Genomic DNA, 72,089 nt, shown 5'->3' with positions numbered 1-72,089 from the left:
TAGCTCCGCCACTGTACACCCCTCATATGTCCTATTTCAAATTCATACAAAACCAGGCAACTGACATACCCTAAGTAGATCAAGATATGAGCATAGCAATCCAGCACAAATATAACATATAGACATAACAATCTGACATAGATATAACATTGAGAGTTAACACAATCTGATCTAAAAGGTTCTAGAGTTCATTACTTAACTAACTTAGATACTAATTAAAACTAAGAGAGTGGGTGGCTGGATTTCATCACTTCCTATCGAGGCGCATTCTCCTGGGGTCCCGGTGTGTCTGTCCTTAGCGTAGGCGTTTGTGTTGACGTAGGATTGAGACACTTTATGGGTTTCTTTTTCTTGGCGATCCATTCAAACGACAAATATTGCATGTTTTTGTCCTTTCACAATTCTTTATTTTGCACTTGTAAATTTGTTACATTCGTGTGATTTTATAATCCTGTGTTTCTCAAATATGTGATCCAAAGATGTTCTAACACTATAAATGCTTAAGTCAGTAAATATTTTTCAAGTCATGTATTATTCCTGCTTTTATTTCTTTTCTTTTTATACGCAATAACTCAATATTAATTGCTTGGCATCTGATTTTCCGCTTTTCTATGTCTATATATTCTCATCTTTGCTATATGAAGTGTCTAAACATGAAGCACGAGAACAATAAGAAGAGGGGAGCAAAAGAGAAACACAGCTAGAAAATAAGATGATCGCAATAAAAAGACGAGAGTCACATCTCCCAATGTTTTCATTGTCTTCATTTGTTCATGTTAGCCTAAGGATGGGTGGCATTGGGGAACATATTTCTCCATGGCCGGTCTAAGCAATGCTAAATTGAGGGCTTCTCTCGGAGAAACCACGCACCAGATTCCCAATAAAGCCATGAGAGTTAGTGGAGTTGTTCTTCGGTTGGATTGTGGTCGACTTCAATGCAAAGAATCCTTGCATTACCTTTATGTGTTCAAACTCTTAGCCACACTTTTACTTTCCTAAAGAAATTTCATCATACTTTTTTGCGTATGATATGTGAGGCTTATTTCTCATAGAAAAGAATCTTGACTTAGGTGCGGCTAAACCTAACACTCATCCAACTTTATCAAACTTACGTGACTTGAAATATGGCTAGGAACCAAACAACACAGCTGGATGATGTGAAGGAGGTGCGTGCAAGCCATTCCACTTATTTTGTACCTCGAAAAAATATATAACTAAAGTTGTGACATGGCATGCCATGTGTACCTAACAGTTGAGACCACATGATATATCATTAACGGAGGTGAAAATAGACAAATGTGTTGCTAAATAGGGGTAAAATTGGCAAAACTCTCGTTAAATGAGGTGATCCAGATGAAAAGGTGTAAAACGGGCTATTTGACCCAAAATTGTCAAAGTAAGGGGTAAAAATTGGAATTCAATCTTATTGTTGCCACATGAGAAGAAAAATAAGAAGATGACCAGGGACCCTCAGATGTGCCATCCATGGAATCGAGGTTGCTAACTAAGCTCGTGAGGGAGGGGCTGTCACCGCCAATGCAAGGCCTTCAGGTCCGAGCCACCATCGTCAAAGCCCGATGACATCAAGATCACCCACCACCTCTCACATTGCTACTCACATAGCCATGAGGAGACGCCACCACCATTGCAATGTTGATCGCCATAGAGCCAATGGTGCATTCTGACTAGTAAGGGCCGCCACCTTCACTTTCAGGAGAGACACCGCCGCCGTTGGAAATCATGCCGTAAAAATGTAGGCACCTTGATACGAACGTGGAGATGAATCCGCCATACCTTAACACCACCACGATAAGGATTAGCCAAAACATATGCCGACCCACATGCGAAGGGCAATGGACTATGGGTTCCAAATCCCATCAGGATAGGCCCCCGCCATGGCCATGAACAGGTATCACTGGCTATAGCCAACGACATGTTACAAGCCAACTGCCCGACACACATCATTGAGCTAGCACCATCCCGAGGTGTATCACGAGGGAAACAATCCTTCATGGGCCAGTTCTGACCATCCAGATCCGGCCAAGGAAAATCCCCGAGGCCCACTGCGCCCAAACCCTAGATCCATCCCAACATTGGCGGTTGGAGCCAAGCACGCCACCCCTTCATGCCACCAGCCACCCAGGCCAGCGCTGAGCAAGCCACAAACTATTGGCGTGCAGGGAGAGTTCTCTGTGTCGCCCAAGATGTTGTCACGCCAGATCCAACCACATGTCAGCGCTTTGGGTATGCCGGTCGCCGCCCAACCTCCGCGCGGTGCCGCTACACACCCATGCCTACCAGTGCAGCTGTGCACCACTCCATCGCCCCACGTCTAGCATGGTGTCCATGTTGTCCAGTGATTCCCGCTCCAACGCCACCATGCGTGGGGAGAAGGAGAGCCTCGTCATCGCCCATGTCGACCATGCTTTTCCCTACATCACACCAAGGAGAGGGGGGATCTTGTAGTACAACTATGGGTATTCAGCACAAACTAATGCCAATATTGATTTTTTTGGTACACTATGGAGTTTATTCGCTCAATGATACCGCTCTAGAGCCTGGGAGATTTTTTTTTGAAAAGGAGGAACGCAGCCCCCGGACGTATGACTTTTAGGTACATTCAAAGGTCCATGAATCTGGTTAGTATCCATATGACTTTTGCAAATTTATTGGTCGTGTTGGGGATATTGCTTATTAAGTGACCCGCCCAAGATGGGCCGGGTTACTAGTAAGGCGATTCATCCTTTGGGCTACTTGGGCTTCAGCCTGGGCGGTTCAAGGCCGCGGGGCGATTATGATTTATGGAAGGTCTCTGGGTTTTGCAGGACGGCGACTTAGAGACCACGGTGGTCACGATTTGTAAGGAGGAAGGGACTCTTGTAAACCCTAAAGCCTCGACCTATATATAAAGGCGAGTCTGAAGGAGGAGAGGGGGTTAGAAATCATCGAGTGCAAGGTTAGGCGAGTTACGCCTCCCTTGTAATCGAATCCACATCAATACACACAAAGCAGGACGTAGGCTATTACCTCCAGTCAAGGGGCCGAACCTGGGTAACCCGCCGTGTTCCTCCCGTTTAACCCCTTTGAGTCGCCACCAAGGTGCGATGGCTCCCGTACTAAGTCCTTTCACGAGGACATCTGCCGTGACAAAACCACGACAGTTGGCGCCCACCGTGGGGCCTACGCACGGTGGAGTTGAGTTCTCAAAGGGAGCCCTACCAGGGTTTGGGAGCTATGCGACGACGCTCATGACTCGGAGCCGCCGCGGGATAACCTACATCGACAACCAACGATGGGGACCTGAAGCGAATTCTCTCGAATCAGGCTACAGGGTCCCCTTCGGCAAGATCAACGTCTTCATCGGCATGATCGGATCATCCGTTCCTGAGCCGGACATCTCCACCGACATCGTCGAGCCGGCCAGGTACGTCCGCCCAGTCATAACACAGCATCTGACTCGCCCGGTCTTTGTGGGGTTCACGCAGGGGTCAGAGGAGCCAGAACACGTGGCGGCTCAGGAGGTCACCCCGGTCAACTCCGACGATGAGTCATCCATGGGCGATTCAGATTCCATCCAGTCCCTCCACGGAGACGGTCTCGAAGGCTTGTCGCTAGCCATGGATCCGGAAATCCTTGATCGAACCCGCCGCCAGATTGCCATCTACATGGCCGGGGCAACCCAACCCGCACAGAACCCCATCGGAGGCGACGGGACCGGCGGGACGTCCAGAAGTGCGTCTGCAGTCCTGGTGGACTTAGCGGCGGAAATCACGAGACTAATGTCAACTCCCCTCACGCCAGAGAACCAAGGGGAGATAAACGCAGAGTTAGCAAAGCTGAGGGAGGCGGTGGCGAAGGCCCATCAGGATGCTGAGATGGAGTCCTCCAGGATTGAGACTCGACAAGCCCAAATCACGGCTGAAAGGATGCGATTGAACACCGACAACTGGCGGCTCGAAAGACCGCAGCGCGCGTCCGACGCCGTCCATCAGCGGAGACACCAGGGTCGCCTACCCCATGACCTCAACCCGACTCGTCTGTTCGACACTCCTCAAACACCCGGGATGGGAGCCGCCCCAGCAGGAGGGCCGGGCCGCCCGCCTAACCCGCCGATTCAGCCGACTGAGGGTCAAATTCCTCGTTTTCGGACCCCTCGTGGCCACTTCTCCAACCCGGTGGATAACGTGCTTGCCGCAACTCGCCATCTGGAGTCTCTTCCGATTCACGGCAACACCCCAGCTGAGATCGAAGCAAGGAACGCCATCGAGATGTTGAAAACGGCGGTGGTTCAAAACGCACAGTTCTCACACAGCCTTGAGAGATTGCACTCCACCCCTCAGGCGAGCTACACCAGGAGTAGGCCGGAGGATCAGCCAGCCGTAAACAGTGCCCCGCGATACTTCCCGCAGGACAACCCGCCCGAACGGAACCCGCCGGGCAGAGATCTCCCCAACATTCAAGATGCCCAGGCCCCCTTCGCGGGGACCGGAGGGCGAGTTGGGGTACCCTGCTTGTACCTAGCCCTTCGGAACGAAAGAATGCCCAAGGATTTCAAAGGACCAAGAAAGGTGCCTAATTACACACCAGATCTCGAACCAACATCATGGATCGAGGGCTATGAGATCGCCATGGACATGCTCGACGTAAATGAGGCGGTTTGCGCCAGATATTTCACCATGATGCTCGAGGGATCGGCGCGCACTTGGTTGAAAAACTTACCTCCCAATTCTATCCAGTCCTGGGCCGAGCTGAAAGAGCGTTTCATCAAAAACTTCCGGGGAACCTGTAAACGACCGATGACGATCGTCAACTTACAACACTGCGTACAACGCCCGGATGAGTTGGCGCACCATTGGTCACGGCGGGTCGCAGAAATTATCCATTCATCATGGCATCACGGCGGCATAAGCTGTGCTTATCCTCGAGCACAACTGCCACTATGAACCGCTGGTCCAGAAATTGGGGCGACTCAAACGGAAAGTTCAGGACATGGGCGAACTGATGGACACCCTCACTAGGTATGCCGAGGCCGATGATACCAAGGATCCCGGCGAGGACGGTAAGGGTAACTCGCCCAAAAAGGGCGATTCGACCAAAAACCACACCCGTTTCCAAGGCCGCAACCGTCACAACCAGGGGACCAACGGCAAGCGTAGGCCAGAGGAGGAGCCCTCGGATTTGGTTGCCAACACCAATGCCAATGACAGCAAAAAGAAGAATCGAGGTTTCAGTGGGAAAAGGCCGCGTAATTATGAAGAGCTACTCAAAGGCCCTTGCCCGCACCACGCCACGGCCGACGGCCCGGCGGGCCACTCTTGGGAGAACTGTTTCGTGATGCGAGAATTTCGGGCTGAGGCAATCAAGAAGAGCCAAAGCGAAGATCCGAACCGTCGCCAGGACCAACTCGCCGCGCCCAACCATAGGCAGAACCCCTTCGGCGGTTTTCCCGAACAGGAGGCTCAGGGAGGCCCGCAACCAGGCGGCGGCCAGTACCCGGTGCACCACCAGCGGCGGTACAACCCACCGGGGGTTTTCCAGCAGCCACCCCCACAGGGGGCTCCACAGGACCAGGATGACAACGGGGGCTTCCGCAACAATCCCAAACAGCTAAGTAATGGGCAGTACCACGTTTTCACCAGTAATGCTGACAGGCGTGATAAAAAGGTAAATCACCGGGCGTACACCGTAACTGAGCCGGCGATTCCCAGATATCTCCACTGGTCCGAGCAGACCATAACATGGAGTAGAGAGGATCACCCGCCAAGAATAGATAACCCGGGCGACCTGGCATTAGTCGTGGCTCCCCAAGTGGGGGGTTACACCTTGTCAAAGGTATTAATGGATGGTGGCAGCAGCATTAATATCCTATACTTCGACACCTTTCGGAGGATGAATCTATCGGAAAAAGACTTGATGCCTTCAACCACGGTTTTCCACGGCATTGTCCCTGGCAAGTCGGCTTATCCCATAGGCCGGGTCAGGCTCTCGGTAGCGTTTGGAACTGCGCAGAATTACAGGTCGGAGTCCCTAATCTTCGAGGTGGTCAAACTGAAAAGCCCGTACCATGCGTTGTTCGGACGACCGGCTTACGCCCGCTTCATGGCCCGCCCGTGCTACGTCTACCTCAAACTAAAAATGCCAGGTCCCAAAGGACCCATCACGATTGATGGAGATAGAAGAATCGCAAAGGAGTGCGAGGAAGGGGACGCGGCTTATGCGGAGGTCGCCTGTGCGGCGGAAGAGCTCAAACATCATCGGGCCAATGTTGACCCGGCGGACATGTCACCACTCAAGAAGCCGACTACAGATGCTGAGTCGCCCCTAAAATTCAAACCGACGAATGATACTAAGACAATCGATTTCGTTCCTGGCGATTCATCCAAGCAGTTCACCATTGGGACGGGACTGGATCCCAAATAGGAAAGCGCGCTCATCGAATTCATCCGTGAGAATAGGGACATCTTCGCATGGAAGCCCTCTGACATGCCGGGTGTACCGAGAGAATTCGCTGAGCACCATCTTAATATTGACCCAAAATGCAAACCGGTCCAGCAGTACCTTCGCAGATTTAACGAGGAGCGACGGAAGGCGATTGGAGAAGAAGTCGTCCGTCTTTTAGCCGCCGGGTTCATCGTGGAAGTCTTTCACCCCAAATGGCTGGCTAACCCGGTGTTAGTACTCAAGAAGAATGGCACTTTCCGTATGTGTATTGACTATACGGACCTCAACAGAGCTTGTCCCAAAGATCCTTTCGCTCTTCCCCGCATCGACCAAATCATTGACTCGGTGGCGGGATGCGAACGATTGTGCTTTTTGGACGCCTATTCAGGTTATCATCAGATCAAAATGGCCGTGGAAGATCAGGAGAAGACGGCCTTCATAACCCCCTTCGGGGCCTTTTGCTATGTGTCCATGCCATTCGGGCTCAAGAGCGCAGGGGCGACTTATCAACGCTGCATCCAGAATTGTCTTCATAACCAAATTGGCCGCAACGTCCATGCTTATGTTGACGACATTGTGATCAAGACCCGCCGGGGGGAGACACTTTTGGAAGACCTTAAGGGAACCTTTGATAATTTACGGGTATATCAGATGAAGCTAAATCCTACCAAGTGCGTTTTTGGCGTACCTGCGGGAAAACTACTAGGTTTCTTGGTATCAGAGCGCGGCATCGAGGCTAACCCGGACAAAATTGAAGCGGTTACCTCCCTCGGGAAGCCGACGAATGTTAATCAAGTTCAGCGACTGGCGGGTCGCATTGCGGCTCTAAGTCGTTTCGTGAGCCGCCTTGGGGAAAAGGCGATTCCTCTTTATCAATTGTTGAGAAAATCCGACCGATTCGTATGGACAGAGGAGGCAGACGAGGCGCTTCAGGCCTTGAAGCATCAATTGGTTAACCCGTCGGTCCTGGCAGCCCCAACCGAAAAGGAGCCTATGCTCCTGTATATCGCGGCAAATTCCAAGGCGGTCAGCGTGGCTGTGGTCGTCGAAAGAAAGGAGGAAGGAAAGGAATACCCGATGCAACGCCCGGTATACTTTATCAGTGAGGTGTTAACTCTTTCCAAACAGTGATACCCACATTGGCAGAAACTGGTCTATGGGGTGTTCATGGCGAGTCGAAAGCTTAAACATTATTTCCAGGAGCACCCGATCACTGTGGTCAGTTCCGCCCCCCTCGGTGACGTCATCCAAAATCGGGAGGCAACAGGGCGAATCGCCAAATGGGCAATAGAGCTTGGGTCTCATCACATACAATATACCCCCCGCACGGCCATCAAGTCCCAGGCACTAGTTGATTTCGTTAACGATTGGACAGAACTTCAGGCTCCGGAAGATCGGCCTGACCTTACTTATTGGACTATTTACTTTGATGGATCCAGACAGTTGGAGGGCTCAGGGGCTGGTGTGGTGTTGATATCCCCTCAAGGAGATAAGTTCTGCTATGTTCTCCGGCTCATGTTTCCCTACACAAATAATGCAGCGGAATATGAAGCTCGGCTTCACGGTTTGCGACTGGCAAAAGAGATGAACCTAACCCGAGTCAGATGCTTTGGGGATTCAGATTTGGTGGCGCAACAGGTTTCGGGTACCTGGGACTCTCGGGATCCTATGATGGCGGCTTACAGGCGAGCTGTATCTATGTGGCGGGCTATTTTCATGGGTACCAGGTTGATCATGTTGATCGGCGACTCAACGAAGCAGCTGATGCCCTCTCGCGACTCGGCTCACAGAGAAAACCGGTCCCCCCTAATGTTTTTTTGGATATCTTGCATAAACCGTCTGTGACTATACCCACGGAGGAGGAATTGGCGATACCGGATCCCGAGTCTCAGCTTGTGGCGGCTCTCCATGTCACTCCGGATTGGGCTCTTCCTTATCTGGCTTATCTCACTCGTGGCGAGTTACCCACCGACGAAGTTTTGGCTCGCCAGATCGTTCGACGTAGCAAATCCCTGGTCATCATTAATGGCGAGTTATATAAACGAAGTGCTTCAGGGGTCTTCCAGCGGTGTGTTTCTTCCGAGGAAGGATGCGTAATCCTAAATGACATTCATTCTGGAGACTGCGGGCATCACGCCGGGTCACGTTCTTTGGTATCAAAAGCTTTTCGACATGGTTTCTTCTGGTTGACGGCTCATGCAGATGCAGAAGATATAGTACGGCGGTGCGAGGGGTGCCAACGATATGGGAGACAGGCTCATGTGCCGGCTCAAGAATTGAGGATGATTCCCATTACCTGGCCTTTCGAGGTCTGGGGGCTGGACATGGTCGGTCCCTTCAAAATGTCCTCTAACAAGAAAACTCACTTATTGGTGGCAGTTGATAAGTTCACTAAATGGGTTGAGGCAGAACCTGTTGGAGCTTGCGATGCGGAGACCGCGGTCAAATTTCTGAAAAAGCTAATTTTCCGTTTTGGATATCCGCACAGTATTATCACGGACAATGGTACTAACTTGTCCCAAGGAGCGATGCTGGATTTTTGTCGTCGAGAGCATATCCGACTTGATGTTTCTGCAGTTGCTCACCCGCAGTCCAACGGGCAGGCAGAGGGGGCGAATCAAGAAGTCTTGCGAGGGATTAAACCTCGGCTCATGGTTCCCCTGGAAAGGACTCCAGGGTGTTGGGTTGAGGAATTACCTTCGGTATTGTGGAGCATCCGGACCACCCCGAATCGATCCACGGGGTTCACTCCTTTCTTTTTGGTCTATGGAGCAGAAGCTGTCCTTCCTACTGACATAAGACATGATTCTCTTAGAGTCGCCGCATATGTGGAGCAAGATAATGAGTTGGCGCGTCAGGATTCCTTGGATGCCTTAGAAGAGGCGCGTGACCTGGCTACGGCTCGTTCGGCTATTTATCAGCAAGATCTGCGGCGTTATCATAGTCGCCGGGTTAAGAGTCGGACTTTTCAGGAGGGCGACTTGGTACTTCGTCTGATACAAGATCGGGCAGGCATGCACAAGCTATCACCCCCTTGGGAAGGGCCGTTCGTCGTCAGCAAGAACCTCCGCAATGGCTCTTATTATTTGATGGATCTTCGGCCTAACCGACCGACTACAGAGGCTGAGTCAACTCGCCCCTGGAATATTGCTCATTTGCGGCCTTACTACACTTGAGCTCTTAAAGCTCCACGCTCTGTAAGTTTTTCAGTTTCATTACGAAGTAATAAAATACTCTCCGACTTGGGGGCTTCTTCATTAAAAAATGCAATTTGTGTCATCCTGTTGCGACCTTATGAGCCGACAGAACCTGCATTTAGGGTGGGTGCACGAACTTTCTGACTCGCCTCCCCCTGTCGCGACCGTATGAGCCGACGAAACCTGCATTTAGGGTGGGTGCACGAGCTTTCTGACTCGCCTCCCCCTGTCGCGACCGTATGAGCCGACGAAACCTGCATTTAGGGTGGGTGCACGAGCTTTCTGACTCGCCTCCCCCTGTCGCGACCGTATGAGCCGACGAAACCTGCATTTAGGGTGGGTGCACGAGCTTTCTGACTCGCCTCCCCCTGTCGCGACCGTATGAGCCGACGAAACCTGCATTTAGGGTGGGTGCACGAGCTTTCTGACTCGCCTCCCCCTGTCGCGACCGTATGAGCCGACGAAAGCTGCATTTAGGGTGGGTGCACGAGCTTTCTGACTCGCCTCCCCCTGTCGCGACCGTATGAGCCGACGAAAACTGCATTTAGGGTGGGTGCACGAGCTTTCTGACTCGCCTCCCCCTGTCGCGACCGTATGAGCCGACGAAAACTGCATTTAGGGTGGGTGCACGAGCTTTCTGACTCGCCTCTCCCTCTCGCGACCTTATGAGCCGACGAAAACTGCATTTAGGGTGGGTGCACGAGCTTTCTGACTCGCCTCTCCCTGTCGCGACCGTATGAGCCGACGAAACCTGCATTTAGGGTGGGTGCACGAGCTTTTTGACTCGCCTCCCCCTTTCGCGACCGTATGAGCCGACGAAACCTGCATTTAGGGTGGGTGCACGAGCTTTTTGACTCGCCTCCCCCTGTCGCGACCGCATGAGCCGACGAAACCTGCATTTAGGGTGGGTGCACGAGCTTTTTGACTCGCCTCCCCCTGTCGCGACCGTATGAGCCGACAAAATTACTCTTATTATGATTTGATCTTGAAGGTTTTTACCTTTTCTGCATATCTGTTGAAATTATTCGTAGTTCATGTGTTTTCACAGATGATGTGTTCAAAGTTTTAAGACAGGAGGGTGCTAAGATTTGTTTCATCCTTGGCGGATTAAGCATTGTAGAAGATTCTTATAAAGGCGGACCAAATATTTCAAATCGCCTCAAAAAGCGATATAAGGGTTTTTCTTGCAGAAGATATCATCAAAGAATAGTACTGACTATTACATGGCTCGCGGGCCAAATTCAGGAAAGTCTACTTCGCTAAATCCTGGCGTGAGCTCTGACCAACTTCGATTTGTAAATCGCCCAAGACCCAATTGCACCTGGCCAAAGCAGCAAAGTCATCTTCGTCGGTCAAAATTGATGCCAAGTCTCCCTCCCAGTCGAAAGGATTCTTGGGTCGCCGAGGAATTAGGTTGGTCACCACGAAGGTTGGCGGGCTGACTTTCTTATTCTTACTGTCATAAGCCGCCTGATACTTCGTTAAATCAAGACTTGCGGTGAGTCGAGTTGCAGCCAACCGAGAATCCTTGACAACTTTCTGGTAATCCTCTTCAACGAACTCCGATCCATCATCTTTGAGCTGAGGGAAGCCAGCGGCTACTTCTTCTAAATTGATCTCCGGGGCATACGCTAAGCAGCGACTCAGGGCAGTCAGGACACCTTTCCAGGCGGCTGACCGAGTTAACTCGCCAATCTGGGGAGGAAGCGTGGACAGACATCCAAGTACCTTCTTGATGGAAGTAATAGGCTCTTTGGCACCCATTACAGCTTTGACGGTCAACACACTGCCTGTGTACAGTTGCTCTGTCAGCGTATAAATCTCCTTCAGCATCAACACACAGTCTTCTTGCAGGTTGGCGACTCTTGGACCTGGAATTTGATAATTAGTAATTTAACATCAGAAGTTTGACCAAAAGGAGGGGATAAGGTTGGAGATTTAGGTAAGACTTACCAAAGATGGCTTGCGTCATGTTAGAGATATGCCGTTTTAAGCCGGATAACTCCTGTTGAACATTCGCCAGCTTCGCTTCAGCCTTCTCTGCTCTCTTCAAAGCGGCGTTTTGGTCAGCTTGAGTTTTTTCTAACTCGGCTTTGAGTTTTTCCAGTTCGACCAGAGCCAATTTATACTTATCTTCCGACTGAGTTCGGGCGTCTTGTTGTTCAGCTAAGTTTTTCCTTAAATCGCCCAGCGCCAGTTCGGTCTGAGCAAGATTTTCCTATTGAAAGTTTAAAATAAAGACAAGTCTCAGAATTATTGCAAGACAATATCCCTGACACTTGGGGGCTAATGTATAATTTTTCAGGAGAAATTATACAGATATCAAGACCCGGCTCATCTTTTTTATTGATGACCCGACCCTTGGGGGTTACTGGTCGCGAAGCTTTTTCTAAATTTTTAAAGACCCGGCTCATCTTTTTACTGATGACCCGGCCCTTGGGGGTTACTGGGAATAGTATAAAGTATAACAAAGTTTACCTCATGTTTGTTGTTTAACATCTTTAGCAGATTTCTCTCCATCTCATAGCTCGCCTCCAGGCGACTTGCAAAGCCAGAACAGAGTTCCTTAAACTCCAGATTTGCATAGTCGGAAAGCTTCGCCTTGGAGAGCCCGGACTCGGGAATGGCCTGAGAGGAGGATGCTACGTGTTTGGACAGAACTGTCGCTGCCGGCTTGGAAAAGCCAGAACCAGTAATGACTACAGCATCTGGGTCTTCTGTTGTCATCAATGGGTTCGGCGATTTAGAGGCATCCGTTTTTTCTTTCGGCGACTCAGGAAGGTCCACCTGAGTTGCCGGCTCAGCATGATCTGGATCGTCTTGAGTCGGAGTTGATTTCTTTGGAGGTTCGGAAGTTGCATCAGGAATTGATCCACTGGTTTTCCTTTTCTTGGCTTGTGCCCTAACAAAAGGGAATAAGCATGTTAAGGAATTGAAAAGGTCGTTGTTCCCAAAAGTCAAGGCAAGAGACTTACCCCGGAACTCGAATCATCGGTGGAAGTGTTGACATCACTGAGTCGCCGGAAGTGGGAGGAAAATTCTGCAAGAATTATATATCAATAATACAGGCGGATTACAAATGTGATCCAAAGAAGCACGAATAATGGTTACTCATAAAAAAGGTACCTCGCTTGGCTTTCTTTTGTTTGTTGCTGGTAAGCCAGATATCAGATCGCTAGAGTGACTTCGTGTCTTCCGGTTTGAGGCATGCTGTGTTTTCTTCAGTAAGAAATTTGGGTCCAAATGGGCATTTGGATGTGAGAAGGGGACTTTCCCACATATTCGCCGGGCTGGCTTAGGTGGAGAAGGAGATGAATCGGAGGAAACAGAAATTACCTCAACAGAGTCTTCTTGGCTTTCGTTATCTTCATTCTATTACGAGAAGAGTGAGAGATATAAATAAAAGGTCAAAAGTAACAGGTGGCGAGTGAAAAGAGGACGGATTGGTACCTCTGAAAGTGCATCGCCGACTTGAGATTCGTCGACTTCAGATGGCTCAGCCGCAGCAGATTTACCTTTGCCCTTGTTTTTCTTAGAGGGCGGCTTAGCAGTTTTCATGGCTTGCTTTTTAGGTCTCCTGGACCAGAACTTATCGCCTTTCTGGAAAGGTATATGTTATGAAATCATGATGGTAATAAAACAGAGGGGATAAAAACCAAGGGCGGGTCAGCTTTGGTTACCTTGGGCGCCGGGTTAATCTTGCAAAAGGGCTTAAGGCCGATTTGGCCGCACTTTCCTGCGGGCTCACCGGTCAGCTTTTTGATGATGGCAACAATGTCTTTCTCTGTTAGTGCTGTGTGAAAGTAGCATTGGGGATGATCCAGAGTGCCGTCAAATTCACACATCAGACCATCTCGGCGGCTCAGAGGAAGAATCCGCCATTCGACCCAGCAGCGGATCAGGTCAACCCCGGTAAGACCATTGTTCATCAGGGATCTCAGTTCGGACAATATTGGGATGAACTCCGACTCTTCTTCCTCGGTGAGCTTATCGGGGAGCTTGAAGTTGACCGGAAGGCGGGTTGGCCTGTAGCCCAGAAGCTTATTCTCACCAGCAGGGGACGTTTCTTCACAGTAAAACCAAGATTCGCCCCAGCCCTTGGGATGGCTAGGCATGATGAGTGAAGGGAACGGACTATCCCTATGGCGCTGGACGTTGACGCCGTCGAGTTCCAAACTGGGGCCATTGTGGAATTCCGTCTGGCGATTCAGATGAAAAAAATGCCAGAATAGAGGGACGGAAGGCTCAATCCGCAGATAAGCTTCACAAAGGACTTGGAATTGGCTCAAGTTGCTTATGGAATTGGGTCCCAGATCCTGGAGTCGGACGTTCATGAAGGTCAAAGCGTCCCTAAGAAATTTGGATCCGGGCGGCTTAAAACCCCGTTCCAAGTGTTCCACAAAAACTACTATTTCCCCTTCTTTGGGGTTAGGGAGATCTTCTCCCAACCCGGTGCGCCATCCAATGACATCTTGAGGATCCAAACAGCCCGCTTTCACGTAATTAGCTAAGACAGCGTCATCAACTTTGGTAGGAAGCCAATCGCTCTTGAAGACGGCACCCATGCTACAAGTAGGTAAAAGTATGATATTACATGTCTTGGACATCTACTATATGAATCGGAATCAGTTCACGTTAACCCGCTGGACCAAGAGGCCGGGTTGGGTTGCTATGGCGACTTATAAAAGTAGGGTTATTCCCAAAGGCTATATTCTTGTGGATGGTGAAATCTATTCGTTCCAAAGCACTAAGGGGGGATGAAGGCTACAAACAGTTTTTTCGCAAGCAGTAAATGAGGAATGGATCTGCCGAACAGATGTGAAAACCTACGAATATAACTGAGCACGAACAATTTATTATCAGGTGACGCTCCTCGTTTGGAGAAGACATTATGTTCAACAATTTGCGAGTACAACGGATGATTAAAATTATTCAGGGCACTGGCTACCCTATCGAAGCTTGGACTAATCGATTCGAGGGAGATGAATAACTGTGAGTGAAAAGCTTCGAAGCTACGGCAATGGCGGAAATACAAGCAAGGAATAAACCTACTCATAAGAAGGTGAACGAAGGCCTAACCTGATGCTCTTGATCAAAGAAGACCGGCGGTGATGGAGATCGTCGGAGAAGCGCGGGGGTCCCGACGAACGAAGAAATCTTCGACGGCGGCGGAGATCAAGGTGAACAACGAGATGGTCGGTGAGGATGCGATCGACAATGGCGGCGGACGGATCGTCCGAGGTGCGAAGCTTGACGACGACAACGGCTTGCGGGCGGCGCTGAAACTTCTCGAAACGGGGGCGGAAGTTGCGATCGGCGGCGGAGCCCTCGGGAAGCGATGGGGTCTTTTGCTGCGATAATGGGGGGGACTGACGAGACTGGTAGGTGGTCAGCGCCAGCCCTGTCCCTTCCGCCTATTTATCAGGACGGGCGCTGGAATCGAGGCGCCGTGAGCGGGAACCGTTGGGGAATAAAAAGATTCGCCATGATGACGTCCGAAAATTTTGGGATAATGATGCACTAAAGATCCGTTGGGATTATGTTAAATTTCCCGAAGATCGAGGGATAAGGAAGATGCCAACAGGAAATGGTTTGGCGACTCAAAGATTTTTTCGGTGCCGGATGGCGAGTTAAAATTTCTGACGTATGGAGGAAGACGAAGGAGTGAATCACCTTCAACTAAAGCGGAAGCATTGGCATGAAAATTCAAGTCAATTTGGGGCCTAATGTTGGGGATATTGCTTATTAAGTGACCCGCCCAAGATGGGCCGGGTTACTAGTAAGGCGATTCATCCTTTGGGCTACTTGGGCTTCAGCCTGGGCGGTTCAAGGCCGCGGGGCGGTTATGATTTATGAAAGGTCTCTGGGTTTTGCAGGACGCGACTTAGAGACCACGGTGGTCACGATTTGTAAGGAGGAAGGGACTCTTGTAAACCCTAAAGCCTCGACCTATATATAAAGGCGAGTCTGAAGGAGGAGAGGGGGTTAGAAATCAGCGAGTGCTAGGTTAGGCGAGTTACGCCTCCCTTGTAATCGAATCCACATCAATACACACAAAGCAGGACGTAGGCTATTACCTCCACTCGAGGGGCCGAACCTGGGTAACCCGCCGTGTTCCTCCCGTTTAACCCCTTTGAGTCGCCACCAAGGTGCGATGGCTCCCGTACTAAGTCATTTCACGAGGACATCTGCCGTGACAAAACCACGACAGATCGGGAATGAGCAAAGCTATGTTGGCATGTGTTAGACTTCAGTATAACATGTTGAACTAAACATATCTTTGTAATAAGTACTCCCTCCGTAAGGAAATATAGGACCATTTAAATCCTTACTTTAGTTAGTGATCTAAACGCTCTTATATTTCTTTACGGAGGGAGTAGTTGTTAGTAAAGGTACATATTATTAGTCGTACTCCTAGACTCTTACGCGTTTCACTCAACTTACTATGAGCCATATGCAACACAACTGCTGTAACTAAAGTGCCATCACAAAGGCCAAGTGTTGATTCCAATGAGATCACTGACACCACATTCTGAAAGAGATGTGGTGTTGCATACTTGCTTGCTTAGCGCAACTACTATGCAAGCAAGTACCACCATTTCTGTATAAAAATGCACACATACTTGTACGAGTCCTTTTAAAAAAACATACTTGTACGAGTCAATGCACGTAGAACTACTGTCGAGGTCTCTGTTATCTCACAAACTGTCGCAACTACGCGATAATTCTATCAGATTAAATTAGGAACAATTTTTGTCAGGTGCATGGAGTTGCGGCTGTGTGTTCCTCCCTCTTTGATCCAAATTAACAGGAGCACTCACAGTTCTAGAATTCATATTGGTACACGTAACTAAACAAGGCTCCGGAGGAGCCAGGGCAACCCCAACAGAAATCTAATGTCGTGGATTTAAAGAGCATCCACCTTGCTCAAGATCTGGACTTCGCAGTATCGAGATTGGCATTTTCGGTCCTTTGTTCTTTTGGCGATGAATTTTGCCAATCGCCAGTTGAGGAGGCAAACAATTTTGGTGACCGTGCTTTGCACATTGTTTGTTTTCTGCCAGCCAGCTTTGGTAGTCCTATTTGTGATATGTCTTATAGTCGGCTAAACATTCCTGCAACATGTGCATGCGAGGATGTCAAGGAACTTTATGTGGAGTGTGTTGTATTCTCATATGGTTACAAGGTTATTTTCACAAGAAGGATACTTAGCAATACTAAATTTATGAGAGAAAAGGATAATATAGTTGATTACTTACGAATCTGATAATCTTCCTATCATCTCTTTCTACTGATACCTCCTGTTCCCAAAGACATGAGATAGTGAAAGTGGCAAGGGGTAGTAGACTCTCCAATGCTAGTGGTTCTCTTTCACGTTGACACATCCTTGATTTTTGGCTGTGTGTGCTTCCATTTGTTTCACAGTTTCAAAGTCTACATGTAATGGGCATCGCTTGATGTATCAGTTGATGCAAAGGCCGGGGGCTATCCACCTTTTCGGAAAAACATGTAATGGTCGTAATCAAGAAGGGGACAAGTGGTAGGTTTTGCATTTAAAATTGGCTCCTACTAGTCTATAGTGGTGGACCCACATAAGCACCTTTGAATATTTAAAGATTCAACTCTCATCAATTGTGTTTTACATATTTTTACCTTTCTAGATATGGAATCCTTTCAAATCAATTTATAAAAACAAATCCCTGCCAGTCTAGGATTTCCTCCCAATCTTCACCAAACACATCCGCCATATCAACCATATCGACGCCACAACCTCCTAGTCCTAATGCATTATGCCTAGCTACAATCCTATGTTTGTCTTGTCCACGCGTCATCCAACACCGGGCGATGGAGCATATAAGAAAACCCTCATTCATTGGATGAGGAAGCATAACTGATTTCACGTGGATTCCCTTCGAAACGATGGTGTTCTCACGAACTTGGACTGATTATCTTCTATAGATGCTTATCTCTATGAAATCTAAAAGAAGTAGAGTACGATAAAAGTTACACGAAATAGTTGTTGTTATAGTGGATTTGAAGGAGCATAAGAGATCAAGACATACGAAAAAATGAAATTAAGGTGCAAGGAGACATACCAAGTTTCATGGTATTTTCATTTTCATTGAATCTGTGCGCGTAAGGATATAAGGCATCAAGGAGAGGATATCCATGGTGCCAATCAGTCCATGTGCACAAACAACTTTATCACGTTTATTTGTTTCACAAAATCAGATTTCAACAGTTTATTTAGGGTTCATCATTATGAAATCACATAAAATAAATGATTTAAGCATTAACCAAAAAAAATTACGAAGAAAGAGGTGTTTGAGGCAGTATCGCAAATGAAGAATAACAAGTTACCCGGTTTGGATGGATTTCCAGCAAAGTTTTATAAGAAATGTTGGCATATTATTATGGTTGATGATGGGGTTATAGTCCTAGGGTAGGGTCATAGGCCTGCCCTGTAGGTCCTACCCAAGGACTACCCCTCATAAGGGACAAGACCCTTAGTCAGTTCCGACTGAACTAAGGAGTTCTCATCGTCCAGTCGGTAACAGGTCCTTGACCATCCAGTCGGAGACTAGCATTCGGAGAATATTAAACTAACCGACTGGATTCCACTCTGTGCATCGTAACCCCCGTGGAGGGAAACGGTCATACGTTTCCATATGCCTTTATTAGCATTTAAGACGTACGTTACCTGTAACATAGGCATTTATTCGCCACTACTCCACCCCTGTACACCGGACCGTTGTGGAGGGCAGTGCACTCTATATAAGACACCCTCCCCCACTGGTGTAGAGGTTAGCAATTCACTGTATTCTATATTCCACTCGACAACAAGCTCCGAGAGCACTGAGACGTAGGGCTATTACCTCCACCGCAGAGGGGCCTGAACTCATACAACCTCGCCGTAGCTAGGACTCTGCCCATCATTTTCGTACCCTACACATCTACTGTCAGGCTTATACCCACGACAGTTGGCGCCCACCGTGGGGCAGGCGTCTAAGCGACTTCCGGCGAGTTTGCGACTACATCGTTTTGCCATGTCTTTCGGCGGAGATTCGAGCATGGATCACGAGATCCTCTTCGGCGTTCTCTCCTTCATCGTCGACGATTCGGCATGGCTTCGGGACGCTCCTCTCGACATCAAGGCGCTTCCCCGCCGCGGGGCTACGCACTTCCGTGCCGGCGCCCGTGGCATTCTTCTTCTCCAGCAGTCGGCTCCGGTGCAGACCTACACCGCCGTTACGCGCCGCAACAAGCGGTCCCGCCGTTCGAGGCTCCAGCGTTGGGTGCAACACGCCCGGGCGCGCCAGAACGCATCTTCATAAGTGGAGGTCCTAGAGTCGGTTGTGGTTGCCCCGCCGTCCCAGCACTTGGACTCGGTTCCGACTGAGTTTCCTTCCGAGTACACGGGTCGCGGCCTGCAGCAGAAGTACACATGGCCAACTCCCATGAAGATCCCCGTCAAGCTGGCCAGAACGAGCACGAGATCGGCGAAACATCCGGCGCGCGTCATCCGCCTCGCCGTTCTGCCAGTCGACACACTCGGCTAAGCAACGTGGAGTTGTTCCGCACACCCATCCTCAACTTGGCCGCGGCTGCCAAGATAGTCGATTCCCTTCAGCCGACTGATTCAGAGGCTGGGAGGGGGATCGAGCAAATCCGCGCCCTGTTGCACACGGCGCAGCAGCAAAATTTGGCGGTCTCCCAGTCGCACAACAGGATCCACAATAATTCTGTTCATGCGAATACGCATCGGTCAGTTCACAGCCCCGGTTCTCATCAGCGACACAGGGGAGGCAGCCGTTCCATAAACCCCGAAGATCGTCGCCGTTCACGGACCCCTCCGCGGGGTGGGCCCTATGGGTCCCGACATCATGATGATCGGCGTTCAGTCGGTGACACTTACGACCCAAGGCCCGACGTGAGAGGGCATATCGCCCAGCGGAGGGTCGACAGGGGCCGAGCCCACCGCGATGGTCGCGATATTGACCGTCCGAGTGGAAGCAAGACCATCGTTTCTGGTCCCGAGTGTTTCAGTCGAGCAATCCGTTCGGCTGACATCCCTCCCAACTTCCGATTGGCGACGGGAATCAGCAAGTTTACAGGAGAGTCCAAGCCAGAAACGTGGTTGGATGACTACCGAGTGGCAGTCCAGATCGGAGGAGGAGACGATCATGTCGCCATGAAGCACCTCCCTCTGATGCTCGACAGCTCGGCACGAGCGTGGCTGAACCAGTTGGCCCCCTCAAGCATATACAGCTGGATAGACCTGGCCCGAGTGTTCATCAGGACCTTCGAAGGAACTTGCAAGCGCCCTGCTGGCCTCGTGGAGCTCCAACATTGCGTCTAGAAGCAGAATGAGCCCCTGCGTGATTTCATTCAACGTTGGACAACCCTCTACCACACGGTGGAGAACGTCACAGAGCATCAGGCAGTCTGCGCTTTCAAGGCAGGCGTGCGGTACAGGGATCTGTACCTGAAGTTCGGCAGAACAGGCGACATCTCCATGAGCAAGATGATGGAGATAGCAGCTCGCTATGCAAATGGCGAAGAAGAGGACCGCATCCGGAGCGGCAAGCACAAAACAGTCGCCGATGGAGATGGGAGTAACACTCGGAAGCAGAAGCAAAAAGCTCCGTCCACTCCGCAGGCAGAGGCTGTAGCTGTAACCAACGCCAAGTTCAAGGGCAAAGGGAAGGCTCAGTTCACTCCCAAGAAGAAGCAGTTCAATAATCCCATCCTGGACCAGCCGTGTCCGATTCATACGAAGATGGATGAAGAGGGCAACCCCATTTATCCGAAGCATACCACTCGACAGTGTCGCCTCCTGATCCAGGGGTTCGGCGAAGGGCAACCGAGTGAAAAGGACAATGAACAAGATGAGGAGGATAAGGAGGATCCGTTCCCCCAAGTCCATGCAACTCTGATGATTTTTGCTGACGTTGAGAGCAAGAGTCGACTGAAGCTGGTGAACAGGAGTCTTTCCTGGACGGAAGGCCAAGTCACTCGGTCAGATCGCGCTGGACGTCGTTTTCGGCTCCGACAAGAACTTCCGCAAGGAAAAGCTGACGTTCGAAGTGGTGGACTTCCAGAGCGCTTACCACGCAATTCTGGGCCGCCCAGCGTATGCGCGTTTCATGGCCCGACCATGTTACGTATACCTGAAGCTGAAGATGCCAGGCCCGAAAGGTGTGATCACCATCACAGGCAATCGACAGCGGGCCGAAGAGTGTTTGCAGCAGGGATCAAGAATCGCCGACCAGCAGATGGCCGACCTCGAGCTTGACGAGTACAAGAAAACAGTCGACCCCGCTGATTTGATGCGTGCGAAGAAGCCAGCTTCGGAGTCTGCATTTCAGTCGGCGGGAGAGACAAAGAAGGTCAGCATCCACCCGACGGACGATACTGCTGCCCCGACGAACATCTCCACCACCCTCGATCCTAAATAGGAAGCCGAGCTCACCCAATTCCTACGTGAGAACTGGGACATCTTCGCATGGAAACCCTCTGACATGCAAGGTGTACCCAGGGAGTTGGCTGAGCACCGACTGCATGTGGATCCCACCGCTCGGCCTGTCCGAGAATGCGTGCGCCGGTCCACCGCGCATAAGAGGAAGGCAATCGGAGAAGAGGTAGCCAAGCTTTTGGCAGCCAACTTCATTCGCGAGGTTCACCACTCCGAGTGGCTCGCCAATGTTGTCATGGTTCCCAAGAAGGACAAGTCGCTCCGAATGTGCATCGACTTCAAGCACCTCAATAAGGTCTGCCCAAAAGACCATTTTCCGCTCCCCCGCATCGATCAAATTGTTGATTCGACTGCGGGTTGCGAGCGTTTGTCATTTCTTGATGCCTACTCGGGCTATCATCAGATCCATCTGTATGGCCCCGATGAATTAAAAACAGCCTTCATCACCCCATTCGGGTGCTTCTGCTACATCACTATGCCATTCGGCTTGAAGAATGCAGGAGCTACCTTCATGCGCATGATCCAAAAATGCCTCCTCGACCAGATCGGTCGGAATGTGGAGGCGTATATGGATGATATCGTAGTCAAGTCACGCAAAGGTTCCGACCTGCTGACTGACTTGGCAGAAACTTTCGCCAACCTTCGTAGGTACGATATCAAGCTCAACCCCGCCAAGTGTTCATTCGGTGTTCCTAGCGGAAAGTTACTCGGTTTCTTCGTTTCCGAATGAGGGATCGATGTCAACCCCGAAAAGATCGGGACCATCGTCCGCATGGAGAGGCCGGTCAGAATACATGATGTTCAACGGCTCACAGGTTGCCTAGCGGCTTTGAGCAGGTTTATCAGTCGACTCGGCGAAAAGGCGCTTCCTTTGTACCGACTCATGAAGAAATCAGATACTTTCGAGTGGACAGATGAAGCCCAAGTCGCATTCGACGACCTCAAAGTCCTACTTCATCGTCTTTTACCTCCGTCCGGCGTTGTCGGAGGGCTTCTCGGCGTTCGTCCCAGTGGGTTTGTCCCAACAATTTGGGTTATGCAAGGTTTGTGGTTCTTACTATGTCCCGACACTAGTAGAAAAAAGGGCTATAACCCTAGTTCGATTGGGTCATTAGCCCCGGTTCACGAACCGGGACTAACAAAGCGGGACTAATGCTAGCCCCGATTCGGCCCCGAACCGGGGCTAATAGTCCTCCACGTGGCGGGGCTGGGGGCGAGGGGGGAGGAGTATTAGTCCCGGTTCTTATTACGAACCGGGTCTATGGCTCCGTGATACGTCTCCGTCGTATCTATAATTTTTGATTGTTTCATGCCAATATTCTACAACTTTTATATACTTTTGGCAACTTTTTATACTATTTTTGGGACTAACATATTGATCCAGTGCCCAGTGCCAGTTCTTGTTTGTTGCATGTTTTTTGTTTCGCAGAATATCCATACCAAACGAAGTCCAAACGTAATAAAAACTTACGGGGATTTTTTTGAAATATTTATGATTTTTGGGAAGAAGAATCAACACGAGGTGATGCACGAAGTGCCCACAAACCCTGTCGCCACGACCAGGGGGTGGGCCCACGGCAGGCAGGGTTGTGGCCACTCCTTAAGGCGGTTAGTGCCCTTATTTCTTCGCAAGAAAGATAATATACGGAAGAAAGTCGTGTTAAAATTTTAGCCCAATCGGAGTTACGGATCTCCGGGAATTTACGAAACGGTGAAACACAGAATCTGGGAGCGCAGAAACAGAAGGACACAGACAGAGAGATCCAATCTCGGAGGGGCTCTCGCCCCTCCGCCGCTATGGAGACCATGAACCAGAGGGGAAACCCTTCTCCCATCTAGGGAGGAGGTCAAGGAATAAGAAGAAGGAGGGGGGCTCTCTCCCCCTCTCTCCCGGCGGCACCGGAACGCCGCCCTGGACATCATCGTGTGACGGCGATCTACACCAACACCTCCGTCATCTTCACCAACATCTCCATCATCTTCCCCCATCTATATTCAGCGGTTCACTCTCCCGCAATCCGTTGTACCCTCTACTTGAACATGGTGCTTTATGCTACATATTATTATCCAATGATGTGTTGCTATCCTATGATGTCTGAGTAGATTATCGTTGTCCTATCGGTGATTGATGAATTGCTATGATTGGTTTAATTTGCTTGTGGTTATGTTGCTGTCCTTTGGTGCCCATCATATGATCGCGCGCGTGGATCACACCATAGGGTTAGTTGTATGTTGATAGGACTATGTATTGGCAGGCTAGAGTGACAGAAGCTTCAAACCTAGCATAGAAATTGATGCATATGAGATTGAAGGGGGACCAATATATCTTATTGCTATGGTTGAGTTTTACCTTAATGAACGTTAGTAGTTGCGGACGCTTGCTAATAGTTCCAATCATAAGTGCATAGAATTCCAAGTAAGGGATGACATGCTAGCAGAGGACTCTCCCACATGATACTTGCTATCGATCTAGTAACGTAGTCAATTGCTTAGGGACAATTCCGCAACTCCTACCACCACTTTTCCACACTCGTTAGACACTCGTAGTTGTTTCTTTATCTAACCAGCCCCTAGTTTTATTTACGTGTTCTTTACTTTCTTGCAAGCCTATCCTATCACTCCTACAAAGTACTTCTAGTTTCATACTTGTTCTAGGTAAAGCGAACGTAAAGTGTGCATAGAGTTGTATCGGTGGTCGATAGAACTTGAGGGAATATTTGTCCTACCTTTAGCTCCTCGTTGGGTTCGACACTCTTACTTATCGAGAAAGGCTAGAATTGATCCCCTATACTTGTGGGTTATCAAGACTTTTTTCTAGCGCCGTTGCCGGGGAGCAATAGCGTGGGGTGAATATCCTCGTGTGTGCTTGTTTTCTTTATCACTAAGTAGATTTATGTGTTGTTCTAAGTTGTTCTCTATCTTTAGTTATGGATATGGAGCATGAAAAACCAAAAAAATAGGTGTACTTGCTACTCATGGAGATGGGGAACCTCCTAAAACCCTCGAGGCTCGTTATGTGAAAAATGTTATGCACTACTTTAATAATCCTGAGAAAGCCCCATTCAATTATATAATGGGATACACGTTGGATCAACGTGAATACTTTAGGGATTATCGCTTGACTCAAAAAGGGGAACTTTTATGGGATCAAATCCATTTGTTGAAATGGTATGCTTGGGAACTATGCAAGAGATATGATGTTACTTGTTGCTCTAGGATGAAGGCTCCACACCTTCCCTTTTCTTGTGAATTTAATGATCATAGAACCTTGGCTTCTTATGCTAATGGTATATATGATTACTATGATGTGGATCAAATAGAAGAGTTTGTTGCTTTTATGGGTGCTTATGAAATTGAGGCTCTGTTTAAAAGGTGTGATGATAATGATGATGCTCCTTACCAATCTGAAAATTTGGCTATGCTTCGTTATTGTTATACTAATTATGAATATAATGCCCATACTGAAACATTTAAGGAGAAATCCTATGCTGCCCAAGAAGAGACTATTATTTTACTGGAAACTATGGAAGAAGAAAATGCTGAAATTGTGAGCTCATTAGATGAAAAATATGAAGAGGAGAGCGAAGAACAAAAGGAGGAAGAGTGGACTAGCTACCCGTGTCCACCTTCTAATGAGAGTAACTCTTCTACTCATACATTATTTAATTTCCCTTCGTTCTTACCGAAGGATGAATGCTATGATCCCTTGGATTCGTTTGAAATATCCCTTTTGATGAACTTGATGCTTGCTATGCTTGTGGCCATGATGCCAATATGAATGATGCTTATGAAGATGAGCTAGCTATAGTTCCTTATGTTACACATGATGATTTTGATGAATATAATATGCATGTGCTTGCTGCTCCTACTTGCAATTATTATGAGAGAGGAACTACATCTCCACCTCTCTATGTTTCCAATACGATAAAATTGCAAGAAACTGCTTATGGTATGTATTGGCCTTTACTTGATGTGCATGAATTGTTCTTTTCTGACATGCCAATGCATAGGAAGAGAGTTAGACTTTGTCATTGCATGATATATGTTACCTTGTGCTCACTACTAAATTTCAAATCATTGCTAATTAAAATTGGCTTTGATATACCTTGGGATCCGGGTGGATCCATTACTTGTGCACTTTATGCCTAGCTTAATGGATTTAAAGAAAGCGCTTCCTGGGAGACAACCCGGAAGTTTTAGAGAGTCATTTATTTCTGTTGAGTGCTTTTAATTAGTTTAAAAACAAACAAAATTATAGAGGGGAACTTAAAACTTTTTCAAAAAGAGAAGTGATTGAAAGGTGATGCATTGTGGAAGTGAGGGTCGACCTTGGACACTTCTGTTCATGCTTATGGAAATAATGTAGAATTTTTCTTGGAAGTTTTTCACAAAAATAATTATCCCCTTGTACAATTCCTTTGTATTTTTAAAAATAATGTGCCAAGTAAAGCCTTTACGATTAGTTTGGGTAATAGTTGTTTGATCACGCTGAGAAAAGACAGAAAGTTTCTTCTCACGAAATTAATTTTCATTTTTATTCTGGAAGAGATTTTGAATTGATTCTTTTTGCTGATGATTGATATGCAAATTTTCCAGACGTTCGTAATTTTTCAGATTTTTTTAGATATCATAAATATACGGAATATACAGATCGCTACAGACTGTTCTGTTTTGTCAGATTCTATTTTCTATGCATTGTTCTCTTATTTTGATGAATCTATGGGTAGTATCGGGGGGTATAAACCATGGTGAAGTTGGATTACAGTAGATATAATGCTAATATGAATTTAGAATGAGTTCACAACAGTACTTGAAGTGGTGATTTATTTTATTATACTAACGGATCTCACGAAGTTTTGTTGAGTTTTGTGTGATTGAAGTTTTCAAGTTTTGGGTGAGAGCACGATGGATGAAGGAATAAGGAGAGGCAAGAGTCTAAGCTCGGGGATGCCCAAGGCACCCCAAGGTAATATTCAAGGAAGACTCAAGCGTCTAAGCTTGCGGATGCCCCGGAAGGCATCCCCTCTTTCGTCTACAATCTATCGGTAATTTTACTCGGAGCTATATTTTAATTTGTCACATGATATGTGCAAATGCTTGGAGCGTCTTTTGTGTTTATTTTTCCTTTTTCTTTTATGCACCATGCTGGTATGAGATAGTCCTTGGTTGACTTTATAGAATGCTTCTTGTGCTTCACTTATATCTTTTGAAGTTTGGATTGCCTGTTTCCCTACACATAGAAAACCGTCATTTGTAGAATGCTATTTTGCTTCACTTCTATTTGTTAGAGCGGGGCATATCTTTTGTAGAAATAATTAAACTCTCATGCTTCACTTATACCTATTTAGAGAGTTAACAGGAGTTGGCTATTCACATGGTTAGTCATAAAATCCTACATAAAACTTGTAGATCACTGAATATGATATGTTTGATTCCTTGCAATAGTTTTGCGACATGAATATGTGATATTAGAGTCATGCTAGTGAGTAATTGTGTACTCGTAGAAATACTTGTGTTAAGGTTTGTGATTCCCGTAGCATGCACGTATGGTGAACCATTATGTGATGAAGTCGGAGCATGATTTATTTATTGATTGTCATCCTTTGTGTGGAGGTCGGGATCGCGCGATCGTTAACTCCTACCAACCTTTCCCCTAGGAGCATGCGTGTAGTACCTTGTTTCGATGACTAATAGAATTTTGTAATAAGTATGCGAACTCTTTATGACTAATGTTGAGTCCATGGATTATACGCACTCTCACCCTTCCACCATTGCTAGCCTCTCTAGTACCGCGCAACTTTCGCGGTGCATTACACCCACCATATAGCCTTCCTCAAAACAGTCACCATACCTACCTATTATGCCATTTTCATAGCCACTACGAGATATATTGTCATGCAACTACTACCGTTCCGTCTCATGACATGTGCCACCACTTCCATATTTCCATTGCATGATCGTAAGATAGCTAGCATGATGTTTCCATGGCTTGTCCATTTTTTTTATGTCATTGCTATGCTAGATCATTGTCATGGTACACTACCGAAGGCATTTCATATAGAGTCATCATTGCTCTAAGTATTTAGTTGTAAGTGTGATGATCATCATTAATAGAGCATTGTCCCATGTGAGGAAATAAAAAAAGCCAGCGAAGCCCATTTATAAAAAAGAGGTCAAAGATGCCCACCAAAAAAAAAGAGGCCAAGAGCCCACAAAAAAAAGAGAAAAGAGAGCAGGGACAATTGCTACTATCCTCTTTCCACACTTGTGCTTCAAATAGCACTATGATCTTCATGACAGAGAGTCTCCTATGTTGTCACTTCCATATACTAGTGGAAAATTTTCATTATATAACTTGGCTTGTATATTCCAATGATGGGCTTCCTCAAAATTGCCCTAGGTCTTCATGAGCAAGCAAGTTGGGTGCACACCCACTAGTTTCTTTGGTGAGCTTTCATACACTTATAAGCTCTAGTGCATCCGTTGCGTGGCAATCCCTACTCACTCACATTGATATCTATTGATGGGCATCTCCATAGCTCATTGATACGCCTAGTTGATGTGAGACTATCTCCTCCTTTTTTGTCTTCTCCACGACCATCATATTCTATTCCACCTATAGTGCTATGTCCATGGCTCACGCTCATGTATTGCGTGAAAGTTGAAAAAGTTTTTGAGAACACTAAAGTATGAAACAATTGCTTGGCTAAAATCGTGGTTGTGCATGATTTAAATACGTTGTGTGGGGAAGATGGAGCATAGCCAGACTATATGATTTTGTAGGGATAACTTTCTTTGACCATGATATTTTGCGAAGACATGATTGCTTTGTTAGTATGCTTGAAATATTATTGTCTTTATGTCAAATGATAGACTATTACTTCGAATCACTCGTGTTTTAGTATTCTTGCCATGATTAGATTATATGATCAAGATTATGCTAGATAGCATTCCACATCAAAAATTATCTTTTTTATCATTTACCTACTCGAGGATGAGCAGGAATTAAGCTTGGGGATGCTGATACGTCTCCGTCGTATCTATAGTATTTGATTGTTTCATGCCAATATTCTACAACTTTCATATACTTTTGGCAACTTTTTATACTGTTTTTGGGACTAACATATTGATCCAGTGCCCAGTGTCAGTTCCTGTTTGTTGCATGTTTTTTGTTTCGCAGAATATCCATACCAAACAAAGTCCAAACGTAATAAAAACTTACGGATATTTTGTTTTGGAATATTTATGATTTTTGGGAAGAAGAATCAACGCGAGGCGACGCACGGAGTGCCCACAAGCCCTGTCGCCGCAGACAGGGGGTGGGCCCGCGGCAGGAAGGCTTGTTGCCACTCCTTAAGGCGGTTGGTGCCCTTCTTTCGCCGCAAGAAAGATAATATCCGGAAGAAAATCGTGTTAAAATTTCAGCTCAATCGGAGTTACGGATCTTCGGGAATTTAAGAAACGGTGAAACGCAGAATCTGGGACCGCACAAGCAGAAGGACACAGACAGAGAGATCCAATCTCGGAAGGGCTCTCGTCTCTCCGCCGCCATGAAGACCATGGACCAGAGGGAAAACCCTTCTCCCATCTTGGGAGGAGGTCAAGGAAGAATAATAAGGAGGGGGGCTCTCTCCCCTCTCTCCCGGCGGCGCCGGAACGCCGCCCGGGACATCATCGTGTGACGGCGATCTACACCAACATCTCCATCATCTTCCCCCATCTATATTCAGCGGTTCACTCTCCCGCAACCCGCTGTACCCTCTACTTGAACATGGTGCTTTATGCTACATATTATTATCCAATGATGTGTTGCTATCCTATGATGTCTGAGTAGATTATCGTTGTCCTATCGGTGATTGAGGAATCGCTATGATTGGTTTAATTTGCTTGTGGTTATGTTGCTGTCCTTTGGTGCCCATCATATGATCGCGCGCGTGGATCACACCATAGGGTTAGTTGTATGCTGATAGGACTGTGTATTGCCAGGCTAGAGTGACAGAAGCTTCAAACCTAGCATAGAAATTGATGCATATGGGATTGAAGGGGGACCAATATATCTTATTGCTATGGTTGGGTTTTACCTTAATGAACGTTAGTAGTTGCGGATGCTTGCTAATAGTTCCAATCATAAGTGCATAGAATTCCAAGTAAGGGATGACATGCTAGCAGAGGCCTCTCTCACATGATACTTGTTATCGATCTAGTAACATAGTCAATTGTTTAGGGACAAATCCGCAATTCCTACCACCACTTTTCCACACCCGTTAGACACTCGTAGTTGTTTATTTATCTAACCAGCCCCTAGTTTTATTTACGTGTTCTTTACTTTCTTGCAAGCCTATTCTATCACTCCTACAAAGTACTTCTAGTTTCGTTCTTGTTCTAGGTAAAACGAACGTAAAGTATGCATAAAGTTGTATCGGTGGTCGATAGAACTTGAGGGAATATTTGTCCTACCTTTAGCTCCTCGTTGGGTTCGACACTCTTAGTTATCGAGAAAGGCTACAATTGATCCCCTATACTTGTGGGTTATCACTCCGCTGCCTTTTTTAGCACTTTGTAGGCACTTTTTAATTCTTGCCTTGCACTAAATTGGATGTTACATACACAACAATAAAGGACAACTATATTTCACATCATCGTCACGAATATACTACACCATCTCATCCATCGTGCTTTGTCGAACATATTACAAAATGTAGACACGAGTTACATGCACATATGCATGTGTTTTACACTTTAACATTTCATCTGAATTGCATCGACGGACAATAGTATTCTCCCTTCACATCTAGGACCTCTGCATCTAAGAATCCGGCAATTTCCTCTTGAATTGCTTGTACACGTTCCTGTGGTAGAAGACCGTCCCGCAACCATTCGATCTAATTTAAAGAAGGGGCCAATATATCTCAATAAAACCGAACATAATTGATGGTAATAAAATAAAGTTGTGAGTATTGTTTATCATACTTCAAAAATTTTTTATGTCCCGGTTTTTGCCCGTCTCATGGGTCGTTTGGCGAATGAACTCACAAACATAGTATCCACATAAATTGTTTACATGTTCCTGCCTCAAGAACTTTACGAGAACAGAATTCAATCAAAAACATAATCAAAAATGATAATGGTATTGAAACTAGAGTAAACAGATGCGCGGATCTAGCTAGTAGGTACTTACATCCATTTGTCTAAATGTAAGCTCTGCCTTCCAAACACCCCGACACTTGAGGGTGAACCGTTTCCAAGCCCTGCCAAGAAAAGAAAATGAATAAATGAGTTCTATATTAATTACTTGCTACCAGGAAGTGAACGAAAAGTTGTCGATATAGTGTCATAATGATTGAAATTACATCTGGAGGCATTCCTGCATGTTCGCTCAATCGGTGAGGGGTGTGTGTTTCGGGTCCATGACTTTTACTAGCCCCTCGTCAGGTACAATGATTAATAGAATAAAGTGGAAGTGCGCACGCATAACGAGCCAATTATACACTTAATAACATCGAGTAAGCAAAAATAGAATGTGTTTAGTAACACTCACTTGAAGTTGTAAGGAAATAGTATTTCCCTTTTGATAGTGGAAAACCTTAACCCTTGTACCAAGTTATTCTCTGTCTCGCGGGGATCCAGTGCGAGACTTTTGTCATGAATGAAATATGGGTCAATGAACCCAATGTCATAGATTCGTCCTCTTTTGCATTCGAGAAACTTTCATTCTGCAAAATTAATATAGTGATGATTAAGATTATACATGTAAGGAACGAGCTGAGTAAGACTTAATGACATAAATTAATAATACTTACAAACAATAAGAACCTATGATAGATTTGTCGAGGGCGTCTTGTTTGTATAACTGAAATAATTCATCGAATTCAATCATTAGCACGCCATCTCCATGCCTGTAATGCTCGTTTTTATATGCATAGTAGATCCAGATTTGTTGTTCAGCACATGCTCGCATGTACCAGTCATGCAATCTTTGCATTTTTGTTGGTAGCTCGTTGACTAACTCAGGTTTGACGAGAGGAGACCCGTGCCAGTACACGTATGTTAGGTCAGCGAATTCATGTATATGGTTTAAGTACTCATCAATAGACATGCCATGAGCCTTGGTCGCTTCTCCGTATAGTGCAACAAACTCCGGATCGATACTAGTTGTTTCATCATTCCTCTGCTCGACCGCAGCTCCGCTCGAGCACACCTTTGTATCGGAGTACACTTTGAGCGGGGGTCACGATTGGTTTTTTTGTTGTTCAAGATGGGCAACTGATTTCTCGCTGGACGTACTACTCTTCAACTTCTGCTTTTTTGCCTCAGCCGACCTGAGAATAGAGCGTTCATAGTCTGTTGGCAACGGTGGTGGTGGATCTGCAAGGGTATTCAACATTTTCACACACGCGGCGTGATCTTTTGGGGTGACCGGGAACTCTGGCTCTTTCAGCTTCTTCTTGTTATCCTTGTCAGCCATCCACTGTTGATACTGGCGTCTGCCCTCTTAATATTTTCCTCTCCACTATAGTCCCAAGGTCTCATCTCCATATCCTTATGAGGTACTTTTGGGAGGGGCAACAACTTACGTTTCGATGATCGGAACCCCTTTATGCCGCCACTATTAGCGGTGATACGTTTCTGCTTTTTCTCTGATCCTAAGTAGATGGAGACGGCTGACTGGGCGGTGGAGACGGCTGATGCGGCAGTGGAGACGGCTGCGCTGGAGACTGGTGAGGCGACAAAGATGACGGTTGCGGTGGAGACTGGTGAGGCGGCGAAGACGACGGTTGCGGTGGAGACTGGTGAGGTGGAGGCGAAGAAGGATTGCTGCTTTGAGGAGTCGGTGACCTTGGTGGCCAATTTGGAAGCAAGATGTGCTCCTTTGGCCATACAACGGTCTGTTTCTTGACTTCTCCAAGTTTAGTCAAATCCCTATCTTCACCTGCAGGGTAGTCCAGCTTCAGCTCCTCATAATCTTTCATCACTTCATGTGCCGCGACGACAGCGTACGAACTGGAGAGCAATGCCAAGTTGGATTCTGTCCAATTGGTACGGCCATATCGACCGCCACCGTCAACCTTAAGTTAGCAAGTTTCACCTTTAGCTCACAAGGTGTGCTCTCTGTGATATCATCCATTGGGTAGCGACCAGAAGGAGCCATCGTCGGTGCATCATCATCACCATCATCCCGGAGCTGCGTGGAAGCGACACTGCTTTTCCGATTCGATGCAGCTTCTATCATGAGCCGCTGAGATTGGCCGCTACCTTGCTGTCTGTCGATTTGATCCTGCTACAGCCGCTTTACTGCTTCTTCTACATTACGCCGCCGGTTTGCAGCAACCACTTTCTCATGCTGCCTCCTTTTCCTTTCTCCTCTGATGGCTTCTATCGGGAAATCTCTTCCTTTCCTCGGAAAATGCAAACATCCACAACGGGGAGCCTGGTAAGCCTCGTGCTCGTCCTTTGTGTTCATCATTCCCAAGGGCACGTGAGAGCTCGTCGTTCTCTCTATCGGAAACGAACCGTCCCTCTTCAACATCCCTTACTGCACTTCTAATGTTCTCGATGGGTAGTAGGGGATTATCTTTGTGTCTTTGGTTATATATTGCCTTCCCTTCTGCGTTCAACATGCCCCCATGCCCGTAAAACCAGTTTCTTGACCGTTCGATCCATGTTAAGGGCTCTGAAGTGATATTGTTAGCCCGAAATGGTGCCTCAAGTGCTTCCCACTTAGCCATGTGATCGGTGTAGCCAGCAGGCCCCATAAAATGGCGGTACTTCTTCATACGTGAATTCCTCTTATTTGTTGCAGACCTTTTCAAGGCGTCCTCTGATTTCTTGTACGCCACAAATTCGGCACAATAGTCTTTTATCTTCTCATAGCCGTTATCGAAATCTGGAGTCTTATCATGCAAGATAATATCTTGGTGCAATCTTTTCTTCCAGCCCCTGAATAGATCGGCCATCTTCTTAAGAGCCCACTCCTTACTTTTTTCTCTAAGGCCTCTTTTCGCCTCTTCATTTCCTCCTCATTTGGCTCCTCCTCATCTGGATCCACCACTGGCGCCGGCAGGGTGAAATGAATCATGAGCTTTTTCCAAAGGTTTTCTTTGGCTACTGTGCCGACATATGAGACTCCTTCATCCCTTGGCTTAATCCATTCTCGAGTGGTGATAGGGACGTGGTCCCTAACAACAACTCCGCATGCCTTCACAAACTTCTGCTTTACATCTGGGGGAGCAATTGGTTGCCCGACATTTGAGACTCTTTCGATCCTGTACCTCTCACCGTCATCCATCATCTTGGTTTGGCCTCGTTTCGATTGTACTGAAGTTTTGCTCGATCCAGAGGGATAAAAGAAAGAGCGTTAGTATATGTATATAGACAACAGAGGATTAATTTATTAATATATATGCACCTCGACGGAGTCGTCGGCTTCTCCCTCATCGGCTTCTTCCTCATTGGAGCCGCCGAGTCCTCCCTCGCCCGAGGCGTGGGCGTCTACCTCACCGGAGCTTTTACCTGCTGTGTTGAGAGACTCATCTCCCTCGCCAGAAATTTTCCCTCAACGGTGGTACTTATTCACAATGGGTAATCGAACATTTTCCGGTAGAAGCCCCCTCAATGCAACCGGAAGCAACTGCGTCATAATCACGTGGCAATCATGAGACTTCAGATTCTGGAATTTTTTCTCTGCCGTATTTAATATTCCCTTTTTGTTAGATGAGAAGCCAGCGAGGACCTTCATACCGCTCAGGCATTCAAAAAATATTTACTTCTCTCCTTTGGTAAGAGTGTAGCTGCTTAATTATTGACGCCCTTTATTAGTCTTCTTGTCGTATGGGTCTTTCATACGTTGCTGCTCCTCCCGTGCTTCTGTTGTATACTTTGTCTTTCCATACACGCCCAGGAAGCCTAGCAGGTTCACCCAAAGATTCTTCGTCACGTGCATCACATCAATTGAAGACCGGACCTCTAGGCGTTTCCAATAGGGTAGCTCCCAAAATAAAGAATTCTTTTTCCACATGGGCACGTGTCCGGTAACGTCGTCTTTTGAAACAGATTGACCGCCAGGACCCTTTCCAAAGATTACTGTCTGATCCAAATTCTTGACCATAGCCAATAACTCATCACCAGTTGGGAGGTTAGGCTTCTTCCGGTGATCCACCTCACCATTGAAATGCTTGACTTTCTTTCTTACGGGATGATTGGTCGGAAGAAATTGACGATACCCCAGGTAGTCTTATCTAAACAGTGCGTGCATGCATTGTATCCCTTGTTTGACTGTCCTGAAATGTTACTAAGAGCAGGCCAATCATTGATGGTTACGAACACCAATGCTCGTAGGGCAAATTCCCGCTGTTTGTGCTCATCCCACACACGTACACCTAGTTTGGCCCACAACTGCAAAATTTCATCAACTAATGGCCTTAGGTACACATGAATGTTGTTGCCGGGTTTTCTTCGGTCCTTGGATGACCACTGTCATCATAATGAACTTCCGCTTCATGCACAACTAAGGAGGAAGGTTGTAGATACATAGAGTCACGGGACAGGTGTTGTGACTACAGCTCTGCTCCCCAAAAGGATTTATGTTGTCTGTACTTAGACCAAGCCATAAGTTTCTTGGGTCATCTGCAAAGTACGGCCAGTCCCTCTCGATTTTCCTCCACTGCGACCCATGTGCGAGGTGTCTCAACTTCCCGTCTTTCTTACACTCGACTTTGTGCCATCGCATCAACTTGGCATGATCATTATTTCTAAACAGACATTTCAACCGTGGTATTATAGGAGCATACCACATAACCTTAGCAGGAACCTTCTTCCTGGGGGGCTCGTCATCCTCAAAATCACCAAGGTCATCTTGTCTGATCTTGTACTGACATGCAGTGCATACCGGGCATTTGTCCATATTCTCATACTTCTCACTACGGTACAGGATGCAGTCATTAATGCATGCATGTATCTTCTGCACATCTAATCCAAGAGGGCAGATAGTCTTCTTTGCTTCGTACGTAGTCTCGGGCAATTCGTTATCCTTTGGAAGCTTCGGCTTCAATATTTTCAGTAACTTCTCAAATTCCTTGTCACATAAACCAGTTTCTGCCTTCCATTTCAACAATTCCAGTGTGGTACCGAGCTTTGTGCTGCCATCTTCGCAATTTGGGTACAACCATTTTTTATGATCCTTTAGCATGGACTCAAACTTCAACTTCTCCTTGTCTGTATCGCATTATCTCTTTGCATCAGAAATGACCCGACCAAGACCATCAGCGAGCTCATCTGATGCCGGTTGTTCTTCACCTCCTTCTTCTTTATTGTCTTTCATTGCAGTATCACCGTATTCTTTAGTGAACATAGGATAGTTGTCATCATCATCTTCTTCTTCATTGTCTTCCATCCTAACCCCTCTTTCTCCGTGCATGGTCCAACAATAATATGTGGGTATGAAACCTCTCCGAAGCACGTGGCCTTGAATGGTTTTCGAGCTAGAGTACTCCTTCACGTTTCGACAGTCAACACATGGACAAGGCATAAAATTATCCACTTTGTTTGCCTCAGCCACATCGATAAATTTATGCAGGCCTACAATAAATCCAGAACCGCGTCGTTTGCCGTACATCCATTGCTTATGTGCATCGATCTGCATCATACATGAATAGTGAAATGACCACCATATATGGAAACATGCAATATTTTTGTATCAATTACAGATGAAAAGGATAAGGTTGCTAACCTCGGTCGAGGATACCATTTTGTGCGAACTTAAGTGTGACTCGGGCATTAGTCCCGGTTCGTAATGTACTCCGAAGTGCGTCGGTCACCGTACATCTATTGGCGGTTCATATGTATTATGAAATTAAGTATATCAAAAACCATTGCAGAACATCATGAATAGAGAAATGACCAAATTAATACAAGTTCATCATCACATTAAAACCAAAGTACAGTAGTGATCAAATGTTATTATTGCAAAAATAAATACATAAAATTCTCTTGTAAAACAACATACAACTATGTAAAATATTTAAATGCAACAACAAATGCGATCAAAATCGTAACTAAGGTAACAATTGACCCAACAACATAATGATACCAAGCCTCTTTATCAATGTCACATTTTCTAATATTCCTAATATTGAAGCGCATTTCATCCATCTTCAAGCGCATTGCATCCATGTTTAACCGCATTGTATCCATCTTCATGTTGTGATCATCAACGACATCGGCAACATGCAACTCCAGTTCCATATTCTTCTCCTCAATTATTTTCAATTTTTTCTTCAAGTAATTGTTTTCTTTTTCAACCAAATTTAACTTCTCGACAAGAATTTCTATGTCGGTTGGAATTTCCGGTTCACATACCTCCTAGGTTAAAAAAATCTATGTCACGTTGGTGGTCATAATTGTCATAAACACTAAATAAAACAAATAGTTATAAAAGATAATATATACCACATCCGAATCATAGACAGGACGAGGACCGACGGAGGCGGATAACAAAATCATCGCACTATATAATAACAAAAAATAATAAAAATAAGTAGTTTATACAAATATCTATCCAAATCATACAAGTAAGATTTTTTTTAAAAAAAGAAGATAAGAACAAGAGGCACACCACGGAGGTGCTCGCGACGAGATCGGCGTGGACGATTGACAACGGTGAGGACGTGCATGGGACGACACCCTACACATGTGCAGACTCTAAGAAGTTAATTTGAGCTCAAATTTTGCATCTACATCAAAAGAACTCCCACATACACTCCTAAACTAAAACCCACAAACCAGTCTACTTCTAGAGCATTTAAAATGAGCTAAACTAGCTGTGAGAGATGAAAGGATGAGGTAGCTAACCTTTAGAACACTTGTGTAGTTGGTGCATCGTCAAACCTAGACAAATCTTGAGGAAAATGGAGCTTGGAGATGTCGAGCTTGGAGAGGATAAAGCTTAAGTGTGTCTCGGGCATTTCATCAAACACTTCATGTGCTTGCATAGAAGGCTGGCAAGAGCATGGCATGCACACCTCACACAGCCAAAAAACAGAGGGGAGAGTGGACAGGGGCGAGGGTATATATAGGCATCTCTTTGGTCCCGGTTTTAGAAAAAACCCGAGCCTAATATCCTACCATTAGTCCCGGTTCCAGCCCCCAACCGGGACTAATGTTTCGCGGCACGCCACGTGGCAGTCGCTGGATCTTTAGTCCCGGTTTTAGGCACGAACTGGGACTAATGGGTCCAACTGAACCAGGACTATTTCCCCGCGAGGCCCTGGCAGCTTGAACTGGGACCAATGTCTGGCATTGGTATCGGTTTTATTTCGTCCCGGGGCTAATGCGATTTTCTGCTCCGGCCGAAAGCCTTCTTTTCTACTAATGCGACAATCCTTCTTGCGACCTGATGGTCACCAATGCTGCTGAACAACTTGGCGATTCCAAAATCGGATATCTTGGCCACCATCTCCCCGTTGAGGAGAACGTTGGCCGCCTTGAGATCTCGGTGGATCATCGTGTGCCTCGAGTCCTGGTGACGGTAGAGAAGCCCTCTGGCAATTCCGAAGATGATGTCCATCCTAGAATTCCAGCTCAAGGTGGCACGTCTCGTTGGATCTGTTGGCGAATTTACACAATTGAATTTCTCGTCATAAAGGGTAGTAACTGGTATGATGCAGCCACTTAGACATGTCTTACGTACCAAAAAGGATGGTGTTCAAGCTCTTGTTGCTCATGTACTCGTAGACCAGTATCCTCTCGGAGCAGTAGATGCAGCAGCCGATTAGGCGTACAAGGTTGCGGTGCCGCAGCTTGGCGATCAGGTCCACTTCGTTCTTGAACTCTTTTAGACCTTGCACCCTGTTCCCTGCTAACAACTTCTTCACTGCAAATTCCTGGCCATCTGCAAGAAAATCCAGTTAAGTCAATAACACATTTGTCATACAAGTACAACAATGTGAATGCTATCCACATGTTGTCTATATGAGCATAGGAAATTTCAGTCCACATGGCTTTTACAAGCATTATCACCTTGTAAACAGTGCCGAAATCACCACGCCCTATTTCGTTTTGGGGGCAAAATCCGCCGGTGGCGGCTATAAGATCTTCGAGTTGCTACGTCACACATTCACCTCCAACGATGTCATCAAACTTGGTGACTGAAACATGAAGATGGAAGCCCCAACACATCGGCAATTTTTGATGATTGTTTATTTTTTAGCTTGTGATTTTCCAATTTGTAGGTTCGAACATTGTAATAGGAAAGCAAATAAAGTTGCACAGGAACTTACTAGATTGGATAGATTTTCCTCTACTGTTGGTTGGTTTGAGGAGCCTATGAATGAATTGTACCTTTCCTCGCCAACGATGTATTTGTTATATCGGTAAAGTAAAGTTCATATGTTTTTCCTTAAAACCTTCCGTTGATATCTCTATTACCTCAAAAATGGTCGTACGTGATAATTTTAGTATATTAAATTAGGAATAATGTTTGTCAACTCCATGGAGTTGTGGCTCTATCTTCCTTCCTCTTTGATCCAATCCAATAGGAGCACTCACAACATAAATCTAGTGTTGCACCTTTCATGAACATCGACCTTGCTCAAGATCTGGACTTCGCTGTATGGAGATTGGCATTTTTGCACCTTTGTTCTTTTGGTTGGCACTCTATAGTTGAGGATGCAGTTTTTTCCAGTCAGCTTTGATAGTCCAATCTATAATTTTTTCTGCAGCTTAATATTATTGAAACAGGGTGTCAAGGAACTTGATGTGGAGTGTTTTATATGCTAATATGGTTAAAAAGATTTTTTTTGAAGAAGGATACTTAGCGTACTAAATTTGTGAGAGAAAAGGATAATACATATGTTTACCCACGAATTCGACAACCATCCCAACATGTCTTTCTACTAATACCTCCTATTCCCAAAGATGTAGAATTGAGATAGTGAAAGTTGCAAGGGGTAGTAGGCTCTTCAATGCTAGTGGTTCTCTTTCACTTCAACACATCCTTGCTTTTGGATGTGTGCACTTTCATTTGTTTCACACTTCGAATTCTATTTATAATAGGCATAATCAAGAAGGGGACAAGTGGTGGTGTTGTATCTACCAATGAGTTATAACACTTCCCCGTCCCATCGAGAAAGAGAACTAACGAATCATAAGGCAAAGGGGCGAGACACTCAAGGCCACTCTTTCTCCAGGCTTACTTTTCGCACTATTATGGATAGTCAAATAATGGGAAAAAATGGATTCTAAAGAAAAATCATTATTGACGGCCCAAAACCATAGATATAAATAGATACAACTTCCATTTATTTGTTGAATATACTGTTGAACTAAGAATACCATAGTCTAGTGTCGGACACTCATAAGCACCATTGAAGGTTTCAAGGTTCAACTCCCATCCATTGTACTTTACATGTTTCTACCTTTCCAGAACCGAAATCCTTTCTAATAAATTGATGAAGAAAAATCCATGTCAGCCTAGAGTTTCCTATCAATCTTCACCAAACACCTCTCTCATATCAAGCATCAATGCCACAACTTCCTAGCCCTAGTGCATTATGCCTGGCTAAATCCTGTTTTTGTCTTCTCGACATGACGACATCCAATACCGGGTGAGGAAGCATATAAAACAACAAACCTAGAACTCACAAGGTCAATAATTGTGGAGAGGGATAAGATAAATGAGAAAGACGAAGCAAAATGCACTCATATTGTGCATCATTAACTTTTTGATTAGTTTGTGTTCCTTAGCACATGTGTCACGTGGTATATTGTGCATCAAAAACTTTCCGAGAGAGCAGAAAATACGTTTTTTCCTTTTCCGAGAGGCACGGCCGTGCCTCTCTCGGACGCAAAACTGTGTCTCTCGTGGAAAAAAGAGAGAGCAGAAAACACATTTGTTTTCCTTCTCGAGAGACACGGCCGTGCGCCTCACGATAGCAAAACCGCGCCTCTCGCGGAAGCAAAACCGTGCCTCTCGCGGAAAAAAGAGAGAGCAGAAAATGCGTTTTTTTCCTTTCCGAGAGGTACGTTTTGCGATAGCCTCTCGTGGAAGCAAAACCGTTCCTCTCGCGAGAAAAAAAGAAAGCAGAAAACGCGTTTTTTTTTCCTTTTCGAGAGGCACGACCGTGAGTCTTGCAATAGCAAAACTGTGCCTCTCGTGGAAGCAAAACGTGCCTCTTGCGAAAAAAAGAAAGAGCACAAAACATGTTTTTTCCATTTCTAAGAGGCACGATTGTGCCTCTCGCGACAGAAAAACATGCCTATTGCGGAAGTAAAACTGTACCTCTCACGAAAAATAATAATTAAAAAACGCGTTTTTTTAGTTTTTAAGAGTGTTCGCTGACTAGTTACTCATTTGATATGACGGAGCATGTGCGCATGAGGCCCACTCTAAATTTCTGACATCCCGAAAGTTTGAACGGTAGCCGGTCCAGTTCCAGCGTGAAATCAAGCTATGGTTTTGGAGAACTCCTAGTCAGCGCTGAAGGCCCCGGTTAACGATCCGGCGCGTGCAGCCTCGTTGGCCTGGGCCGGTCCACTAATACATACGCGAGCTGCCCAGGTTTTTCCTCTTTTTTTTATTAATACGGTATGAAAGACAACCCATATCTTCTATTTGTTACAAAAATAAAAATATGAAAACAGAAAAGTTTTACAAATTTAAATAAAAAGGTTCATCCATTTGAAAAAAGAAAATCATATTTTCAAAAATGGTTCATCAATTTTGAAATAAGTTCATCCAATTGGAAAAAAGTTCATCGAAATTGAGGAATAAGTTCATTAAATTGGAAAAAAAATCATCGAAATTCAAAAAAAGTTCATGTATTTTTGGAAAAAGTTCATTGAACTAAAACAAAGTTCATGTATTTTTAAAAAAACATCGTTGAACTGAAACAAAAGTTCATGAACTTTTTACAAATTAAATTGAAGTTAAAAAAGTTCATCAATTTTAGAAAATATTCAGCAATTTTAATAACTGTTCTTCAAAGTTTAAAAGTAGTTTATCAACATTAAAAAATGTTTATAGAGTTTGCCAGAAAAAGTTCATCACCCTGCGTGTATATGGGCCAGCCCATTAAAAATGCTGCAGGCGCCAGTTAACAAATTGAATGTTAACTGACGCCTGCAGCGCCGAATAGGAAATGCCATGGTGTTGACGCCGACTGTTGGTGAAGCGCAGTGCGCGCATGATCATGAGGCTGACCCAGATCAAGGCTCTTGCTCGCTTTTCTGTCCGTGCTGCTTCTCTCAGCCTCGGCCGTCGCCGGCAGCACATTGACGCAGGGGACAGCCATCAGCGGCGACCGGAGGCTGGCCTCGCCGTGCGGGTTCCAGCTCGGCCTCTTCTCCGTCGCCAACAACACCAGCTGGTTTCGCGGTGTAGGGAATAAGACGCGGCGGCGAGCCGACCACGTCGGGTGCGTATATGGGTGCGTACTGGGCGTGGTGGGCGAGCCGGGTTTGCACGCATGTGTGCGCGTGTGTGTGTGCGCGTGAGCCAGCGCATGTGTGCATGAGGCTGCACGAGGCTGTTGGCGATGGAGCCGGAGGGGTGACCGCGTCGCCCGGGCAGTTAGTGGCCGCGTCGTCTGCGTACGGGCGCGACGGGAGCGCGAGCCAGGTAGACCGTGGGGTGCGGGGCGTGGGCGAGTGGGAGCGCCGTGGGCGCAGCGTGCGTACGAGCGCGCGTATAAAACTCGCTGGGTCCTCTGTGTATTCAGCAGCCGGAGCTGAGTTCGTGCTCAGTTCAGAGAAAATACAAGCGGCCGTTCGTGCGGCCGGCGGCGTACGTGCGCCGGGCAAAGAAATCTTGCTGTGTTCTCCTCGTTCTTCCTCCTTCCTTCTTCTACACCTGTGCGAGAGAGAGAGAGAGAGCTCAGGTGAGGAGGAGAGCTAGGGTAGACCCCATCATTTGGTATCGGGGCCTCGTGTGACCAGGGAGCTCGACGGCCATGGCGTTGGTCCCGTACTCTGGCAGGTTTGGGACGACGATGGCGACGTCGGTCCCGATGCTTACGGGGGCGAACTACACCACCTGGGCCATCAAGGTGGAGGCTGATCTCGACGCCGCCGGGCTCTGGGAGGCGGTCGTGCCGCCGGAGGAAGTGGCATCGGCGTTGATCGCGAAGAAGGACAAACCGGCGCGCGCGTATCTACTGCGGGCGCTCGCCGATGATCTGCTGCTGCAGGTCGCGTCGAAGAAGACGGCGACAGACATTTGGGCGAGCCTGCGGACTAGGTTCGTGGGTGCGGACCGTGTGCGTGCGGCGAGGCTCGGCACGCTTCGAGGGGAGTTCGAGCTCCTGCGCATGGCGGAGTCCGAAACCCTAGACGCGTTCGCCGGAAGGCTGGGAGGCATGGCGGCGCGGTATGCGGCGTTGGGCTCAACCATGGAGGACTCCGCGCTCGTCAAGAAGCTGCTCGACTCGGTGCCGGACCGCCTGTATGCGGCGGTGGCCGGAATCGAGCAGTTCTGCGACGTGAGCACCATGCTGTTCGAGGACGGTCTCGGCCCGCTGAAGGCTTTCGACGAGAGGCTGCAGCGCCGAGGACAGACGGGCGGCGAACGGGAGGACGACCAGCTGATGCTCACCGCGGAACAGTGGCGTGCGCGGGAACGACGGCGAAGCGGTGCGCGAGACGACGACGACGACGGCAACAACGTGGCGTCTAACGTCAGGAAGAACCGCCGCGGATGCTGCTACCACTGCGACGAGCGGGGACACTTCAAGAGGGACTGCCGGCATCGGAGGAAGGGGCCGGCGGCGGAGGAACACGCACTGCTCGGAGACGTCGACGTCGAGAACGCCGGCCTGCTCTGAGCCGCGTCTTAGGGCGAGATTGTTGGGAATAACACGCGGCGGCGAGCCGACCACGTCGGGTGCGTATATGGGTGCGTACTGGGCGTGGTAGGCGAGCCGGGTTTGCACGCATGTGTGTGCGTGTGTGTGTGTGTGCGCGCGAGCCAGCGCATGTGTGCGTGAGGCTGCACGAGGCTGTTGGCGATGGAGCCGGAGGGGTGACCGCGTCGCCCAGGCAGTTAGTGGCCGCGTCGTCTACGTACGGGCGCGACGGGAGCGCGAGCCAGGTAGACCGTGGGGTGCGGGGCGTGGGCGAGTGGGAGCGCCGTGGGCGCAGCGTGCGTACGAGCGCGCGTATAAAACTCGTTGGGTCCTCTGTGTATTCAGCAGCCGGAGCTGAGTTCGTGCTCAGTTCAGAGAAAATACAAGCGGCCGTTCGTGCGGCCGGCGGCGTACGTGCGCCGGGCAAAGAAATCTTGCTGTGTTCTCCTCGTTCTTCCTCCTTCCTTCTTCTACATCTGTGCGAGAGAGAGAGAGAGAGCTCAGGTGAGGAGGAGAGCTAGGGTAGACCCCATCATTTGGTATCGGGGCCTCGTGTGACCAGGGAGCTCGACGGCCATGGCCTTGGTCCCGTACTCTGGCGGGTCTGGGACGACGATGGCGACGTCGGTCCCGATGCTTACGGGGGCGAACTACACCACCTGGGCCATCAAGGTGGAGGCTGATCTCGACGCCGCCGGGCTCTGGGAGGCGGTCGTGCCGCCGGAGGAAGCGGCATCGGCGTTGATCGCGAAGAAGGACAAACCGGCGCGCGCGTATCTACTGCGGGCGCTCGCCGATGATCTGCTGCTGCAGGTCGCGTCGAAGAAGACGGCGGCAGAGATTTGGGCGAGCCTGCGGACTAGGTTCGTGGGCGCGGACCGTGTGCGTGCGGCGAGGCTCGGCACGCTTCGAGGGGAGTTCGAGCTCCTACGCATGGCGGAGTCCGAAACCCCAGACGCGTTCGCCGGAAGGCTGGGAGGCATGGCGGCGCGGTATGCGGCGTTGGGCTCAACCCTGGAGGACTCCGCGCTCGTCAAGAAGCTGCTCGACTCGGTGCTGGACCGCCTGTATGCGGCGGTGGCCGGAATCGAGCAGTTCTGCGACGTGAGCACCATGCTGTTCGAGGACGGTCTCGGCCGGCTGAAGGCTTTCGACGAGAGGCTGCAGCGCCGGGGACAGACGGGCGGCGAACGGGAGGACGACCAGCTGATGCTCACCGCGGAACAGTGGCGTGCGCAGGAACGACGGCGAAGCGGTGCGCGAGACGACGACGACGACGGCAACAGCGTGGCGTCTAACGTCAGGAAGAACCGCCACGGACGCTGCTACCACTGCGACGAGCGAGGACACTTCAAGAGGGACTGCCCGCATCGGAGGAAGGGGCCGGCGGTGGAGGAACACAAACTGCTCGGAGACGTCGACGTCGAGAACGCCGGCCTGCTCTGAGCCGCGTCTTAGGGCGAGATTGTTGGGAATAAGACGCGGCGGCGAGCCGACCACGTCGGGTGCGTATATGGGTGCGTACTGGGCGTGGTGGGCGAGCCGGGTTTGCGCGCATGTGTGCGTGTGTGTGTGTGTGTGTGTGTGTGCGTGAGCCAGCGCATGTGTGCGTGAGGCTGCACGAGGCTGTTGGCGATGCAGCCGGAGGGGTGACTGTTGGAAATATGCCCTAGAGGCAATAATAAAATGGTTATTATCATATTTCCTTGTTCATGATAATCGTCTATCGTTCATGCTATAATTGTATTAACAGGAAACAGTAATACATGTGTGAATGAATAGATCACAATGTGTCCCTAGCAAGCCTCTAGTTGGCTAGCTCGTTAGTCAATAGATGATCATGGTTTCCTGATCATGGGCATTAGATGTCATTGATAACGGGATCACATCATTGGGAGAATGATGTGATGGACAAGACCCAATCCTAAGCCTAGCACTAGATCGTATTGTTCGTATGCTAATGCTTTTCTAATGTCAAGTATCTTTTCCTTCGACCGTGAGATTGTGCAACTCCCGGATACCGTAGGAGTGCTTTGGGTGTATCAAACGTCACAACGTAACTGGGTGACTATAAAGGTGCACTACGGGTACCTCCGAAAGTGTCTGTTGGGTTGGCACGAATCGAGATCGGGATTTGTCACTCCGTGTGACGGAGAGGTATCTCTGGGCCCACTCGGTAGAACATCATCATGAGCTCAATGTGACTAAGGAGTTAGTCGCACGATGACGTGCTACGGAACGAGTAAAGAGACTTACCGGTAACGAGATTGAACAAGGTATAGGTATACCGACGATCGAATCTCGGGCAAATTCTATACCGACAGACAAAGGGAATCGTATACGGGATTGATTGAATCCTTGACATCGTGGTTCATCCGATGAGATCATCGTGGAGCTAGTGGGAGCCACCATGGGTATCCAGACCCCGCTGATGGTTATTGGCCACAGAGGTGTCTCGGTCATGTCTGCCTGTCTCCCGAACCCGTAGGGTCTACACACTTAAGGTTCGATGACGCTAGGGTTATAGGGAATTGTTGTACGAGGTTACCGAAAGTTGTTCGGAGTCCCGGATGAGATCCCGGACGTCACGAGGAGCTCCGGAATGGTCCGGAGGTAAAGAATGATATATAGGAAGGATGGTTTTGGACACCGGAAGTGTTTCGGGCGTCACCGGTAACGTACCGGGACCATCGGGACCACCGGAGGTGGTCCCGGGGTACCACCGAAGGGGGGCAACGACCCCGGGAGGCTAGATGGGCTAAGTGGGGAAGGGAACCAGCCCTTAAGTGGGCTGGTGCGCCCCCCACCCAGCCCATGCGCACCAGAGAAAGGGGGAAAGGGGGAACCCTGGCATAGGTGGGCCTAAGGCCCACCAGAGGGGTGCGCCACCCCTCCTCCCTGCCCTGGCCGCCGCCCCTCTCCCATCTGGGGCTGCCGCACCCCTTGGGGGTGGGAACCCTAAGGGCTGCGCCCCCTCCCTCTCCCCCTATATATAGATGAGGTCTCGGGGCTGTTTGAGACACGGTTTCATCTCTCTCTCGGCGCAGCCCTGCTCCTCTCCCTCCTCCTCTCTGCCGGCGCTTGGTGAAGCCCTGCCGGGAGACCTCGTCTGTCCACCGACACCATGCCGTCGTGTTGCTGGACTTCTTCCCCAACCTCTCCCTCCTCCTTGCTGGATCAAGGTGCGGGAGACGTCACCGGGCTGCACGTGTGTTGAACGCGGAGGTGCCGTTGTTCGGCACTAGATCGGAATCGCTGCGAGTACGACTCCATCAACCGCGTTCTAGCAACGCTTCCGCTTAGCGATCTTCAAAGGTACGAAGATGCTCTTACCCCTCTCTCGTTGCTGGTCTCTCCATAGGAAGATCTGAACATGCGTAGGAAATTTTTTGAATTTATACTACGTTGCCCAACAGTGACCGCGTCGCCCGGGCAGTTAGTGGCCGCGTCGTCTGCGTACGGGTGCGACGGGAGCGCGAGCCAGGTAGACCGTGGGGTGCGGGGCGTGGGCGAGTGGGAGCGCCGTGGGCGCAGCGTGCGTACGAGCGCGCGTATAAAACTCGCTGGGTCCTCTGTGTATTCAGCAGTCGGAGCTGAGTTCGTGCTCAGTTCAGAGAAAATACAAGCGGCCGTTCGTGCGGCCGGCGGCGTACGTGCGCCGGGCAAAAAAATCTTGCGGTGTTCTCCTCGTTCTTCCTCCTTCCTTCTTCTACATCTGTGCGAGAGAGAGAGAGAGCTCAGGTGAGGAGGAGAGGTAGGGTAGACCCCATCACGCGGCATGTGGCTCACCGCCTCACCGTCGCTAGCTCAGACGTCGGCGTACCTCTGGGCGACCGTCGGCATAGGCATGTACGCCAACGGCTCCTATACAGCTGTCGGCGTAGATACCCCGTCGGCAGCGATTCGGGACTGACGGCCGTTGACGGCGTAGGCATCCACTCAGGCGTGGACACGTGTCAGCACCTGGAGACTTTTCAAACGCATCCACTCATGAGCTAGATTAAGAGCGAATCTTGCTAAGCTATGAGCTTCTAAATTTACATTACGACTTTCAAAGATAACATTACAAGCAAAAGGAGCTGATCCAGATTGGATTTCGTTGATGATTGCTCTATACTTTCCCTGGTTACCCTTCGCAATATCACCAACGACCTGTTTTGAATCCGAGGAAATGATAAAACTGTGGAGGTAGAGGTCTTGCGCCAGGGAGATGGACATGCACCACTCCAACTTCATGTAGTTACTATTCGTAGTGGTCTAGCATTTGCTTAAATTTGATGTATCTCAGAAGGCCTCAGTGAAGTTGGCCGAGGATGGATGAGTAAAAGGCGCTCGCGGTCTGAGAACTTGTTTTGTGGGTACACTTAAGTCTCACTACATGCAAACCGAAAAAACCTGTCACAGAACTTGTGTTGCGGTGCATCTAGGTCACACTGACCATTTGGAGCGGTCTGCCACCCGGTTTTCTTTTTTCAGAGGTCACATGAAGCACACGTGTGGCATGTGGGGGTTGTTTTTTTTTGCAGAAAAGACCCTCTTCTCTTTGCTAATCACGTATCGGGAAAATAATGTGAGCAACAAATCGCATGATCGCAAGGTAATCTGATGGAGAGAACCTAATGGACGACCGTGGTAGAGCAAGGGTTTCTCCTAACACTTGTGCTGACGAGGAGGTGAATTTTATCCGCCAGGCCCAGCATCAACTCCCTGCAATGCTGCACCTCCTCTGCTAATCTTCCTTCGAGTCGATTAATTACCTCCGCCGATCTTCCTTCTCCTCCTCTGCTGCCCCATGATCGTTCTTGAAGGAGGTCACAATGGAGATCGAGAGGCTAAATCCTTAACATTTGTGTGCCTCCATTAGACCGAGTCTACAATTGAAGAAGAACATGGTTAATTCTTGCCTACGTCAGCACTGAATGTTTTTAAACACGTGGTTAATACACATGACAGTGTCCAGGCCCCTTCCTTTCCTAACCAGTAACCAGGCAAGCACATCCACATCACGGTCGTGCTGAATCTTATCCAGAACTCGTTCCTAACAATTTCTGCAACCTGTCTCTGTTACAGGGTCACGACCCAAAGATTCAAGAGGACGATACCCTGCAGGTGCCGCTCCTGAAGCACTGGAGCGCGGCGGCAGCAGCAAGGCACCCGCGGTAATTCTATGTAAGCAAGCCTACATCTTGTTGAAATTGTTACCTTGCGATCATGCGATTTGTTGCTCACATTATTTTCCCGATACGTGATTAGCAAAGAGAGGAGGGTCTTTTCTGCAAAAAAAAAAACAACCCCCACATGCCACACGTGCGCCTCGCGTGACCTCCGAAAAAAGAAAACCGGGTGACAGACCGGTCCAAATGGCCTGTGTGACCTAGATGCACCCGCAACACAAGTTCTGTGACGGGTTTTTTTAATTTACATGTAGTGGGACTTAAGTGTACTCACAAGACAAGTTTTCAGACCGCCAGCGCCTTTTAGTCAGGATGGATATAGAGAAGTAAGAATCCAAATGCTCTTGAATCATGAGTATTGCACGAAAATCAGTAGTAACACTGCTCAAAAAAGTACCGACCGGCGGTCAAGAGTTTCCTTTGTTTAAGGTTGATGAGGGTACGCTTGGACAAAACCTATGCTGGTAGATAAACGAGAGTCGGAAGTTTTGGCTCGGGTCTTTTTGCTTCCTGCGTCCAACAACAAAGAACTTCACACAAAAGAAAAATTTAGGGAAAGAATATGACACAAGTTTCACGAAATTACTAGTTAGCGAGTACTCATCGCAAGGATCAATCAGGGTTACTCCGCGCGTGAAAGTGTCGCGTTATGGGCGCTATGAAGACTTTTCAAACGCGCCTCTAATTTCCGTTTTTCGGTTTTCGTTTTGTTGTTTTCCCTTAACTTTAGTCCTTATACAATTTAGATATTCTAGTATTGTTCTGGTATGTTTCTTCAGATATGTTTCTCTAAAGTCGTCGTCCTAGTCACCGCCGCTTGGTTTTTTTGCTCTCCTTCCTTTTACGCGGGCGTCGCCCCCGGGCTGTCTCTGCTCCGTGTTATTGGGGTTCTCATTGCTGTCTGGGGCGATTGTTTGCCGGTGGTAATTGTGTTCTTCGTTGGTTCCTTGTTTCCGGTTTTTTACGCGTTGGGTTTTATTTGACATGGTTTCTGTTTGCTAATGCATGAAAAAAAAGGGAAAGCGCAATTAGTATGAGAGACGAACTGCAAAAGGTATGAAACCAAATAGGAAAAACCAGGAGCTAGTGGTGTTTGTTGTTTTGCGGTTGCGGGATCGCTCTGCGCATGCCATTTGTCGACGCGCAGAGCGCTCGCGAAACGTTCCATCGTTTGGTTCGTAAGAGCATCTTCAGCCGGTCGCCCCCCAAGGCCTTGAATTAGCACCGTCTGGGGCCGCGCTGACGAAAAAATGAACGTGGGGTGCTCGGGTTCCGAGCCGCCCACCCAAGGTTGCCCCGAGCCGCTGATTTCGACGCAAATTGTGCCATTTTCGACATAAATTGGCCCACTTTTGGCACAAATTTAGACCAATTTCGACACAAAATTTAACAAATGCTTATTTGTTTTCACATAGTTCATAAAAAAATCAATACAAATGAAAATATTCAACAAATCAATACAAATCAAAACATTTCAACAAATAAAAGTTCATAATTTATCACGAGCTAGGCGTTGCCCTTGAGCCTTCATAGGTGCCCGACCAAATCGTGCTGCAATTGTTGATGCACCCGTAGGTCTCGGATCTCCTCACGCATGTTGAGGGGGGCAGTCCAAGTTTCCGGTAGCTAATGATCAACTTGGGAAAGAGGACCCTGTCTGTAATATGGTTCAGTGTCAAACACCGCCTCTTCTTGCTCCCTCTCAATGATCATGTTATTTAAGATGACACAACAAGTCACGACTTCCCATATTTGATCTTTTTGTTCAAAATATGCCCAAGAGACAATAATAAAGTTGTTATTATTATATTTCCAATTCATGATAATTGTCTATTATTCATGCTATAATTGTATTAACCAGAAACCGTAATACATGTGTGAATATATAGATCACAATGTGTCCCTAGTGAGCCTCTAGTTGGCTAGCTCGTTGATCGATAGATGATCATGGTTTCTTGATCATGGACATTAGATGTCATTGATAACGGGATCACATCATTGGGGAATGATGTGATGGACAAGACCCAATCCTAAGCATTGCACTAGGTCGTGTTGTTCGTCTGCTAAAGTTTTTCTAATGTCAAGTATTATTTCCTTAGACCGTGAGATTGTGCAACTCCCGGATACCGTAGGAGTGCTTTGGGTGTACCAAACGTCACAAGGTAACTGGGTGATTATAAAGGTGCACTACGGGTATCTCCAAAGGTGTCTGTTGAGTTGTACGAATGGAGACCGGGATTTGTCACTCCGTGTGACGGAGAGGTATCTCCGGGCCCACTCGGTAATCCATCATCATATTGAGCTTAGTGTGGCTAAGGGGTTAGCCACGGGATGATGTGTTACGGAACGAGTAAAGAGACTTTCCTGGTAACGATATTGAATAAGGTATAGGGATACCGACGATCGAATCTCGGGCAAGTATCATACCGGTAGACAAAGGGAATTGCATACCGGATTGATTGAATCCTAGACATCGTGATTCATCCGATGAGATCATCGTGAAACATGTGGGAACCAACATGGATATCCAGACCCCGTTGTTGGTTATTGGTGTTGGAAATATGCCCTAGAGGCAATAATAAAATGGTTATTATCATATTTCCTTGTTCATGATAATCATCTATTGTTCATGCTATAATTGTATTAACAGGAAACAGTAATACATGTGTGAATAAATAGATCACAATGTGTCCCTAGCAAGCCTCTAGTTGGCTAGCTCGTTAGTCAATGGATGATCATGGTTTCCTGATCATGGGCATTAGATGTCATTGATAACGGGATCACATCATTGGGAGAATGATGTGATGGACAAGACCCAATCCTAAGCCTAGCACTAGATCGTATTGTTCGTATGCTAATGCTTTTCTAATGTCAAGTATCTTTTCCTTCGACCGTGAGATTGTGCAACTCCTGGATACCGTAGGAGTGCTTTGGGTGTATCAAACGTCACAACGTAACTGGGTGACTATAAAGGTGCACTACGGGTACCTCCGAAAGTGTCTGTTGGGTTGGCACGAATCGAGATCGGGATTTGTCACTCCGTGTGACGGAGAGGTATCTCTGGGCCCACTCGGTAGAACATCATCATGAGCTCAATGTGACTAAGGAGTTAGTCACACGATGAAGTGCTACGGAACGAGTAAAGAGACTTACCGGTAACGAGATTGAACAAGGTATAGGTATACCGACGATCGAATCTCGGGCAAGTTCTATACCGACAGACAAAGGGAATCGTATACGGATTGATTGAATCCTTGACACCGTGGTTCATCCGATGAGATCATCGTGGAGCTAGTGGGAGCCACCATGGGTATCTAGACCCCGCTGATGGTTATTAGCCAGAGAGGTGTCTCGGTCATGTCTGCATGTCTCCCGAACCCGTAGGGTCTACACACTTAAGGTTCGATGACGCTAGGGTTATAAGGAATTGTTGTACGAGGTTACCGAAAGTTGTTCGGAGTCCCGGATGAGATCCCAGACGTCACGAGGAGCTCCAGAATGGTCCGGAGGTAAAGATTGATATATAGGACAGATGGTTTTGGACACCAGAAGTGTTTCGGGCGTCACCGGTAACGTATCGGGACCACCGAAGGGGGGCGACGACCCCGGGAGGCTAGATGGGCTAAGTGGGGAAGGGAACCAGCCCCTAGGTGGGCTGGTGCGCCCCCCACCCAGCCCATGTGCACCAGAGAAGGGGGGGAAGGGGGGAACCCTAGCATAGGTGGGCCTAAGGCCCACCAGAGGGGTGCGCCACCCCTCCTCCCTGCCCTGGCCGCCGCCCCCTCTCCCATCTGGGGCTGCCGCACCCCTTGGGGGTGGGAACCCTAAGGGCTGCGCCCCGTCCCTCTCCCCCTATATATAGATGAGGGTTCAGGGCTGTTTGACACTAGGTTTCATCTCTCTCTCGGCGCAGCCCTGCTCCTCTCCCTCCTCCTCTCTGCCGGCGCTTGGCGAAGCCCTGCCGGGAGACCTCGTCTCTCCACCGACACCACGCCGTCGTGTTGCTGGAATTCTTCCCCAACCTCTCCCTCCTCCTTGCTGGATCAAGGAGCGGGAGACGTCACTGGGCTGCACGTGTGTTGAACGCGGAGGTGCCGTTGTTCGGCACTAGATCGGAATCGCTGCGAGTACGACTCCATCAACCGCGTTCTAGCAACGCTTCCGCTTAGCGATCTTCAACGGTACGAAGATGCCCTTACCCCTCTCTCGTTGCTGGTCTCTCCATAGGAAGATCTGAACATGCGTAGGATTTTTTTTTGAATTTATGCTACGTTACCCAACAGTGGCATCCGAGCCAGGTTTTCTATGCGTAGTTTCTATGCACGAGTAGAACACAAAAGTTGTGGTCGATGGTTTGTCAATTTTCTTGCCGTTACTAGTCTTATTCTTTTCCGGCGGTATTGTGGGATGAAGTGGCCCGGACCGAGCTTACACGTACGCTTACGTGAGACTGGTTCCACCGACAGACATGCACATCGTGCATAAAGGTGGCTAGCGGGTGTCTGTCTCTCCTACTCTAGTCGTATTGGATTTGATGAAAAGGGTCCTTATGAAGGGTAAATAGCTTTGGCATATCATCGTTGTGGCTGTCACGTAGGTAAGAAGGCGTTCTTGCTAGAAACCCAAATCAGCCACGTAAAACTTGCAACAACAATTAGAGGACGTCTAACTTGTTTTTGCAGGGTTTTGACATGTGATGTGATATGGCCAAAGTTGTGATGTTGCATGTATGATGTATGAGATGATCATGTTATTGTAATAGGTTTCACGACTTGCATGTCGATGAGTATGACAACCGGCAGGAGCCATAGGAGTTGTCTTAATTTATTGTATGAGATGCAACGCCATGTGCTTACTACTTTTACTTCATTGCTAACGGTTAGCCATAGTAGTAGTGATAGTAGTCGTTGGCGTGACGACTTCACGGAGACACGATGATGGAGATCATGATGATGAGGATCATGGTGTCACGCCGGTGACGATGATGATCATGCGATGCCTGAAGATGGAGATCGAAAGAGCAAAGATGATAATGGCCATATCATGTCACTATATGATTGCATTGTGATGTTTATCATGTTTTACATCTTATTGCTTAAAACGACGGTAGCATAATAAGATGATCCCTCTTAAAATTTCGAGAAGGTATTCCCCTAAGTGTGCACCGTTGCGAAGGTTCGTTGTCTCGAAGCACCACGTGATGATCGGGTGTGATAGATTCTAACGTTTGCATACAACGAGTGTAAGCCAGATTTACACACGCGAAACACCTAGGTTGACTCGACGAGCTTAGCATGTACAGACATGACCTCGAATACAAGAGACCGAAAGGTCGAACATGAGTCGTATGGTTGAATACGATCAGCATGAAGTTGTTCACCATGGTGACTAGTCCGTCTCACGTGATGATCGGACACGGGTTAGTCAACATGGATCATGTATCACTTAGATGACTAGAGGGATGTCGATTTAAGTGGGAGTTCATACTTAATTTGATTAAATGAACTTAATTGTCATGAACTTAGTCTAAAAGTTGTCTTTATAAATATTGTAGATGTCCAACGTCAACCTCAACTTCAACGCATTCCTAGAGAAAAACAAGCTGAAAGATGATGGTAGCAACTATGCGGACTGGGTTCGCAACTTGAAGCTCATCCTTGAAGCAGCTAAAAAGGCTTATGTCCTTAATGCGCCGCTAGGTGACCCTCCCGCTCCCGCAGCAGCCCAGGACATTCTGAACGTCTGGCAAGCGCGGAGTGATGACTACTCTCTGGTCAGGCGTGGCATGTTATACAGTTTAGAAACGGGGCTCCAAAGGCGTTTTGAGCAACACGGGGCATATGAGATGTTCCAGGAGCTGAAGCTAGTCTTTCAAGCTCATGCCCGTGTCGAGAGATATGAAGTCTCCGACAAGTTCTTCAGCTGTAAGATGGAAGAGAACAGTTCTGTCAGTGAGCACATACTCAAAATGTCTGGGTTACACGGTCGTCTGACTTCACTTGGAGTCGAACTTCCGGATGATGCTATCATTGACAGAATCCTCCAGTCTCTCCCACCAAGCTACAAAGTCTTTGTGCTTAACTACAACATGCAAGGGATGGAGAAAACCATTCCCGAGTTGTACTCGATGCTCAAGTCTGCAGAAGTGGAAATCAAGAAAGAGCATCAACTGTTGATGGTCAACAAGACCACTAGTTTCAAGAAAGGCAGGGGTAAGAAGAACTTCAAGAAAGACGGCAAAATTGTTGCCGCGCCCGGTAAGCCAGATGTCGGGAAGAAGAAAAAGAACGGACCCAAGCCTGAGACTGAGTGCTTCTATTGCAAGGGAAAGGGTCACTGGAAGCGGAACTGCCCCAAATACTTAGCGGACAAGAAGGCCGGCAACGTAAAAGGTATATGTGATATACATGTTATTGATGTGTACCTTACCAGCGCTCGTAGTAGCTCCTGGGTATTTGATACCGGTGTTGTTGCTCACATTTGCAACTCAAAGCAGGAACTGCGGAATAAGCGGAGACTGGCCAAGGACGAGGTGACGATGCGCGTCGGGAATGGTTCAAAGGTCGATGTGATCGTCGTCGGCACGCTACCTCTACATCTACCGTCGGGATTAGTTTTAAACCTTAATAATTGTTATTTAGTACAACTTTAAGCATGAACATTGTATCAGGGTCTTGCCTAATGCGAGACGGCTACTCATTTAAGTCAGAGAATAATGGTTGTTCTATTTATATGAGTGATATGTTTTATGGTCATGCTCCGCTGGTGAATGGTTTATTCTTGATGAATCTCGATCGTGATGTTACACATATTCATAGTGTGAGTACCAAAAGAAGCAAAGTTGATAATGATAGTCCCACATACTTGTGGCACTGCCGCCTTGGTCATATCGGCGTTAAGCGCATGAAGAAGCTCCATACTGATGGACTATTAGAGTCTCTTGACTTTGAATCATTTGACACATGCGAACCGTGCCTCATGGGCAAGATGACTAAGACTCCATTCTCAGGAATAATGGAGAGAGCAACCGACTTATTGGAAATAATACATACTGATGTGTGTGGTCCAATGAACGTTGAAGCTCGCGGTGGTTATCGTTATGTTCTCACTCTCACCGATGATTTGAGTAGGTATGGGTATATCTACTTGATGAAGCACAAATCTGAGATGTTTGAAAAGTTCAAGGAATTTCAGAATGAGGTTGAGAATCAACGTGACAGAAAAATTAAATGTCTACGATGTGATCGTGGAGGAGAATATTTGAGTCACAAGTTTGGCACACACCTAAGGAAGTGTGGAATCGTTTCACAACTGATGCCGCCTGGCACACCACAGCGCAACGGAGTGTCTGAACGTCGTAATCGCACTTTATTAGATATGGTATGATCTATGATGTCTCTCACCGACTTACCGCTATCATTTTGGGGATACGCATTAGAAACTGCAGCATTCACTTTAAATAGGGCACCGTCTAAATCCGTTGAGACGACACCGTATGAACTATGGTTTGGCAAGAAACCTAAGTTGTCGTTTCTTAAAGTTTGGGGCTGCGATGCTTATGTGAAGAAACTTCAACCAGAAAAGCTCGAACCCAAAGCGGAGAAATGCGTATTCATAGGATACCCTAAGGAAACTATTGGGTATACCTTCTATCTTAGATCCGAAGGTAAAACCTTTGTTGCCAAGAACGTATCCTTTCTAGAGAAAGAGTTTCTCTCGAAAGAAGTAAGTGGGAGGAAGGTAGAACTTGATGAGGTAATTACACCCCCTCTCGAACAGGAAAGTAGCGCAGCGCAGGAAGTTGTTCATGTGGAACCTACACCGACTGAAGAGGAAGTTAATGATGATGATCATGAAGCTTCGGATCAAGTTACTACTGAACCTTGAAGGTCCACAAGGGTACGCTCCGCACCAGAGTGGTACGGCAACCCTGTGATGGAAATCATGTTGTTAGACAACGGTGAACCTTCGAACTATGAAGAAAAAATGGCGGGCCCGGATTCCAACAAATGGCTTGAGGCCATGAAATCCGAGATAGGATCCATGTATGAGAACAAAGTATGGACTTTGGTGGACTTGCTCGAGGACCGGCGAGCCATAGAAAATAAATGGATCTTCAAGAAGAAGACTGATGCAAACGGTAATGTAACCGTTTACAAAGCTCGACTTGTCGCAAAGGGTTTTCGACAAATTCAAGGAGTTGACTACGAAGAGACTTTCTCTCCCGTAGCGAAGCTGAAATCAGTTCGAATCATGTTAGCAATTGCCACCTTTTATGATTATGAAATTTGGCAAATGGACGTCAAAACAGCGTTCCTTAACGGGAACCTTAAGGAAGAGTTGTATATGATGCAACCAGAAGGTTTTGTCGACCCTAAGGGTGCTAACAAAGTGTGCAAGCTCCAGCGCTCCATCTATGGGCTGGTGCAAGCATCTCGGAGTTGGAACATTCGCTTTAATGAGGTGATTAAAGCGTTTGGGTTCATACAGGTTTACGGAGAAGCCTGTCTGTACAAGAAAGTGAGTGGGAGCTCTGTAGCTTTCCTCGTACTATATGTGGATGACATATTATTGATGGGGAATGATATAGAGATGTTGGAGATCATAAAGGCCTATTTGAACAAGAGTTTTTCAATGAAGGACCTTGGAGAAGCTGCATACATATTAGGCATCAAGATCTATAGGGATAGATCGAGACGCCTCATAGGTCTTTCGCAAAGTACATACCTTGACAAGATATTGAAGAAGTTCAATATGGAAAACTCAAAGAAAGGGTTCTTGCCAGTTTTGCAAGGTATGAGATTGAGTAAGACTCAGTCGCCGACCATGGCAGCAGATAGAGAGAAGATGAGTTATGTCCCCTACGCTTCAGCCGTGGGCTCTCTAATGTATGACATACTGTGTACCAGACCTGATATAAACCTTGCCATAAGCTTGGTAGGGAGGTACCAAAGTAATCCCGGTGCGAAACACTGGACAGCGGTCAAGAATATCCTTAAGTACCTGAAAAGGACTAAGGAAATGTTTCTCGTTTATGGAGGGGACGAAGAGCTCGTCGTAAAGGGTTACGTCGACGCTAGCTTCGACACAGATCTGGATGACTCTAAGTCACAGACCGGATACGTGTATGTGTTGAATGGTGGGGCAGTGAGCTGGTGCAGCAGCAAACAAGAAGTCGTGGCAGCATCTACATGTGAAGCGGAGTACATAGCTGCTTCAGAAGCGGCTCATGAAGGAATTTGGAGGAAGGAGCTCATCACCGACCTTGGAGTGGTTCCAAGCGCGTCGGGTCCTATGACACTCTTCTGTGATAACACTGGAGCCATTGCCATAGCCAAGGAGCCCAGGTTTCACCGGAAGACGAAGCACATCAAGCGCCGCTACAACTCCATCCAGGACCATGTCCAGAGTGGAGTGATAGATATTTGTAAAGTACACACGGATCTGAATATTGCAGACCCGTTGACTAAACCTCTTCCACGAGCAAAACATGATCAACACCATAATGCTATGGGTGTTTGATACATCACAATGTAACTAGATTATTGACTCTAGTGCAAGTGGGAGACTGTTGGAAATATGCCCTAGAGGCAATAATAAAATGGTTATTATCATATTTCCTTGTTCATGATAATCATCTATTGTTCATGCTATAATTGTATTAACAGGAAACAGTAATACATGTGTGAATAAATAGATCACAATGTGTCCCTAGCAAGCCTCTAGTTGGCTAGCTCATTAGTCAATGGATGATCATGGTTTCCTGATCATGGGCATTAGATGTCATTTATAACGGGATCACATCATTGGGAGAATGATGTGATGGACAAGACCCAATCCTAAGCCTAGCACTAGATCGTATTGTTCGTATGCTAATGCTTTTCTAATGTCAAGTATCTTTTCCTTCAACCGTGAGATTGTGCAACTCCCGGATACCGTAGGAGTGCTCTGGGTGTATCAAACGTCACAACGTAACTGGGTGACTATAAAGGTGCACTACGGGTACCTCCGAAAGTGTCTTTTGGGTTGGCACGAATTGAGATCGGGATTTGTCACTCCGTGTGACGGAGAGGTATCTCTGGGCCCACTCGGTAGAACATCATCATGAGGTCAATGTGACTAAGGAGTTAGTCACACGATGACATGCTACGGAACGAGTAAAGAGACTTACCGGTAACGAGATTGAACAAGGTATAGGTATACCGACGATCGAATCTCGGGCAAGTTCTATACCGACAGACAAAGGGAATCTTATACGGGATTGATTGAATCCTTGACATCGTGGTTCATCCGATGAGATCAGCGTGGAGCTAGTGGGAGCCACCATGGGTAGCCAGACCCCGCTGATGGTTATTGGCCAGAGAGGTGTCTCGGTCATGTCTGCCTGTCTCCCGAACCCGTAGGGTCTACACACTTAAGGTTCGATGACGCTAGGGTTATAGGGAATTGTTGTACGAGGTTACCGAAAGTTGTTCGGAGTCCCGGATGAGATCCCGGACGTCACGAGGAGCTCCGGAATGGTCCGGAGGTAAAGATTGATATATAGGACGGATGGTTTTGGACAACGGAAGTGTTTGGGGCGTCACGCGTAACGTACCGGGACCACCGGGACCACCGGAGGTGGTCCCGGTGGACCACCAAAGGGGGGCAACGACCCCGGGAGGCTAGATGGGCTAAGTGGGGAAGGGAACTAGCCCCTAGGTGGGCTGGTGCGCCCCCCACCCAGCCCATGCGCACCAGAGAAGGGGGGAACGGGGGAACCCTAGCATAGGTGGGCCTAAGGCCCACCAGAGGGGTGCGCCACCCCTCCTCCCTGCCCTGGCCGCCGCCCCCTCTCCCATCTGGGGCTGCCGCACCCCTTGGGGGTGGGAACCCTAAGGGCTGCGCCCCCTCCCTCTCCCCCTATATATAGATGAGGGTTCGGGGCTGTTTGACACACGGTTTCATCTCTCTCTCGGCGCAGCCCTGCTCCTCTCCCTCCTCCTCTCTGCCGGCGCTTGGCGAAGCCCTGCCGGGAGACCTCGTCTCTCCACCGACACCACGCTGTCGTGTTGCTGGACTTCTTCCCCAACCTCTCCCTCCTCCTTGCTGGATCAAGGTGCGGGAGACGTCACCGGGCTGCACGTGTGTTGAACGCGGAGGTGTCGTTGTTCGGCACTAGATCGGAATCGCTGCGAGGACGACTCCATCAACCGCGTTCTAGCAACGCTTCCGCTTAGCGATCTTCAACGGTGCGAAGATGCTCTTACCCCTCTCTCGTTGCTGGTCTCTCCATAGGAAGATCTAAACATGCGTAGGAAATTTTTTGAATTTATGCTACGTTACCCAACAATTGGCCGGAGAGATGTCCCGGTCATGTCTGCATGCCTCCCGAACCCGTAGGGTCTACACACTTCAGGTTTGTTGACGCCAGGGTTATAGGGAAATAGTGTACGTGGATACCGAAGGTTGTTCGGAGTCCCGGATGAGATCCCGGACGTCACGAGGAGCTACGAAATGGTCCGGAGGTAAAGAGTTATATATAGGAAGTGAGATTTTGGTCACGGGAAGTGTTTCGGGCATCACCGGTAATGTACCGGGAGCACCGGAAGGGTTCCGGGGGTCCATCGGGAGGGGCCACCAGCCCCAGGAGGCTTCATGGGCCAAAAGGTAGAAGGGTACCAGCCCAAAGTGGGCTGGTGCGCCCTCCTCTCTCAGCCCAAGGCGCAAGGAGAGGTGAAGGGGGCAAACCCTAGGCGCAGGAGGGGCCCAAGGCCCACCTAGGGCGCAACCCTCCTCTCCACCCTGGCCGTCGCCCTCCCTGGCCATCTAGGGCTGCCGCTACCCCTAGGGAGGGAACCCTATGGGGTACACACCCTCTCTCCCTCCCTCCTATAAATACCCAAGGTGTTGGGGCTGATTTGAGACACGAAAACTCTCTCTCTCGGCGCAACTCTAACCCTCTCTCTCTCCTCGTCCTCCGCATAGCTTAGCGAAGCTCTGCCGACGAACCACGTAGCTCCACCGCCACCACGTTGTCGTGCTGCCGGAGCTCTCTCCCTCAACCTCTCCTTCCTCCTTGCTGGTTCAAGGTGTTGGAGATGTCACCGGGCTGCACGTGTGTTGAACGCGGAGGTGTCGTAGTTCGGCACATAGATCAGAATCCACCACGATCTGAATCGCTCGGAGTACGACTCCAGCAACCGCGTTCATAGTAACGCTTCCGCTTAGTGATCTTCAAAGGTATGAAGATGCTATACAACCTCTCTTGTTGTTGGTTTCTCTATAGATAGATCCTTTTATGGTGTAGGAAAATTTTTGAATTTACTACGATCCCCAATAGTGGCATCCGAGCCAAGGTTCTATGCGTAGATTCTATGCACGAGTGGAACACAAAAGTTGTGGGCGCTGATTTTTCAACGTGCTTGCCGTTACTATTCTTATCCTTTTTCGGCGGTATTGTGGGATGAAGCGGCCCGGACCGACCTTACACGTACGCTTACGTGAGACTGGTTCCACCGACAGACATGCACTTGGTGCATAAGGTGGCTAGCGGGTGTCTATCTCTCCCACTTTAGTCGAATTGGATTCGATAAAAAGGTCCTTATGAAGGGTAAATAGCATTGGCATATCAACGTTGTGGATTTCACGTAGGTGAGAAACTTTCTTGCTAGAAACCCTAACCAGCCACGTAAAACTTGCAACAACAATTAGAGGACGTCTAACTTGTTTTTGCAGGGTATGCTATGTGATGTGATATGGCCAAAAGGATGTGATGTTACATATGTGATGTATGAGATTGATCATGTTCTTGTAATAGGATTCACGACTTGCATGTCGATGAGTATGAAAACAGGCAAGAGCCATAGGAGTTGTCTTAATTTATTGTATGAAATGCAACGCCATGTTGATTACTTTACTTTATTGCTAATGGTTAGCTATAGTAGTAGAAGTAATAGTTGGCGTGATGACTTCACGGAGACACAATGATGGTGATCATGATGATGGAGATCATGGTGTCATGGCAGTGACGATGATGATCATGCCGCCCCGAAGATGATGATCAAAGGAGCAAGATGATATTGGCCATATCATGTCACTATATGATTGCATGTGATGTTTATCATGTTTTACATCTTATTGCTTAGAACGACGGTAGCAAATATAAGATGATCCCTCATTAAAATTTCGAGATAAGTATTCCCCTAAGTGTGCACCGTTGCGAAGGTTCGTTGTCTCGAAGCATCACGTGATGATCGGGTATGATAGATTCTAACGTTCGCATACAACGGGTGTAAGCCAGTTTACACACGCAAAACACTTAGGTTGACTCGACGAGCCTAGCATGTACGGACATGGCCTCGAATACGGGAGACCGAAAGGCCGAACATGAGTCGTATGGTTGGTACGATCAGCATGGAGATGCTCACCATTGATGACTAGTCTGTCTCACGTGATGATCGAACACGGGATAGTCGATGTGGATCATGTAACACTTGGATGACTAGAGGGATGTCGATCTAAGTGGGAGTTCATTAATAATTTGATTAGATGAACTTAATTATCATGAACTTAGTCTAAAATTGTCTTTACAAATATTGTAGATCCAATGGACAACACAAATGTCCCATTCAACTTCAACGCGTTCCTAGAGAAAACCAAGCTGAAAGACGATGGGAGCAACTATGCGGACTCGGCTCGTAACTTAAAGCTCATACTCATGGCTTCCAAGAAGGCATATGTCCTTGATGCACCGCTAGGTGATCCTCCTATTCCCGCGGCAACCCACGACGTTAGGAATGCCTGGCAGTCGTGAAGTGATGACTACTCTCTCGTTCAGTGCGACATGCTTTACAGTTTAGAACCGGGGCTCCAAAGGAGTTTTGAGCAACACGGAGCATATGAGATGTTCGAGGAGCTGAAACTTGTTTTTCAAGCTCACGCCCGGGTCGAAAGATATGAAGTCTCCGACAAGTTCTTTAGCTGTAAGATGGAGGAGAATAGTTCTGTCAGTAAGCACATACTCAGAATGTCTGGGTTGCACAACCGCACGACTCAACTGGGAGTTGAACTTCCGGATGATGCGGTCATTGTCAGAATCCTCCAGTCGCTTCCACCTAGCTACAAAGGCTTTGTGATGAATTACAACATGCAAGGGATGGAAAATACTATTCCCGAGTTGTATTCAATGCTGAAATCTGCAGAGGTGGAAATCAAGAAAGAGCATCAAGTGTTGATGGTCAATAAGACCACCGGCTTCAAGAAAGGCAAGGGTAAGAAGAACTTTAAGAAAGACGACAAAGTTGTTGCTGCGCCCGGTAAGCCAGTTGCCGGGAAGAAGTCAAAGAAAGGACCTAAGCCTGAGTGCTACTACTACAAGGGAACCGGTCACTGAAAGCGGAATCGCCCCAAGTACTTAGCGGACGAGAAGGCCGACAATGTCAAAGGTATATGTGATATACTTGTTATTGTTGTGTACCTTACCAGCGCTCGTAGTAGCTCCTGAGTATTTGATACCGGTGATGTTGCTCACATTTGCAACTTTAAGCAGGAACTACGGAACAAGCGTAGGCTGGCCAAGGACGAGGTGACGATGCGCGTCGGGAATGGTTTGAAGGTCGATGTGATCACCGTCGACACGCTACCTCTACATCTACCTTCGGGATTAGTTATAAACCTTAATAATTGTTATTTTGTACCAGCTTTGAGCATGAACATTGTATCGGGATCTTGCTTGATGCAAGATGGCTATTCATTTAAATCTGAGAATAATGGTTGTTCTATTAATATGAGTGGTATATTTTATGGTCATGCCCCGCTGGTTCTTGGTTTATTCCTAATGAATCTCGATCGTGATGTTACACATATTCATAGTGTGAGTGCTAAAAGATGCAATGCTGATAATGATAATCCCACATACTTGTGGCACTGCCGCCTTGATCATATCGGCGTAAAGCGCATGAAGAAACTCCATACAGATGGGCTTTTTGAGTCACTTGATTTTGAATCATTTGACACATGCGAACCGTGCCTCATGGGCAAGATGACCAAGACTCCGTTCTCCGGAACAATGGAGCGATCAACTAACTTGTTGGAAATAATTCATACCGATGTATGCGGTCCAATGAGCGCTGAAGCTCGCGGTGGCTATCGTTATGTTCTCATCCTCACTGATGATTTAAGCAAATATGGATATGTCTACTTAATGAAGCATAGGTCTGAAACCTTTGAAAAGTTCAAGGAATTTCAGAGTGAGGTGGAGAATCAACGCGACAAGAAAATAAAGTTTCTACGATCTGATCGTGGAGGAGAATATTTGAGTCATGAGTTTGGCACACACCTACGGAAATGCGGAATTGTTTCACAACTCACGCCGCCTGGCACACCGCAGCATAACGGTGTATCTGAACGTTGTAATCGCACTTTATTGGATTTGGTGCGATCTATGATGTCTCTTATCGATTTACCGCTACCATTTTGGGGATATGCATTGGAAACTGCCGCATTCACTTTAAATAGGGCACCGTCTAATTCCCTTGAGACGACACCGTATGAATTATGGTTGGGCAAGAAACCTAAGTTGTCGTTTCTTAAAGTTTGGGGTTGCGATGCTTACGTGAAGAAACTTCAACCAGAGAAGCTCGAACCCAAAGCGGAAAAATGCGTCTTCATAGGATACCCTAAGGAAACTATTGGGTACACCTTCTATCTTAGATCCGAAGGCAAGATCTTTGTTGCTAAGAACGGGTCCTTTCTAGAGAAAGAGTTTCTCTCGAAAGAAGTAAGTGGGAGGAAAATAAAACTTGATGAGGTAATTGTACTTCCTCTCGAACCAGAGAGTAAGGCAGCGCAAGAAATTGTTTCTGAGGCACCTGCACCGGCTAGAGATGAAGTTAATCATGATGATCATGATACTTCCGATCAAGTTACTATTGAACCTCGAAGGTCGACAAGGGTACACTCCGCACTAGAGTGGTACGGCAACCATGTCATCGAAATCATGTTGTTAGACAACAGTGAACCTTTGAACTATGAAGAAGCGATGGCGGACCCGAATTCCAACAAATGGCTTGAGGCCATGAAATCCGAGATAGGATCCATGTATGAGAACAAAGTATGGACTTTGATGGACTTGCCCGATGATCGGCGAGCCATAGAAAATAAATGGATCTTCAAGAAGAAGACAGACGCAGATGGTAATGTGACCTTCAAGGGATTGCCGCATACTTGTCGATCAAGTAAGGCTCGACTTGTCTATAAGGCTCGACTTGTCTATAAGGCTCGACTTGTCGCTAAGGTTTATCGACAAGTTCAAGGGATTGACTACGATGAGACCTTCTCACCCGTAGCGATGCTGAAGTTGGTCTGAATCATGTTAGCAATTGCCGCATTTTATGATTATGAAATATGGCAAATGGATGTCAAAACAGCATTCCTGAACGGCTTTCTTAAAGAAGAATTGTATATGATACAGCTAGAAGGTTTTGTCGATCCTAGCAGTGCTAACAAGGTATGCAAGCTCCAGCGCTCCATCTATGGGCTGGTGCAAGCATCTCGGAGTTGGAACATTCGCTTTGATGAGGTGATCAAAGCGTTTGGGTTTATAAAGACTTATGGAGAAGCCTGTATTTACAAGAAAGTGAGTGGGAGCTCTATAGCATTTCTCATATTATATGTGGATGACATATTGTTGATGGGAAATGATATAAAACTATTGGAAAGCATCAAGGCCTATTTTAATAAGACTTTTTCAATGAAGGACCTTGGAGAAGCTGCTTACATATTAGGCATCAAGATCTATAGAGATAGACCGAGACGCCTCATAGGTCTTTCACAAAGCACATACCTTGACAAGATATTGAAGAAGTTTGTTAGGGCATATTTATTCCTAAGTAATTTTGGTGATTGATGACAGTACCGCAAAGGACTAATCGTGTGCATTAAGATTTCAGATAACACATGTCAACGACACAAGATGACTCGACCCCCTCCATGGAACAGAAGCACGGTGTCCTCTACAATTCTCTTTCTTTGAGTCATAGGAACGTCGTACTATTAAGAGGGGACCCGTAGTGGAAAGGTTTGGTGGAATAATTTTTGCACGCACACACTTTATCTCCTTTCCCTTTCCCTGCAACTTTGGAGTGGTTCCCGCCTCTGGTTTATCTCCTCTAAGCAAGAAGGTCTCTCAGCGGTAGTACCGCTAACGCTGGCGGTAGTACCGCTAGTGCTGGCGGTAGTACCGCCCCTAGTCAGCGGTAGTACCGCTCCAGGGACTTAGTACCGCCTTCTTAGCGGCTGTACTTCGTCGGAATTTTTGCGAAGACTTTCTTGGCGGTGGTTGGCCCAGTAGTGCATCTGCACTACCATGGGCCCAGCGGTAGTACCGCTAGGCTCGGGATGTGAGTGGGAAAACGGTTGGATTCCCCCCCCCCACTATATAAGGGGTTCTTCTTGCTCTAGAACCCTACCTTTCACCCTCCCAAGCTCCATTGTTGCTCCCTAAGCTCAAAAGTGCCCGATCTCTCTCCCTAGCCAATCAAACTTGTTGATTTTCCACGGATTTGTTGAGAAGGCCTAGATCTACACTTCCACCAAGAGAAAATTGATTCCCCCACCAATCCCTTGCGGATCTTGTTACTCTTGGGTGTTTGAGCACCCTAGACGGTTGAGGTCACCTCGGAGCCACATTCCATTGTGGTGAAGCCTCGTGGTCTTGTTGGGAGCCTCCAAGCTTTGTGTGGAGTTTGCCCCCAACCTTGTTTGTAAAGGTTCGGTCGCCGCCTTCAAGGGCACCTACAGTGGAATCACGGTACCTTGCATTGTGTGAGGGCGTGAGGAGAATACGGTGGCCCTAGTGGCTTATTGGGGAGCATTGTGCCTCCACACCGCTCCAACAGAGACGTACTTCCTGTCAAAGGGAAGGAACTTCGGTAACATATCCTCGTCTTCATTGGTTCCACTTGCGGTTATCTCTAACCATTACATTGTGTATGCTTATGTTGTTGTTTATCTCTTACTTGTCTTAGTTATCCTTGTTGGTAGCATCATATAGGTTCACCTCCTTGTTGACATTTTAGAAAACCCTTATGTTTCTAACCCTAACTTGCTAAGATTAATTAAAAAGTGGTCATTGCCTATTCACCCCCCCCCCTCTAGTCAACCATATCGATCCTTTTAAAGTTCAATATGGAGAAGGCTAAGAAGGGGTTCTGCCTGTATTGCAAGGTGTGAGGTTGAGTGCGACTCAACGACCAACCACGGCGGAAGATAAAGAAAAGATGAGTACCATCCCCTATGCTTCAGCCATAGGCTCTATCATGTATGCCATGCTGTGTACCAGACCTGATGTGAACCTTGCCATAAGTTTGGTAGGAAGGTACCAGAGTGATCCAGGAGTGTATCACTGGACAGCGGTCAAGAATATCCTAAAGTACCTGAAAAGGACTAAAGATATGTTTCTCGTTTATAGAAGTGTCGAAGAGCTCGTCGTAAAGGGTTACATCGATGCTAGCTTCGACACAGATCAGGATGACTCCAAGTCACAAACCGGATACGTGTACATTTTGAATAATGGGGAAGTTAGCTGGTGCAGTTGCAAGCAAAGCGTCGTTGCGGCATCTACATGTGAAGCAGAGTACATAGCTGCTTCGGAAGCAGCACAGGAAGGAGTCTGGATAAAGGAGTTCATCACCGACCTACGAGTTATTCCAAGTGCGTCGGGCCCGATGACTCTGTTCTGTGACAACACTGGAGCTATTGCTATTGCAAAGAAGCCCAGGTTTCACAAAAAAACCAAGCACATCAAGCGCCGCTTCAACTCCATTATTCGTGGATACATCCAGGATGGAGATATAGATAAAACCTCTTCCACGGGCAAAGCATGATCAACACCAGAACTCTATGGGTGTTTGATTCATCACAATGTAACTAGATTATTGTCTCTAGTGCAAGTGGGAGACTCTTGGAAATATGCCCTAGAGGCAATAATAAAGTTGTTATTATTATATTTCCATTTCATGATAATTGTCTATTATTCATGCTATAATTGTATTAACCAGAAACCGTAATACATGTGTGAATATATAGATCACAATGTGTCCCTAGTGAGCCTCTAGTTGGCTAGCTCGTTGATCAATAGATGATCATGGTTTCTTGATCATGGACATTGGATGTCATTGATAATGGGATCACATCATTGGGGAATGATGTGATGGACAAGACCCAATCCTAAGCATAGCACTAGAACGTGTTGTTCGTCTGCTAAAGCTTTTCTAATGTCAAGTATCATTTCCTTAGACCGTGAGATTGTGCAACTCCCGGATACCATAGGAGTGCTTTGGGTGTACCAAATGTCACAACGTAACTGGATGATTATAATGGTGCACTACGAGTATCTCCGAAGGTGTCTGTTGAGTTGTACGAATCGAGACCGGGATTTGTCAGTCCTTGTGACGGAGAGTTATCTCTGGGCCCACTCGGTAATCCATCATCATATCGAGCTCAGTGTGACTAAGGGGTTAGCCACGGGATGATGTGTTACAAAACGAGTAAAGAGACTTTCTCGGTAACGAGATTGAATAAGGTATAGGGATACCGACGATCGAATCTCGGGCAAGTATCATACCGATAGACAAAGGGAATTGCATACGGGATTGATTGAATCATTGACATCGTGGTTCATCCGATGAGATCATCGTGGAACATGTGGGCACCAACATGGATATCCAGACCCCGCTGTTGGTTATTGGCCGGAGAGATGTCCCGGTCATGTCTGCATGCCTCCCGAACCCGTAAGGTCTACACACTTAAGGTTCGATGACGCCAGGGTTATAGGGAAATAGTTTATGTGGTTACTGAAGGTTGTTCGGAGTCCCGGATGAGATCACAGACGTCACGAGGAGCTTCGGAATGGTCCGGAGGTAAAGAGTTATATATAGAAAGTGAGATTTTGGTCACCGGAAGTGTTTCGGGCGTCACCGATAACGTACCGGGACCACCGGGAGGGGCCACCAGCTCCAAGAGGCTTCATGGGCCAAAAGGTGGAAGGGGACCAACCAAAAGTGGGCTGGTGCGCCCTCCCCTCTCAGCCCAATGCGCAAGGAGAGGTGGAGGGGGCAAACCCTAGGCGAAGGAGGGCCCCAAGGCCCACCTAGGGCGCAACCCTCCTCTACACCCTGGCCGCCGCCCTCCCTGGCCATCTAGGGCTGCCGCCACCCCTAGGGAGGGAACCCTAGGGGTGCGCACTCTCTCTCCCTCCCTCTTATAAAGACCCAAGGTGTTGGGGCTGATTTGAGACACGAAAACTCTCTCTCTCTCTCTCTCTCTCTCTCTCTCTCTCTCTCTCTCTCTCTCTCTCTCTCTCTCTCTCTCTCTCTCTCTCTCTCTCTCTCTCTCGGTGCAACCCTACCCCTCTCTCTCCTCGTCCGCCGCATAGCTTAGGAAGCTCTGTCGGAGAATCACGTAGCTCCACCACCACCACGCCGTCGTGCTGCCGGAGCTCTCTCCCTCAACCTCTCCTTCCTCCTTGCTGGTTCAAGGTGGTTGGAAATGTCATCGGGCTGCACGTGTGTTGAACGCGGAGGTGCCATTATTTGGCACATAGATCGGAATCCACCGCGATCTGAATCGCTGCGAGTACGACTCCATCAACCACGTTCATAGTAACGCTTCCGCTTAGCGATCTTTAAAGGTATGAAGATGCTCTACAACCTCTCTTGTTGTTGGTTTCTCCATAGATAGATCATTGTATGGCGTAGGGAATTTTTGAATTTACTACGATCCCCAACACTGTCAACTAGGTCTGAGTGGGTACCAGGCAAAAAAAAGAGATTGGAGCATACCAAATGCCCGCTCGACATCCTTCCTGGAAACCTCTTGACACTTGACAAAGTAGAAGTTCTTGCCTCCTCGCACAGGGTTTAGATGGTCTTCACAAATGTGGACTATCTCGTAGAGATGCCATCTGCTAGGTAGTATCCCTCGTTGTAGTGGCGCCATTAACCTCAAGGTTCACCGAAGGAGCAATGACCTTCAACAAGCTTGGTAAAGACATTCGAGCACTGCAGTATGTTGATGTCCTTGTGAGTTCTTGGCATATTAAGGAGTGCCAAATCCAAAGGTCCTGTGTGGCCACTGCCTCTAAGTACCACAATGGAACCGTCTTTTGCGCTTTTGTACATCCCTGCCAAGCAAATGGACACGACAGGTGGGCGGTGTCGGGAGCGGCACGACGGCGAAAGGTGTAGTGCGCTCGGGGGGCGAATTTGGAGGTGAGAAAACGTTTTTCGTCTCACAGTGATAGCCCACGCGTTGTTTCCCTTTCTGTCGGAGCCCCCAAGCCCCCCCCCCCCCCCCCCCCGGGGTTGTTTGGCATGTGATCGCCGGGACAAAAAATGAACCGAACAGACGGAAATCGGCGTCCTGAAGACGTGACTGGGGAGAATTCTTTACGTTGGTGGTGACGGACGCGGCTGGATATGTTCTAAGGAGCGGTCGTTAATTAGTTGCTTCCAAGTTTTATTTGTTTTAGTGAAGTGATGTGATGGACCTTGTGTGCATGCATGAGGCCCACTCATAAATTTCTGACATCCCAAAAGTTTGAACGGTAGCCGGCCCAGTTCCAGCGTGAAATGGTTTATATTACGAAGCTTCGGCCTATTTTTGGACCCCTACTGTCGGTGAAGCGCTGTGCGCGCATGATCATGAGGCCGACCCAGATCAAGAGCCGCCACGCGCTCTTGCTAGCTTCTCTGTCCGTGCTGCTTCTCACAGCCTCGGCCGTCGCCGGCAGCACCTTGACGCAGGGGACAGCCATCGGCGGCGACCAGAGGCTGGCCTCGCCGGGCGGGGTCTTCCAGCTCGGCCTCTTCCCCGTCGCCAACAACACCAGGTGGTTTCTCGGCATATGGCTCACCGCCTCCCCGGGCGCCGTCGTCTGGGTCGCGAACCGAGATCGCCCGCTCGACGCCTCGTCCTCCGGCGCAGTCACGCTCAGCGGCCGAGGGGACCTCGTGCTCCTCGACGCCGCCAGCGGTAACGACACCATCTGGTCGTCGTCCAGCTCCTCGGCGGCGGTGGTGGCGCGGCTCCGCGACGACGGCAACCTCGTGCTCGCGGACGCGGCGGGAGTCATGGTGTGGCAAAGCTTCGACCACCCGACCAACACGTTTCTCTCCGGGTCGCGGGCCGGGCAGGACCTCCGGACCGGCGCCGTGTGGTCCGCCTCGTCGTGGCGCGGCGCCGACGACCCGTCCGCCGGCGACTTCCGGTACGTGATGGACACGCGGGGCTCGCCGGAGCTGCACGTGTGGAAGAAGGGACGCAAGACGTTCCGGACGGGCCCGTGGAACGGGGTGCGGTTCAGCGGCTGCCCGGACATGACCACCTACGCGGACCTGGTGGAGTACCGGTTCACCCACACCGCCGACGAGGTCTCCTTCGTGTACCGCGACCGCGTCGGCTCGCCGGTGTCCCGCCTGGTCCTGAACGAGTCCGGCGCGATGCAGCGCTTGGTCTGGGACCGCGCGACGCTCGCGTGGAGGGTCTTCTGGTCGGGGCCGAGGGACCAGTGCGACGTCTACGGCGCGTGCGGCCCGTTCGGCGTGTGCAACGCGGTCGGCGCCGTGATGTGCGGCTGCATCAGGGGGTTCGTGCCGAGTTCGCCGGCGGAGTGGCGCATGCGGAACGCGTCCGGCGGGTGTGCCCGCAGCACGGCGCTGCAATGCGGTGGCGGCGACGGGTTCTACGCCCTACGCGGCGTGAAGCTGCCGGAGACGCATGGCAGCAGCGTGGACGCCGGCGCAACACTCGCGGAGTGCGGCCGGAGGTGCTCGTCCAACTGCTCCTGCACGGCGTACGCCGCGTCGGACGTCCGTGGCGGCGGGACCGGGTGCATACAGTGGTTCGGTGAACTCATGGACACGCGCTTCATACACGACGGCCAGGATCTGTTCGTCAGGCTGGCAATGTCGGACCTTCACCTATTAGGTAATTAAAACACTCTACGTACCCTCTCTTTGCTTCGGACCCAAAATCCATCCAAAATAGGCTAATACTCCCTCCGTCCCAAAATTCTTGTCTTACATTTATCTAGATATGAATATATCTAGTCACGTTTTAGTATTTAAATACGTTCATTTTTAAACAAACCTAAGACAAGAATTTTGGAACGGAGGAAGTATAAGTCTTTGTACAGATTTCACTAGTGGACTACATACGGATGTATATAGACATACTTTAGAGTGTACATTCAATCATTTTACTTCGTATGTAGACACATAGTGAAATCACTTAAAAGACTTATATTTAGGAACGGAGGGAGTACATCATCACAAACTTCTTATAAGATCTCCATAGTTTCAGCATGTACCATAATGGTATGTTACGTACGTTAATTTCACCCAAATTTTATTCACAACATCTGTATGTTTTACATGATGAATTCATCTTGTCAGATAGGGCTTTCTGCAAATGTGGAGTGTAGTGGGAGCGTCTCTTTACAAAAATGACAACTTATTTTGCATACGTTTAACACAGATTGAATGGTCAGAAATGATGGATGACAAACACATCATCATCACCAACTGGTAAGAGTAAAGATATTTTAACTCCTTTAGATTGACTTCAGTTACCAATTAGACAAAAATAATTCATCTTGTAACTTTCGATTGAAGTCACGAAATCAGACTTTTTGAGTTACCAGTTAAACAAACAGAATTCATGTTGTAATTTTCGGTTGAAGTCAAGAAATCAGACTTTTTGTTCATGAACATAATGATATCTCCACTCCCTGAAGGTAAGGACCTTGTCAATCCTACGCCTGCAGGACAAACATGCCAAGCTCACACGTAATGACACACCTTACTACTCCCTCAGTTTCTAAATATAAGCCATTTTAGATATTTCAATAAGAACCGCTGCTCATCACACGTAATGACACACCTTACTACTCCCTCACACGTAAACACACATGTATATAGACATATTA

The 72,089-nt window shown here is 47.9% G+C and overlaps 1 protein-coding gene and 1 pseudogene across 1 annotated transcript in view; one reads left to right on the top strand and one right to left on the bottom strand.

The window, feature by feature from the left end:
- Positions 1–37,435: 37,435 nt before the first annotated feature.
- On the bottom strand, positions 37,436–41,399 carry LOC123450178 (annotated as a pseudogene).
- A 28,383-nt stretch (positions 41,400–69,782) lies between these two features.
- LOC123451014 (receptor-like serine/threonine-protein kinase SD1-8) overlaps positions 69,783–72,089 on the top strand; it is a 4,557-nt gene continuing 2,250 nt past the window's right edge. Inside the window, exon 1 of the mRNA XM_045128031.1 lies at positions 69,783–71,089. Coding sequence (XP_044983966.1) covers positions 69,799–71,089 — 1,291 coding nt within the window. The 5' untranslated portion in view covers positions 69,783–69,798. The remainder of the gene's footprint in view (positions 71,090–72,089) is intronic.

The sequence above is a fragment of the Hordeum vulgare genome, chromosome 4H, assembly GCF_904849725.1.
Source record: "Hordeum vulgare subsp. vulgare chromosome 4H, MorexV3_pseudomolecules_assembly, whole genome shotgun sequence".
NCBI classification, from domain to species: Eukaryota; Viridiplantae; Streptophyta; class Magnoliopsida; order Poales; family Poaceae; genus Hordeum; species Hordeum vulgare.
The sequence above is the reverse complement of the archived record's forward strand: the minus strand, read 5'-3'. Positions and strand labels throughout refer to the sequence as shown.